This window comes from Arachis hypogaea, chromosome 10 (genome assembly GCF_003086295.3).
Source record: "Arachis hypogaea cultivar Tifrunner chromosome 10, arahy.Tifrunner.gnm2.J5K5, whole genome shotgun sequence".
In the NCBI taxonomy this organism is placed as follows: Eukaryota; Viridiplantae; Streptophyta; class Magnoliopsida; order Fabales; family Fabaceae; genus Arachis; species Arachis hypogaea.
The window spans coordinates 51,562,633-51,634,721 of NC_092045.1; the positions used below are offsets into that span (position 1 = coordinate 51,562,633).

At 40.0% G+C, this 72,089-nt stretch overlaps 3 non-coding genes across 3 annotated transcripts; 2 read left to right on the forward strand and 1 right to left on the reverse strand.

The window, feature by feature from the left end:
* Positions 1 to 20,737: 20,737 nt before the first annotated feature.
* On the reverse strand, positions 20,738 to 20,845 carry LOC112718858 (small nucleolar RNA R71). Its single transcript, XR_003161186.1, has one exon. It is a non-coding gene; the product is annotated as a small nucleolar RNA R71 (small nucleolar RNA).
* Positions 20,846 to 41,979: 21,134 nt separating this feature from the next.
* LOC112719249 (small nucleolar RNA R71) lies at positions 41,980 to 42,087 on the forward strand. The gene has a single exon (XR_003161558.1). It is a non-coding gene; the product is annotated as a small nucleolar RNA R71 (small nucleolar RNA).
* A 25,357-nt stretch (positions 42,088 to 67,444) lies between these two features.
* LOC112719495 (small nucleolar RNA R71) lies at positions 67,445 to 67,552 on the forward strand. The gene has a single exon (XR_003161795.1). It is a non-coding gene; the product is annotated as a small nucleolar RNA R71 (small nucleolar RNA).
* The last annotated feature ends 4,537 nt before the right edge of the window (positions 67,553 to 72,089 follow it).

Sequence of the window (72,089 nt, forward strand, 5' to 3'; positions counted from 1 at the left end):
TCCTCCCTCGAAAAAGCAGAAAACATCTGAGCCCTTTAACCTGGATGCCTCGAATTTTGATGCTATCGAGTTTGTTGACCAGCAAATTGCCCCTTATGGTGGGCCTTCGATGGATGATGTGTCCCTTCTTCAGCAGCTAGATTTAATTACCAAAAATAGTGTGAAGATGGCACATATGGGTGCGGCCATTTTCCGGACTGTTTAGTGTATCCCGATTCATGCTACTAAATTTTTCATGGAGGAGGCTAAATCGGAGTTTGATCGGATCAAGGGTCTGAAGGAGGAATTGGAGGTGAAGTTGGCGAAGGTAGAAAGGAACTGAAGGGTGAGAAGGCTAGCTCTATCGCCTTTGCAGCTTCTATGAAGTTGGCCGAGGACATGGCATTGAAGCACAAGGATAACTATGTCTCGACTTATAGGGAGTTGGTGCGTCTCTGAGATGACTTGGAAACTGCTCAGGTTGATTATGCCGAGCTTCAGGGTCATCTTGTGGGTAGCGTGACTACCGCCTATGAGAACCTGATAGAGCAGTTCCGGATTGTTGCCCCTAGTGCCGATTTGACTCTCGTTAGTCTTGATACGTAGTAAGGGAGGGCAAGATTGTCCCGGATGATCCCTGGTGGACGAAATTGTGATTCCTTTGTTATTGTATTTTGTAAAATTTATTGCTTTTTCAACTATGTGTGGACACAACTCCGTTCAACTTAACCAGCAAGTGTACTGGGTCATCCAAGTAATACCTTACGTGAGTAAGGGTCGATCCCATAGAGATTGTTGGTATGAAGCAAGCTATGGTCACCTTGTAAATCTCAGTTAAGTGGATTCATAGGGTCAAATGTAATTGGATTAGATAATTAAAAGATAAATAAAATAATAAAGGATAGAAATACTTATGTAGATCAATAGTGGGAATTTCAGATAGGCGTGTGGAGATGCTAGAATCCTCTCGAATCTCTACTTTCATATTGCTTTCATCCAATCCTTCTTACTCCTTTCCATGGCAAGTTGTATGTAGGGCATCACCATCATCAATCGCTACTTTTAATCCTCTCAGGAAAATGGTCCTATGCGCTGTCACTGCATGGCTAATCGTCTGGAGGCATCACCCTTGACAATGGCTACATCCCATCCTCTCAGGGAAAATGGTCCAAATGCTCTGTCACAGCACAGCTAATCATCTGTCGGTTCTCAATCAGGTTGGAGTAGAATCCATTGATTCTTTTGCGTTTGTCATCATGCCCAGCCTTCAGGAGTTTGAAGCTCGTCACAGTCATTCAATACCGGAATCCTACTCGGAATACCACAGACAAGGTTAGACTTTCCGGATTCCCGGGATCCTACTCGGAATACCACAGACAAGGTTAGACTTTCTGGATCCCCACGAATGCCGCCATCTATCTAGCTTATACCACGAAGATTCTGTTGGAGAATCTAAGAGATATGCGCCCGGCCTAGAGTAGAACGGAAGTGGTTGTTAATCACGCGCGTTCATAGGTGAGAATGATGATGAGTGTCACAGATCATCACATTCATGAAAGTGTTGTGCAACGTATATCTTGGAATAAGAATAAAAGAGAATTGAATAAAAAGTAATAGTAATTGTATTGAAACTTGAGGTACAGCAGAGCTCCACACCCTTAATCTATGGTGTGTAGAAACTCCACCGTTGAAAATACATAAGTGAAAGGTTCAGGCATGGCCGAATGGCCAGCCCCCTGAATGATCAAAAGACCGAATGATCAAAGACTAAAAATTCAAAAGATTAAACTGTCAAAAGATGTCTAATACAATAGTAACTTATCCTATTTATACTAGACAAGCTACTAGGGTTTACATGAGTAAGTAATTGATGCATAAATCTACTTCCGGGGCCCACTTGGTGTATGCTTGGGCTGAGCTTGATCTATCCACGAGCTGAGGCTTTTCTTGGAGTTGAACTCCAAGTTATAACGTGTTTTGGGCGTTCAACTCCGGATCATGACATGTTTCTGGCGTTTAACTCCAGACAGCAGCATGTACTTGGCGTTCAACGCCAATTTACGTCGTCAATTTCCGAATAAATATGGACTAACCGGAAAGTCTAACCTTGTCTGTGGTATTCCGAGTAGGATTCCAGGATTGAATGACTGTGACGAGCTTCAAACTCGTGATTACTGGGTGTGATGACAAACGCAAAAAAATCAAGGGATTCTATTCCAACATGATCAAGAACCGACAGATGATTAGCCGTGCTGTGACAGAGCATTTGGACCATTTTCACTAAGAGGATGGGATATAGCCATTGACAACGGTGATGCCCTACATACAGCTTGCCATAGAAAGGAGTGACAAAGATTGGATAAAAGCAGTAAGAAAGTAGATATTCAGAAGGAATACAGCACCTCTATACACTTATCTGAAATTCCCACAATTGAATTACATGAGTAACTCTATCCTATTTTATTCCTTCGCGTATACTATAATTTCTTAATACAGTTAAATCCACCTGACTGGGATTTACAAGATGACCATAGCTTGCTTCATACCAACAATCTCTGTGGGATCGACCCTTACTCACATAAGGTATTACTTGGACGACCCAGTACACTTGCTGGTTAGTTGTGGAGAGTTGTGAGAAAGTGTGATTTATGTTTGAGAGCACCAAGTCTTTGGAGCCATTTTTGATGATCACAATTTTGCCTACCAAGTTTTTGGCGCCGTTGTCGGGGATTGTTCTAGTATGGACAACTGACGGTTCATCTTGTTGCTCAGATTAGGTAATTTTCTTTTTATTTTTCTTTTCAAAAAGTTTTCAAAAATCTTTCAAAAATTTTTCTTTATTTTCGTTTTTCTAAAGAATATTTTTCGAAAAAATAATAAAAATATAAAAAAATTATAAAATCGTAAAAACCAAAAAAATTGTGTGTTTCTTGTTTGAGTCTTGAGTCAATTTTTAAGTTTGGTGTTAATTGCATGTTTTAAAAAAAATACATACATTTCTTGCACTTTTCGAAAATTCATGCATTCATGGTGTTCTTCATGATCTTCAAGTTGTTCTTGGTAAGTCTTCTTGTTTGATCTTGATGTTTTCTTGTTGTGTGTCTTTTATTGTTTTTCATGTGCATGTTTGCATTCATATTGTCCAAGCATTAAAGATTTCAAAGTTTGGTGTCTTGCATGTTTTCTTTGCATAAAAAATTTTTCAAAAGTATGTTCTTGGTGTTCATCTTGACATTCATAGTGTTCTTGCATACATCATGTGTTTTGATCCAAAATTTTTGTATTTTGGGTCATTTTCATGTTTTTCTCACTCATCATTAAAAATCAAAAAATATCTTTTCCTTAATTTTCTCATAATTTTCGAAAATTTGAGTTGACTTAGTCAAAAATTTTTAAAATTAGTTGTTTCTTAAAAGTCAAGTCAAAATTTCAATTTTAAAAATCCTATCTTTTCAAAATTTTTTCAAAAATAAAATCTTTTTCATTTTTATCTTATGATTTTCAAAAATTCAAAAATATTTTTCAAAAATATTTTTGAAAAATCTTTTTCTTAATTTTATCTTTATTTTCGAAAATTATGCTAACAATTAATGTGATTGATTCAAAAATTTGAAGTTTGTTACTTTCTTGTTAAGAAAGGTTCAATCTTTAAATTCTAGAATCATATCTTTTAGTTTCTTGTTAATCAAGTAATTAATTTTAATTTTAAAAATTAAATCTATCTTATCTTCTCTTTTATATCGTATCTTTTTCAAAATTTTATCTTTTTAAAAAATTTGATTTTAAAATATCTTTTCTAACTTCTTATCTTCTTATCTTTTCAAATTTGATTTTCAAATCTTTTTCAACCAACTAATTAACTTTTTGTTTATTTCTTATCTTTTTCAAAACCACCTAACAACTTTTCTCTCTCTAATTTTCGAAAATATCTCACCTCTTTTTTCAAAATTCTTTTTAATTAATTAACTAATTGTTTTAAATTTTTAATTTTAATTATATCTCATCTTTAATTTTCGAAAATCATTAACTCCTTTTCATAATTAATTTTCGAATTCTCTCTCTCATCTTCTTCTATTTATTTATTTATTTACTAACACTTCTCTTCACCTTTTCTCATCTCAAATCACTGCCCCTATCCTTACCCTTGTGTTTGGATTGTTCCTTCTTCTTAATCCTTATCCCCTTTCTTCTTCTACTAATAATAAGGATCCTCTTTACTGTGACATAGAGGATTCCTCTTCCTTTTTTTTTGCTTCTCTTTCATATAAGCAGGAACAAGGAAAAAGGCACTCTTGTTGAAGCTGATCCTGAACCTGAAAGGACTCTGAAGAGGAAACTAAGAGAAGCTAAATTACAATAATCCAGAGGCAACCTTTCTGAAATTTTCAAACAAGAGAAGGAGATGGCAGCCGAATCCAACAACAATAATGCAAGGAGGATGCATGGTGATTTTACTAAACCCACATCCAAGTTTGATGGAAGAAGCATCTCAATTCCTGCCATTAGAGCAAACAATTTTGAGCTGAAACCTCAATTAGTTGCTTTAATGCAACAGAACTGTAAGTTCCACGGACTTCCATCTGAAGATCCTTATCAGTTTTTAATTGAGTTCTTGCATATTTGTGAGACTGTTAAGACGAATGAAGTAGATCCTGAAGTCTACAGGCTCATGCTTTTCCCTTTTGCTATAAGAGACAGAGCTAGAACATGGTTGGACTCACAACCTAAAGATAGCTTGGACTCCTGGGATAAGCTGGTCACAGCCTTCTTGGATAAATTCTTTTCTCCTCAAAAGCTGAGCAAGCTTAGAGTAGATGTTCAGACCTTCAAACAAAAAGATGGTGAATTCCACTATGAAGCTTGGGAAAGATACAAGCAGATGACCAAAAAGTGTCCTTCTGACATGTTTTTAGAATGGAGCATATTAGATATATTCTATTATGGTCTATCTGAGTTTTCCAAGATGTCATTGGACCATTCTGCAGGTGGATCCATTCATCTAAAGAAAACGCCTGCAGAAGCTCAAGAACTTATTGACATGGTTGCAAATAACCAATTCATGTACACTTCTAAGAGGAGTTCCGTGAATAATGGGACGCCTCAGAGGAAGGGAGTTCTTGAAATTGATGCTCTAAATGCCATATAGGCTCAGAACAAAGTGTTGACCCAGCAAGTCAACATGATCTCTCAAAGTCTAAATGGATGGCAAAATGCATCTAACAGTACTAAAGAGACAGCTTCTGAAGAAGCTTATGATACTGAGAACTCTGCAATGGCAGAGGTTAATTACATGGGTGAACCTTATGGAAACACCTATAATTTATCATGGAGAAATCATCCAAATTTCTCATGGAAGGATTAACAAAAGCCTCAATAAGGCTTTAATAATGGTGGAAGAAACAGGCTCAACAATAACAAGCCTTTTCCATCATCTTCTCAGCAACAGACAGAGAATTCTGAGCAAAGCCCCTCTAATTTAGCAAACTTAGTTTCTGATCTGTCAAAGGCCACTTTAAGTTTCATGAGTGAGACAAGATCCTCCATTAGAAATTTGGAGGCACAAGTGGGCCAGCTGAGTAAGAAAGTAACTAAAACTCCTCCTAGTACTCTCCCAAGCAATACTGGAGAAAATCCAAAGAGAGAGTGCAAGGCCATTGATATAGTCAATATGGCCGAATGCAAGGAGGAGGAGGAGGATGCGAATCCAAATGAGGAAGATCTCATTGGACGTATCTCAAGCAGGAAGGAGTCCCCTATTAAGGACCTAAAGGAATCTGAGGCTCATATAGAGACCATAGAGATTCCATTAACTCTCCTTCTGCCATTCATGAGCTCTGAAGATTATTCGTCCTCTGAAGAGGATGAAGATGTAACTGGAGAGCAAGTTGCTCAATATCTAGGAGCCATCATGAAGCTGAATACCAAGTTATTTGGTAATAAGACTTGGGAAGGTGAACCTCCCTTGCTCATTAGTGAACTTGATACATGGGTTCAGCAAACTTTACCTCAAAAGAAACAAGATCCTGGAAAATTCTTAATACCGTGTACCATAGGCACCATGACCTTTGAGAAAGCTCTATGTGATCTAGGGTCAGGCATAAATCTTATGCCACTCTCTGTAATGGAGTAGCTGGGGATCATTGAGGTATAGCCTGCCATATTTTCATTACAATTGGCAGACAAGTCAGTAAGACAAGCTTATAGATTGGTAGAGGACGTGTTGGTAAAGGTTGAAGGCCTTTACATCCCTGCTGATTTCATAATCTTAGACACTAGAAAGGAGGAGAATGAATGCTTGGAAGAACTTTCCTAGCCACAGCAGAAGCTGTGATAGATGTTAACAGAGGAGAATTAGTCCTTCAATTGAATGGGGACTACCTTGTGTTTAAGGCACACGGCTATCCTTCTGTAACAAGGGAGAGTATGCATGCAGAGCTTCTCTCAGTACAGAGTCAAACAGAGCCCCCACAGTCAAACTCTAAGTTTGGTGTTGGAAGGCCACAACCAAACTCTAAGTTTGGTGTTGAATCCCCATAACCAAACTCTAAGTTTGGTGTTGGGACTATACAATGTTGACCTGATCACCTGTGAGTCTCCATGAGAGCCTACTGTCAAGCTATTGACATTAAAGAAGCGCTTATTGGGAGGCAACCCAATTTTTATTTATCTAATTTTATTTTTATTTTATTGTTCTTTAATGTTTTATTAGTTTCATGATCATGTGGAGTCACAAAATAAATACAAAAATTAAAAACAGAATCAAAAACAGCAGAAGAAAAATCACACCCTGGAGGAAGGACTTACTGGTGTTTAAACGCCAGCAAGGAGCATCTGGCTGGCGTTCAACACCAGAACAGAGCATGGATCTGGCTATGAACACCAGAAACAAGCAACATCCCAGCGTTCAAACGCTAGGAATACACCCTGAAGAGAGCTGGCACTGAACGCCAGAAACAAGCATGGACCTGGCGTTCAACGCCAGAAACATGCTGCACTGGGCGTTGAACGCCCAGAACATGCATCACTTCGGCGTTTAAACACCAGAATTGCATGGAAAGGCATTTTACATGCCTAATTAGTGCAGGGATGTAAATCCTTGACATCTCAGGATCTGTGGACCCCACAGGATCATCTCAGGATCTGTGGACCCCACAGGATCCCCACCTACCATATTCTCCCCTCTTCTCAATATTCATCCTCTCTTTCCAATAAACACTCTTCCCCAAAACCCTTCACCAATCACCTCAATCTCTCTTCCCAATCACCCCCTTCACCACTCGCATCCATCAACTCTTCCCCATTGGTGCACGAATTTGTAATCCGTACAACTAACCAGCAAGTGCACTGAGTCGTCCAAGTAATACCTTACGTGAGTAAGGGTCGATCCCACGGAGATTATTGGTTTGGAGCAATCTATGTTTATTTTATTATTCTTAGTCAGGATATTAATTAAAATTATCAGTTGGAATTATTAGATTGGAAAAATAAAAGAGAATAAAATCGTTACTTGTTGTGCAGTAATGGGAAATATGTTGGAGTTTTGGAGATGCTTTGTCCTCTGAATTTCTGCAATGTAATATTTAACTCAATTGTTTGTAAAGCACGTCTATGGCAAGCTGTATGTAGGGTGTCACCATTGTCAGTGGCTACTTCCCATCCTCTCAGTGAAAACGTTCCAGATGCTCTGTCACAGCACGGCTAATCAGCTGTCGGTTCTCGATCATGTTGGAATAGGATCCATTGATCCTTTTGCGTTTGTCATCACGCCCAGCAATCGCGAGTTTGAAGCGCGTCACAGCCATTCAATCCTTGAATCCTACTCGGAATACCACAGACAAGGTTTAGACCTTCCAGATCCTCAAGAGTGGCCGCCATCAATTCTAGCTTATACTGCGGAGATTCTGATTAAGAAATCTAAGAGAAGATCATTCAGTCTGATGTAGAACAGAGGTGTTTGTTAGGCACACGTTCATAGATTGAGGGAGGTGATGAGTGTCACGGATCATCACCTCTTTCACAATTAAGCGCGAATAAACATCTTAGATCGGACCATACACACGTTGAGTGAAATAGAAACAATTGCATTAATTCATCGAGACGCTGCAGAGCTCCTCACCCCCAACAATGGAGTTTAGAGACTCATGCCGTCAAAGTGTATAAAATTCAGATCTGAAAAATGTCATGAGTTGTTTAAATAGTAAACTAGTAACCTAGGTTTACAGAATATGAGTAAACTAAGATAATTGGTGCAGAAATCCACTTCTGGGGCCCACTTGGTGTGTGCTGGGGCTGAGACTAAAGCTATCCACGAGTTGAGGCCTTTCTTGGAGTTGAACTCCAAGTTATAACGTGTTTTGGGCGTTCAACTCCGGATCATGACGTGTTTCTGGCGTTTAACTCGAGACAGCAGCATGTACTTGGCGTTCAACGCCATGTTACGTCGTCTTTCTTCGCGCAATATATGGACTATTATATATTGCTGGAAAGCCCTGGATGTCTACTTTCCAACGCCATTGAGAGCGCGCCAATTGGACTCCTGTAGCTCTAGCAAATCCATTTCGAGTGCAGGGAGGTCAGGATCCAACAACATCAGCAGTCCTTTTTCAGCCTAACTCCGATTTTTGCTCAGCTCCCTCAATTTCAGCCAGAAAATACCTGAAATCACAGAAAAACACACAAACTCATAGTAAAGTCCAGAAATATATTTTTTGCCTAAAAACTAATATTATTCTACTAAAAACCAATTAAAACATGCTAAAATCTATATGAAATTACCCCCAAAAAGCGTATAAAATATCCGCTCATCACAACACCAAACGTAAACTGTTGCTTGTCCTCAAGCAACTAGATAAATAAAATAAGATGAAAAGAAATTAAGAAGCAATAATATCTCAGAGTTTTAAGTGAAGCTCAGATTCTTATTAGATGAGCGGGGCTTGTAGCTTTTTGCTTCTGAACAGTTTTGGCATCTCACTTTATCCTTTGAAATTCAGAATGGTTGGCATCCATAGGAACTCAGAATTCAAATAGTGTTATTGACTCTCCTAGTTTAGTATGTTGATTCTTGAACACAGCTACTTATTGAGTCTTGGCCGTGGCCCTAAGCATTTTGTTTTCCAGTATTACCACCGGATACATAAATGCCACAGATACATAACTGGGTGAACCTTTTCAGACTGTGACTCAGCTTTGCTAAAGTCCCCAATTAGAGGTGTCCAGAGTTCTTAAGCACACTCTTTTGGCTTTGGATCACGACTTTAACCACTCAGTCTCAAGCTTTTCATTTGGACCTGCATGCCACAAGCACATGGTTAGGGACAGCTTGATTTAGCCGCTTAGGCCTGGATTTATTTCCTTGGGCCCTCCTATCCATTGATGCTCAAAGCCTTGGATCCTTTTTACCCCTGCCTTTTGATTTTAAGGGCTATTGGCCTTTTCTGTTTGCTTTTTCTTTTTCTTTCTATTTTATTCCTTTTTTTTTCGCACAAGCTTTTGCTTTTTCACTGCTTTTTCTTGCTTCAAGAATCACTTTCATGATTTTTCAGATCATCAATAACATTTCTCTTATTCATCATTCTTTCAAGAGCCAACAATTTTAACATTCATAAAATTCAATATAAAAAATATGCACTGTTCAAGCATTCATTCAGAAGACAAAAAGTATTGCCAACACATATAATTAATTAGAATTTTTCTTATTAAGAACTCGAAAAAATATTGCCTCTTTATTCTAAAAATCTACTATTTTATTCATGTTTTATGATGATGAGAAAAATGAATTATAACTTAATTGGAATTAAAATCAAAGTAGAGATACTAATTACTACTACTAATATATAACTTCTAAGGTAAATTTCTAATAAGAACAGTTATCACAGAGTTAAGGCAAAGATTAGAACTCAACGACCTGTGTTTTTGGAAGTGGATGTTCCTCTAGTCTGTGGGGTGCCTTCAAGAATTAATTTCTGATGCTTCAGCTCCCTTAAGTTCACATCCTTGCTCTTCCTGTTCCCTTAGGTGCCATGATCTTAATGAGTTTTAGCTCAGTGATCATGGCAAATCACACCAAACTTAGAGGTTTGCTTGTCCTCAAGCAAAAGAAAGGAAAGGAGAGGAATAGAAGGAGAGGCTATTTCAAAATTCAAAAGATATGATGAGTTTGAAAAAGATTTGTGTTTATGGATTAAGATATATTTGATATTTTTGAAAAAGGGATTTTAGAAATTAGTGCTTTTAGAAATTAGGATTAAAATTTTTGGAATTGAAGAATGATATTTTAAAACATGTTTATGCAAGAAATTATGAATTGAAACATAAAATTAGAAAATTTGTAAAGAAAAACAAATTTTACCTCCTCCCCACCATTCTGGCATTAAACGCCCCACTGGTGCATGTTTTGGGCGTTTAACGCCCAATTGTTGCTTCTCCTGGGTGTTCAACGCCCAGCTGATGCTTCTTTCTGGCGTTGAACGCCAGGAAGTCCTTTATCACTGGGCGTTTTTCTGAACGCCTAAGACGCTGTCAATCTGGCGTTAAACGCCCAGAAGGTGCTTCTTTCTGGCGTTCAACGCCCAGAAGATGCTCCTTTCTGGCGTTTAACGCCCAGATGGCTACCCTTACTGGCGTTGAACGCCCAGTGGGTGCTTCTTTTGGGCATTCAACGCCAAAATGTTTCTTACTGGCTTTTTCACGCCAGTGAGCTTCCAAATTTCCCTGTAACTCTGTGAATTCAATCAATTGCTATTTTTACCCTTTGAAGATACTTGGACTCATACCTGTAAAAAAAAGGAAATTTATTTAATTAGTAAATAAACTTTGTAAATGGCTGGGTTGCCTCCCAGCAAGCGCTTCTTTATTGTCTTTAGCTGGACTACCACTGAGCTCTAATCAAGTCTCAGTTTTGAGCCTCAAAGTTACTTTCAAGATAATGTTTAATTCTCTGTCCATTAACAATGAACTTTTTGTTAGAGTCATTATCCTGAAGCTCTACGTATCCATATGGTGATACACTTGTAATTACATATGGACCTCTCCACCGGGATTTTAATTTCCCAGGGAATAATTTGAGCCTAGAATTAAATAGCAGAACTTTCTGCCCCGGCTCAAAGACTCTGGATGACAATTTCTTATCATGCCATCTTTTCGCTTTCTCTTTGTATATTTTTGCATTCTCGAAAGCATTGAGTCTAAATTCCTCTAGCTCATTTAACTGGAGTAATCGTTTTTCTCCAGCTAACTTGGCATCAAGGTTTAGGAATCTGGTTGCCCAGTAGGCCTTGTGTTCCAGTTCCACTGGCAAGTGACATGCCTTTCCATACACAAGCTGGTATGGAGAGGTCCCTATAGGGGTCTTGAATGCTGTTCTGTATGCCCACAGAGCATCATCCAAGCTTCTTGCCCAATCCCTTCTACGGTTAATTACAGTCCGTTCCAGGATTCTTTTAAGTTCTCTATTTGAGACTTCAGCTTGCCCATTAGTTTGTGGGTGATATGGAGTAGCTACCCTGTGGCTAACTCCATAACGTACCATAGCAGAGTAAAGCTGTTTATTGCAGAAATGAGTGCCCCCATCACTGATTAATACTCTAGGGATACCAAATCTGCTGAAGATATGTTTCTGGAGGAATTTTAATACTGTTTTAGTGTCATTAGTGGGTGTTGCAATAGCCTCCACCCATTTGGATACATAATCCACTGCCACCAGAATATAAGTGTTTGAGTATGATGGTGGGAAAAGTCCCATGAAATCAATACCCCATACATCAAACAACTCAATCTCCAAGATTCCTTGTTGAGGCATGGCATAACTGTGAGGCAGATTGCCAGATCTTTGGCAACTGTCACAATTAAGTACAAAAGCTCGGGAATCTTTATAGAGAGTAGGCCAGTAGAAGCCACATTGGAGGACTCTTGTGGCTGTTCGCTCACTCCCAAAATGTCCTCCATACTGTGATCCATGGCAATGCCATAGAATTTTCTGCACTTCTTCCTTAGGCACACATCTACGGATTACTCCGTCTGCACATCTCTTGAAGAGATATGGTTCATCCCAAAAATAGTACTTTGAATCTGTGATCAATTTCTTTGATTGCAGCCTACTGTACTCTTTGGGTATGAATCTTACTGCCTTGTAGTTTGCAATGTCTGCAAACCATGGCACTTCTTGGATGGCAAAGAGTTGCTCATCCGGAAAAGTTTCAGAGATCTCAGTGAGAGGGAGGGACGCCCCTTCTACTTGTTCTATTCGGGACAAGTGATCTGCTACTTGATTCTCTGTCCCTTTTCTGTCTCTTATTTCTATATCAAACTCTTGCAGAAGCAACACCCATCTGATGAGTCTGGGTTTTGAATCCTGCTTTGTGAGTAGATATTTAAGAGCATCATGATCAGTGTACACAATCACTTTTGATCCTACTAAATAGGATCTGAATTTGTCAATGGCGTAAACCACTGCAAGTAGCTCTTTTTCTATGGTTGTGTAATTCTTCTGTGCATCATTTAGAACACGGCTGGCATAGTAAATGACGTGCAGAAGCTTGTCATGCCTTTGTCCCAACACTGCACCAATGGCATGGTCACTGGCATCACACATCAATTCAAATGGTAATGTCCAGTTTGGTGCAGAGATGATTGGTGCTGTAACCAATTTAGCTTTCAGAGTCTCAAATGCCTGCAGACACTCTTTATCAAAGATAAATGGCGTGTCAATGGCTAGCAGGTTGCTCAGAGATTTGGCAATTTTTGAAAAATCCTTTATAAACCTCCTATAGAATCCTGCATGCCCCAGAAAGCTTCTGATTGCCTTAACATTGGCAGGTGGTGGTAATTTTTCAATTACTTCTACCTTAGCTTGATCCACCTCTATTCCCTTGTTCAAAATTTTGTGCCCAAGGACAATTCCTTCAGTCACCATAAAGTGACATTTTTCCCAGTTTAAAACCAGGTTAGTCTCTTGGCATCTTTTCAGAACAAGTGCTAAATGGTTAAGGCAGGAGCTGAATGAGTCTCCAAATACTGAAAAGTCATCCATGAAGACTTCCAGGAATTTTTCCACCATATCAGAGAAAATTGAGAGCATGCACCTCTGAAAGGTTGCAGGTGCATTGCACAGGCCAAATGGCATCCTTCTGTATGCAAATATTCCAGATGGACATGTGAATGCCGTTTTCTCTTGATCCTGGGGATCTACTGCAATTTGATTATAACCTGAATATCCATCCAGGAAGCAGTAGTATTCATGAACTGCTAGTCTTTCTAGCATTTGGTCTATGAATGGTAAAGGAAAATGATCCTTTCTGGTGGCTGTATTGAGCCTTCTATAATCAATACACATACGCCACCCTGTAACTGTTCTTGTAGGAACCAGTTCATTTTTTTCATTGTGAACCACTGTCATGCCTCCCTTTTTAGGGACGACTTGGACAGGGCTTACCCAGGGGCTGTCAGAAATAGGATAAATAATCCCAGCCTCTAGTAATTTAGTGACCTCCTTTTGCACCACTTCCTTCATGGCTGGGTTCAGCCGCCTTTGTGGTTGGACCACAGGCTTGGCGTCACCTTCCAATAGGATCTTGTGCATGCATCTGGCTGGACTAATGCCCTTAAGATCACTGATGGACCACCCAAGAGCTGTCTTGTGTGTCCTTAGCACTTGAATTAGTGCTTCCTCTTCCTGTGGCTCTAAGGTAGAGCTTATAATTACAGGAAAGGTATCACCTTCTCCTAGAAATGCATATTTCAGGGATGGTGGTAATGGTTTGAGCTCAAGTTTAGGAGGTTTCTCCTCTTCCTGAGGGATTTTCAGAGGTTCTACTATTCCCTCTGATTCCTCCAAGTCAGGCTGAACATCTTTAAATATGTCCTCTAGCTCTGATTCGAGATTCTCAGCCATATTGACCTCTCTTACCAGAGAGTCAATAATATCAACACTCATACAGTCATTTGGGGTGTCTGGATGTTGCATGGCTTTGACAACATTCAACTTGAACTCCTCCTCATTGACTCTCAAGGTTACTTCCCCTTTTTGGACATCAATGAGGGTTCGGCCAGTTGCTAGGAAAGGTCTTCCTAGAATGAGAGTTGCACTCTTGTGCTCCTCCATTTCCAGCACCACAAAGTCAGTGGGAAAGGCGAATGGCCCAACCTTGACAATCATGTCTTCAATCACTCCTGATGGGTATTTAATGGAGTCATCAGCAAGTTGAAGACATATCCTGGTTGGTTTGATTTCTTTAGTTAAACCAAGCTTTCTGATAGTAGATGCAGGTATTAGGTTGATACTTGCCCCAAGATCACATAAAGCTTGCTTGGCACAAGTACCCTCTAATGTGCATGGTATCATAAAGCTCCCAGGATCTTTAAGCTTCTCAGGTAAGCTTTTCAGAATGACTGCACTGCATTCTTCAGTGAGGTAAACTTTTTTAGTTTCCCTTCAATCCTTCTTATGACTTAAGATCTCTTTCATGAACATAGCATAAGAGGGTATTTGCTCAAGTGCTTCTGCAAACGGAATCTTTATTTCAAGAGTCCTGAGATAGTCTGCAAAGCGGGCAAATTGCTTATCCTGTTCCGCTTGGCGGAGTTTTTGAGGATAAGGCATTTTAGCTTTGTATTCTTCAACCTTAGTTGCTGCAGGTTTATTACCTACAGAAGTGGGTTGGGAAGCTTTTTTAGAAGGGTTGTCATCAGCACTTGTATGTGACTGATCCCCCACTGGCATTTGAATGCCAGGGGTGGAAGCTGGAGTGGTGTTAGACACCACCTCCTTGTTTGTTACTGGCGTTTGAACGCCAGAACCATGTTCCCTTTGGGCGTTCAACGCCGGATTCATGCTTGTTTCTGGCGTTGAACGCCAGAAATGAGCATGGTCTGGGCATTCAGCGCCAGCTTTATTCCTCTCTGGGCTCTGACTGTCCTCAGAGGGATTTTGAGTAACCATTTGTTCATTTCTTGGTTTCCTGCTGCTTTGAAGTGAGGTATTTAATGTTTTCCCACTTCTTAATTGAACTGCTTGACATTCTTCTGCTATTTGTTTTGACAGTTGCTTTTCTGTCTGCTTTAATTGCACTTCCATATTCCTGTTAGCCATTCTTGTTTCCTGTAATATTTCCTTGAATTCGGCTAGCTGCTGAGTTAGAAAGTCTAATTGCTGATTAAATTCATTAGCCTGATCCACCGGACTGAGTTCTGCAGTTACTGTTTTAGCTTCTTCTTTCATGGAAGATTCACTGCTTAGGTACAGATGCTGATTTCTGGCAACTGTATCAATAAGCTCTTGAGCTTCTTCAATTGTTTTTCTCATATGTATAGATCCACCAGCTGAGTGGTCTAGAGAAATCTGAGCTTTTTCTGTAAGCCCATAGTAGAAGATGTCCAATTGCACCCACTCTGAAAACATTTCAGAGGGGCATTTTCTTAGCATCTCTCTGTATCTCTCCCAGGCATCATAAAGGGATTCATTATCTCCTTGTTTGAAGCCTTGGATGCTTAGCCTTAGCTGTGTCATCCGTTTTGGAGGGAAATAGTGATTCAGGAATTTTTCTGACAGTTGTTTCCATGTTTTTATGCTGTTCTTAGGCTGGTTATTTAACCACCTCTTAGCTTGATCTTTTACAGCAAATGGAAACAGTAATAATCTGTAGACATCCTGATCTACGTCTTTATCATGTACTGTGTCAGCAATTTGCAAAAATTGTGCCAGAAACTCTGTAGGTTCTTCTTGTGGAAGACCAGAATACTGGCAGTTTTGCTGCACCATGATAATGAGCTGAGGATTCAGCTCAAAGCTACTAACTCCAATGGAGGGTATACAGATACTACTCCCATATGAAGCAGTAGTGGGGTTAGCATATGACCCCAGAGTCCTCTTGGACTGTTCATTCCTACTTGCTTCCATGATGGAATACAAGAGATAATTTATATGTTGATTTTTTTTATTTTATAGAAGTGGAATAAATAAAAACGGAATATATATAAAAAAAATTTTGAAAATATTTTATGAAAATTTTTTTTCAAAAAATTTTGAAATTGAAATCTGAATTTTATATTAAAAATTTCGAAAATGTAGTTTAAAATTGGTTAGAAAAGATATATATATTTTTTGAATTTTGAATTTTATGATGAAAGAGAAAAACACATAAAGGACACAAGACTTAAAATTTTTAGATCTAATGCTCCTTATTTTCGAAAATTTTGGAGGGAAAACACCAAGGAACACCAAACTTAAAAATTTTAAGATCAAGACACAAGAAAGATTCAAGAACACTTTGAAGATTCACAAGAACACCAAGAACAAAAGAAAGAACACCAAACTTAAAATTTTTTTTTAAAAAAGACAAGATAAATTTTCAAAAATTAAAGAGAAATTAACAAGAAAACACCAAACTTAGAGTTTGGCACAAGATTCAATCCAAGAAAAATTATTTTTGAAAAAGGTTCCAATGGGTATACCCAATTATCAAGAACAACTACTAAAGCTCCAGGCAATTGGGCAGCAACTTCAGTGTTGATTTTAAAGATGTATTATTTTTTTATGGATAAAATAAATTTTTGAAAACTAATGTTTTGAAAAAGCACAAGAAAAACAAGAAAAGACACAGAACAAGGAGAATTAAAGATCAAACAAGGAAAATAAATAAGAACAACTTGAAGATCAAGGAAGAACAAAGACACTAATGCGAAAATTTTAGAGAAAAATATAAAAGATGCAATTGACACCAAACTTAGAACAAGACACTAGACTTACGAAAAATTAACAAACAATAAAGAAAAATAATATTTTTAAAAAGAAATGTTTTTGAAAAGAAACTATCCTATCAGGATTTGACGACTCTATAACAGCAATAAATTATTCCTAATCTAAGAAATAAAATAAGCCTTCAATTGTTCAAACTCAACAATCCCCGGCAACGGCGCCAAAAACTTGGTGCACGAATTTGTAATCCATACAACTAACCAGCAAGTGCACTGGGTCGTCCAAGTAATACTGATGAGCGGATAATTTGAACGCTTTTTGGCATTGTTTTTAGTATGTTTTTAGTATGATCTAGTTAGTTTTTAGTATATTTTTATTAGTTTTTAGTTAAAATTCACTTTTCTGGACTTTACTATGATTTTGTGTGTTTTTCTGTGATTTCAGGTATTTTCTGGCTGAAATTGAGGGACCTGAGCAAAAATCTGATTCAGAGACTAAAAAGGACTGCAGATGCTGTTGGATTCTGACCTCCCTGCACTCGAAGTGGATTTTCTGGAGCTACAGAAGCCCAATTGGCGCGCTCTCAACGGCGTTGGAAAGTAGACATCCTGGGCTTTCCAGAAATATATGATAGTCCATACTTTGCCCAAGATTTGATGGCCCAAACCGGCGTTCAAGGTCACCCTCAGAATTCCCAGCGTTAAACGCCGGAACTGGCACAAGGATGGGAGTTAAACGCCCAAACTGGCACCAAAGCTGGCGTTTAACTCCAAGAAGAGTCTCTACACGAAAATGCTTCATTGCTCAGCCCAGGCACACACCAAGTGGGCCCGGAAGTGGATTTTTATGTCATTTACTCATCTCTGTACACCCTAGGCTACTAGTTCTCTATAAGTAGGACCTTTTACTATTGTATTTTCATCTTTGATCACTCTAGATCTCTAGATCATCTTTGGACACTTAGTTCTTAGATCATTGGGAGGCTGGCCTCACGGCCATGCCTAGACCCTGTACTTATGTATTTTCAACGGTGGAGTTTCTACACACCATAGATTAAGGTGTGGAGCTCTGCTGTACCTCGAGTGTTAATGCAATTACTATTGTTCTTCTATTCAATTCCGCTTGTTCTTGTTCTAAGATATCACTTGTTCTTCGACTTGATGAATGTGATGATCCGTGACACTCATCATCATTCTCACCTATGAACGTGTGACTGACAACCACCTCCGTTCTACCTTCGATTGGGTGAATATCTCTTGGATTCCTGATTGCACGATGCATGGTTGATCGCCTGACAACCGAGTGCTCGCCTGACAACCGAGCCAACCATTCCGTGAGATCAGAGTCTTCGTGGTATAGGCTAGAACTGATGGCGGCATTCAAGAGAATCTGGAAGGTCTAACCTTGTCTGTGGTATTCTGAGTAGGATTCAATGATTGAATGACTGTGACGTGCTTCAAACTCCTAGCAGGCGGGGCGTTAGTGACAGACGCAAAAGAATCGATGGATTCTATTCCGGTCTGACCGAGAACCGACAGATTATTACCCATGCTGTGACAGAGCATAGGCGACGTTTTCACTGAGAGGATGGGAGGTAGCCATTGACAACGGTGAAACCCTACATAAGCTTGCCATGAAAAGGAGTAAGAAGGATTGGATGAAGACAGTAGGAAAGCAGAGAGACGGAAGGGAAGGCATCTTCATGCGCTTATCTGAAGTTCCTACCAATGAATTACATAAGTACCTCTATCTTTATCTTATTGTTTATTTTCGTTCATCACCATATCCATTTGAGTTTGCCTGACTAAGATTTACAAGATGACCATAGCTTGCTTCATACTAACAATCTCCGTGGGATCGACCCTTACTCGCGTAAGGTTTATTACTTGGACGACCCAGTGCACTTGCTGGTTAGTTGTGCGAAGTTGTGTAATGCCATGGTACTGAGCTACCAAGTTTTTGGGGTTCATGACCGGGGATTATGAGAGTTGTGAAAAGTATTGTTCACAATTTCGCGCACCAAGTTTTTGGCGCCGTTGCCGGGGATTGTTCAGTTTGGACAACTGACGGTTCATCTTGTTGCTTAGATTAGGTATTTTTTTTCTTCAGAGTTCTTAAGAATGAATTCTAGTGTTTCAAGGTGATGCTCTTATCATCACCAAAGCTGATTGATCTTCATCAATTTAGCTCTTGAATGCAATGTTCTGCTGAAGCTTAGCTGACCATGTCTAATTCCTTTAGACTGAAGCTTTAGACTAACATTGCATGATTCCTGGAGTTCTCATTAAGAATTTTGATATCTTTTTCCATTTAATTTTCGAAAAACACAAAAAAATAAAAAAAAATCATAAAATCCAAAAATTTCTTGTTTGAGTCTAGTGTCTCATCTTAAGTTTGGTGTCAATTGCATGCATTCATTCATGTGTCTTAAGGATCTTCAAATAATTCTTGATGATTTCTTACTCCAATCTTTGAATTCTCTTGACTTGAGTGTTTATGTGTCTCATATGCATTATCATTAGTGTTAGTAGTATACAAACTGCTAAGTTTGGTGTCTTGCATGCATTGTTATTTGATTTTAGTTGCATTTTGATTATAAAAAAAATCCAAAAATATTTTTAATTTGTGTCTTCTCAAGTCAATGATACAGAGAATTGAAGATTCAGAACATACAGCAGAGGAATTATACAGAAAAAGCTGGGCGTTCAAAACGCCCAGTGAAGAAGGACAGACTGGCGTTTAAACGCCAACCAGGGTACCTGGTTGGGCGTTTAACGCCCAAAAAGGTATAGTTTTGGGCGTTAAACGCCAGAATGTGCACCATTCTGGGCATTTAATGCCAGGATGGCACAAGGGGGAAGATTCTGTTTTTCAAATGCAATTTTTTTCAGGTTTCAAAGTTTTTCAAAATCAAATCTTTTTCAAATCATATCTTTTCAATCAAATCTCTTTCAAATTCAATTTCTTTCTATTTTCAAAAATACTTACTATCAATTAATGATTTGATTCAACATTTCAAGTATGTTGCCTTTTCTGTTGAGAAAGGTTTAATGTTTGAATCATATCTTTTCTTGTTAGCCAAGTTTTTAATTTTTCAAAATCAAATCTTTTTAAAATATTTTTCAAATCATATCTTCTCAATCACATTTTTTTTAAACCAATCATATTTTCTTAACCACATCTTTTTCAAAATAATTTTCAAGCAAATCTCTTTGATTTCTAATTTCAAAATCTTTTTCAAAAATCACTTTATTTCTTTCCCACTTTCATTTTTCGAAAATTAAGTAATGTTTTTCAAAATGTTTTCAAAATTTTTACTTAATTTTCGAAAATCACTTCCCTTCTTCTCACATCCTTCTATTTATGGACTAACACTATTCCTTAATGCAAAATTCGAACTCCATCTTCTTTGATAAGTTCGAATTTTCTACTTCTGTCTTCTACTCTTCTTTTCCTCTGACACTTCAAGGAATCTCTATACTGTGACATAGAGGATTCCACATTTCTTGTTCTCTTCTCTCTCATATGAGCAGGAGCAAAGACAAAGGCATTCTTGTTGAGGTTGACCCTGAACCTGAAAGGACCTTGAAGAGAAAGCTAAGAGAAGCCAAAGCACAACTCTCTTTAGAGGCCCTGACCAAATTCTTCAAAGGAGAAGAACACATGGCAGCCGAAAACAACAATGCCAACATTGCAAGGAAGGTGCTGGGTGACTTTACTGCACCTACTCCCGATTTCTATGGGAGAAGCATCTCTATCCCTGCCATTGGAGCAAACAACTTTGAGCTTAAGCCTCAATTAGTTTCTCTAATGCAACAGAATTGCAAGTTCCATGGACTTCCACTGGAAGATCCTCATCAGTTTTTAGCTGAGTTCTTGCAAATCTGTGACACTGTCAAGACTAATGGGGTTGACCCTGAGGTCTACAGACTTATGCTATTCCCTTTTGCTGTAAGAGACAGAGCTAGAACATGGTTGGACTCACAACCTAAAGAAAGCCTGGACTCTTGGGAAAAGCTAGTCAATGCCTTCTTGGCAAAGTTCTTTCCACCTCAAAAATTGAGTAAGCTTAGAGTGGAAGTCCAAACCTTCAGACAGAAGGAAGGAGAATCCCTCTATGAAGCTTGGGAAAGATACAAACAATTAATCAGAAAATGTCCCTCTGACATGCTTTCTGAATGGAGCATCATAGGAATTTTCTATGATGGTCTTTCTGAACTGTCCAAGATGTCCTTGGATAGCTCTGCTGGAGGCTCTCTTCATCTAAAGAAGACGCCTACAGAAGCTCAAGAGCTAATTGAAATGGTTGCAAATAACCAATTCATGTACACTTCTGAAAGAAATCCTGTGAACAATGGGACTAGTCAGAAGAAAGGAGTTCTTGAGATTGACACTCTGAATGCCATATTGGCACAGAACAAAATATTGACCCAACAAGTCAATATGATTTCTCAAAGTCTGTTTGGAATGTAAAATGCACCAAGCAGTACTAAGGAGGCTTCATCTGAGGAAGAAGCCTATGATCCTGAGAACCCTTCAATGGAAGAGGTGAATTACATGGGAGAACCCTATGGAAACACCTATAATCTTTCATGGAGAAACCATCCAAATTTTTCATGGAAGGATCAACAGAGACCTCAACAAGGTTTCAACAACAATGGTGGAAGAAACAGGTTTAGCAATAGCAAGCCTTTTCCATCATCTTCTCGGCAACAGACAGAGAGTTCTAAGCAGAATACCTCTGACTTAGCAACCATGGTCTCTGATCTGATCAAAACCACTCAAAGTTTCATGACTGAAACAAGGTCCTCCATTAGAAATTTGGAAGGACAAGTGGGTCAGCTGAGCAAGAAAATTACTGAACTCCCTCCTAGTACTCTTCCAAGCAATACAGAAGAAAATCCAAAAGGAGAGTGCAAGGCCATCAACATGGCCGAATTTTGGGAGGAAGAAAAGGCAGTGAACGCCACTGAGGAAGGCCTCACTGGGCGTCCACTGGCCTCCAATGAGTTCCCTAATGAGGAACCATGGGAATCTGAGGCTCAAACTGAGACCATAGAGATTCCATTGGACTTACTTCTGCCATTCATGAGCTCTGATGAGTATTCTTCCTCTGAAGAGGATGAGTATGTCACTGAAGAGCAAGTTGCTAAATACCTTGGAGCAATCATGAAGCTAAATGACAAGTTAGTTGGAAATGAGACATGGGAGGATGAACCCCCTTTGCTCACCAAAGAACTGGATGACTTGTCTAAGCAGAAACTGCCTCAGAAGAGACAGGATCCTGGGAAGTTTTAAATACCTTGTACCATAGGCACCATGACCTTCAAGAAGGCCTTGTGTGACTTAGGGTCAAGTGTAAACCTCATGCCCCTCTCTGTAATGGAGAAGTTAGGGATCTCTGAGGTGCAAGCTGCAAAAATCTCACTAGAGATGGCAGACAATTCAAGAAAATAAGCCCATGGACTTGTAGAGGATGTTCTGGTTAAAGTTGAAGACCATTACATCCCTACTGATTTCATAGTCCTAGAGTCTGGGAAGTGCATGGATGAGTCCATCATCCTTGGCAGACCCTTCCTAGCCACTGCAAAGGCTGTGATTGATGTTGATAGAGGGGAGTTGATCATTCAAGTGAATGAAGAATCCTTGGTGTTTAAGGCTCAAGGATATCCCTCGATCACCATGGAGAGGAAGCATGAAGAGTTTCCCTCAAAACAAAGCCAAACAGAGCCCCCACAGTCAAACGCTAAGTTTGGTGTTGGGAGGCCACAACCAAACTCTAAGTTTGGTGTTGAACCCCCACATTCAAACTCTAAGTTTGGTGTTGGGAGGTTCCAACATAGCTATGAGCATTTCTGAGGCTCCATGAGAGTCCTCTGTCAAGCTAATGACATTAAAGAAGCACTTGTTGGGAGGCAACCCAATGTTATATTTTACATATTTTTCTTTTGTTATTTTATCTTTTTTGTAGGTTGATGATCATAAGAAGTCACAAAATCAATGAAAAAAGCAAAAACAGAATGAAAAACAGGAAGAAAAATAGCACACCCTGGAGGATGCACCCACTGGCGTTTAAACGCCAGTGAGGTTAGCTGTTGGGCGTTTAACGCCCAGTCTGGCACCATTCTGGGCGTTTAACGCCAGAAAGGGGCACCAGACTGGCGTTAAACGCCAGAAATGGGCAAGAAGCTGGCGTTAAACGCCAGAAATGGGCACCAGCCCGGCGTTTAACGCCAGAAATGGCTAAAAACGTGATTTTGTTTGCCATTTGGTGCAGGGATGACTTTTCCTTGACACCTCAGGATCTGTGGACCCCACAGGATCCCCACCTACCCTACCACTCTCTCTCTTCTTCACCCATTCACCAATCACCTCAACACCTCTTCCCCAAAAACCCTTCACCTATCAAATCCCATCTTTCTCTTCACCACTCACATCCATCCTTCATAAAACCCCACCTACCTCACCATTCAAATTCAAACCACTTTCCCACCCAAACCCACCCTCAAATGGCCGAACCCTACCCTCCCCCTTCTCCTATATAAACCCTCCTTCACCCCTTTATTTTCACACTTCCTAAACACCATTTCTCTCCCCTTTTGGCCGAACACAAAGCCATTCCCTTCTTCCTCTTTTCTTCTTCTTCTACTCTCTTCTTTCTTCTTTTGCTCGAGGACGAGCAAACCTTTTAAGTTTGGTGTGGTAAAAGCATTGCTTTTTATTTTTCCATAACCATTTATGGCATCCAAGGCCGGAGAAACCTCTAGAAAGAGGAAAGGGAAGGCAAAAGCTTCCACCTCCGAGTCATGGGAGATGGAAAGATTCATCTCAAGGGTGCATCAAGACCACTTCTATGAAGTTGTGGCCTTGAAGAAGGTGATCCCCGAGGTCCCTTTTTCACTCAAAAAGGGTGAATATCCGGAGATCCGACATGAGATCCGAAGAAGAGGTTGGGAAGTTCTTACCAACCCCATTCAACAAGTTGGAATCTTGATGGTTCAAGAGTTCTATGCCAATGCATGGATCACCAAGAACCATGACCAAAGTGTGAACCCGAATCCCAAGAATTATCTTACTATGGTTCGGGGGAAATACTTGGATTTTAGTCCGGAAAGTGTAAGGTTGGCATTCAATTTGCCCATGATGCAAGGAGATGAACATCCTTACACTAGAAGGGTCAACTTTGATCAAAGGTTGGACCAAGTCCTCACAGTCATATGTGAAGAGGGCGCCCAATGGAAGAGAGATTCAAGAGGGAAGCCGGTTCAATTAAGAAGGCATGACCTCAAGCCCGTGGCTAGAGGATGGTTGGAGTTCATCCAACGCTCAATCATTCCCACTAGCAACCGGTCCGAAGTTACCATAGACCGGGCTATCATGATCCATAGCATCATGATTGGAGAAGAAATAGAGGTCCATGAGGTTATAGCCCAAGAACTCTATAAGGTGGCGGATAAGTCCTCTACCTTGGCAAGGTTAGCCTTTCCTCATCTCATCTGTCACCTCTGTTATTCAGTTGGAGTTGACATAGAGGGAGACATCCCCATTGATGAGGACAAGCCCATCACTAAGAAGAGAATGGAGCACACAAGAGACCCCACTCATCATGAGATCCCTGAGATTCCTCAAGGGATGCACTTTTCTCCACAAAACTATTGGGAGCAACTGAACACCTCCCTAGGAGAATTGAGTTCCAACATGGGACAACTAAGGGTGGAGCATCAAGAACATTCCATCATCCTCCATGAAATTAGAGAAGATCAAAGAATCATGAGGGAGGAGCAACAAAGACAAGGAAGAGACATTGAGGAGCTCAGGCACTCCATAGGATCTTCAAGAGGAAGAAAGAGCCGCCATCACTAAGGTGGACCCGTTCCTTGATTTCCTTGTTCTTTATTCTTCTGTTTTTCGAATTCTAGTGCTTATGTTTATCTATGTTTGTGTCTTGTGATCATTAGTGTCTTAGTGTCTATGCCTTAAAGTTATGAATGTCCTATGAATCCATCACCTTTCTTGAATAAAAACGTGCTTAATTGAAAAGGAAAGAATTGCATGAATTTTGAATTTTACAACAGTTTAATTATTTTGATGTGGTGGCAATATTTTTGTTTTCTGAATGTATGCTTAAACAGTGCATATGTCTTTTGAATTTGTGGTTCATGAATGTTGGCTCTTGAAAGAATGATGAAAAAGGAGACATGTTACTGAGGATCTGAAAAATCATAAAAATGATTCTTGAAGCAAGAAAAAGCAATGAAAAAAAAATCGAAAAAAAAGAGAGAAAAAGAAAAGAAAACGAAAAAAAAGGAGAGAAAGAAATAAAGTTGTGATCCAAGACAATAAGAGTGTGCTTAAGAACCCTGGACACCTCTAGTTGGGGACTCTAGCAAAGCTGAGTCACAATCTGAAAAGGTTCACCCAATTATGTGTCTGTGGCATGTATGTATCCGGTGGTAATACTGGAAGACAGAGTGCTTTGGGCCACAGCCAAGACTCAATAAGTAGCTATGTTCAAGAATCATCATACTTTACTAGGAGAATCATTAACACTATCTGGATTCTAAGTTCCTAAAGAAGCCAATCATTCTGAATTTCAAAGGATAGAGTGAGATGCCAAAACTATTCAGAGGCAAAAAGCTAAAAGCCCCGCTCATCTAATTAATACTGATCTTCATAGATGTTTTTGGAATTCATTGCATATTCTCTTCTTTTTATCTTATTTGATTTTTAGTTGCTTGAGGACAAGCATCAATTTAAGTTTGGTGTTGTGATGAGCGGATAATTTGTACGCTTTTTGGCATTGTTTTTAGTATGTTTTAAGTATGATCTAGTTAGTTTTTAGTATATTTTTACTAGTTTTTAGTTAAAATTCACTTTTCTGGACTTTACTATGAGTTTTTGTGTTTTTCTATGATTTCAGGTATTTTCTGGCTGAAATTGAGGGACCTGAGCAAAAATCTGATTCAGAGACTAAAAAGGACTGCAGATGCTGTTGGATTCTGACCTCCCTGCACTCGAAGTGAATTTTCTGGAGCTACAGAAGCCCAATTGGCGCGCTCTCAACGGCGTTGGAAAGTAGACATCCTGGGCTTTCCAGCAATATATGATAGTCTATACTTTGTCCAAGATTTGATGGCCCAAACCCGCGTTCAAAGTCACCCTCAGAAATCCCAGCGTTAAACGCTGGAACTGGCACCAAAATGGGAGTTAAACGCCCAAACTGGCATAAAAGCTGGCATAAAAGTTAGACCCTGTACTTATGTATTTTCAACGGTGGAGTTTCTACACACCATAGATTAAGGTGTGGAGCTCTGCTGTACCTCGAGTGTTAATGCAATTACTATTGTTCTTCTATTCAATTCCGCTTTTTCTTTTTCTAAGATATCACTTGTTCTTCGACTTGATGAATGTGATGATCCGTGACACTCATCATCATTCTCACCTATGAACGTGTGACTGACAACCACCTCCGTTCTACCTTCGATTGGGTGAATATCTCTTGGATTCCTGATTGCACGATGCATGGTTGATCGCCTGACAACCGAGTGCTCGCCTGACAACCGAGCCAACCATTCCGTGAGATCAGAGTCTTCGTGGTATATGCTAGAACTGATGGCCGCATTCAAGAGAATCCGGAAGGTCTAACCTTGTCTGTGGTATTCTGAGTAGGATTCAATGATTGAATGACTGTGACGTGCTTCAAACTCCTAGCAGGCGGGGCGTTAGTGACAGACGCAAAAGAATCGATGGATTCTATTCCGGCCTGACCGAGAATCGACAGATGATTACCCATGCTGTGACAGAGCATAGGCGACGTTTTCACTAAGAGGATGGGAGGTAGCCATTGACAACGGTGAAACCCTACATAAGCTTGCCATGGAAAGGAGTAAGAAGGATTGGATGAAGACAGTAGGAAAGCAGAGAGACGGAAGGGAAGGCATCTTCATGCGCTTATCTGAAGTTCCTACCAATGAATTACATAAGTACCTCTATCTTTATCTTATTGTTTATTTTCGTTCATCACCATATCCATTTGAGTTTGCCTGACTAAGATTTACAAGATGACCATAGCTTGCTTCATACTAACAATCTCCGTGGGATCGACCCTTACTCGCGTAAGGTTTATTACTTGGACGACCCAGTGCACTTGCTGGTTAGTTGTGCGAAGTTGTGTAATGCCATGGTACTGAGCTACCAAGTTTTTGGGGTTCATGACCGGGGTTTATGAGAGTTGTGAAAAGTATTGTTCACAATTTCGCGCACCAAATACCTTACTTGAGTAAGGGTCGATCCCACGGAGATTATTGGTTTGAAGCAATCTATGTTTATTTTATTATTCTTAGTCAGGATATTAATTAAAATTATCAGTTGGAATTATTAGATTGGAAAAATAAAAGAGAATAAAATCGTTACTTGTTGTGCAGTAATGGGAAATATGTTGGAGTTTTGGAGATGCTTTGTCCTCTGAATTTCTGCAACGTAATATTTAACTCAATTGTTTGTAAAGCACGTCTACGGCAAGCTGTATGTAGGGTGTCACCATTGTCAGTGGCTACTTCCCATCCTCTCAGTGAAAACGTTCCAGATGCTCTGTCACAGCACGGCTAATCAGCTGTCGGTTCTCGATCATGTTGGAATAGGATCCATTGATCCTTTTGCGTTTGTCATCACGCCCAGCAATCGCGAGTTTGAAGCGTGTCACAGCCATTCAATCCTTGAATCCTACTCGGAATACCACAGACAAGGTTTAGACCTTCCAGATCCTCAGGAGTGGCCGCCATCAATTCTAGCTTATACCGCGGAGATTCTGATTAAGGAATCTAAGAGAAGTTCATTCAGTCTGATGTAGAACGGAGGTGTTTGTTAGGCACACGTTCATAGATTGAGGGAGGTGATGAGTGTCACGGATCATCACCTCTTTCACAATTAAGCGCGAATAAACATCTTAGATCGGACCATACACACATTGAGTGAAATAGAAACAATTGCATTAATTCATCGAGACGCTGCAGAGCTCCTCACCCCCAACAATGGAGTTTAGAGACTCATGCTGTCAAAGTGTATAAAATTCAGATCTGAAAAATGTCATGAGGTGCAAGATAAGTCTCTAAAAGTTGTTTAAATAGTAAACTAGTAACCTAGGTTTACAGAATATGAGTAAACTAAGATAATTGGTGCAGAAATCCACTTCTGGGGCCCACTTGGTGTGTGCTGGGGTTGAGACTAAAGCTATCCACGAGTTGAGACCTTTCTTGGAGTTGAACTCCAAGTTATAACGTGTTTTGGGCGTTCAACTCCGGATCATGACGTGTTTCTAGCGTTTAACTCCAGACAGCAGCATGTACTTGGCGTTCAACGCCAAGTTACGTCGTCTTTCTTCGCGCAAAATATGGACTATTATATATTGCTGGAAAGCCCTGGATGTCTACTTTCCAACGCCGTTGAGAGCGCGCCAATTGGACTCCTGTAGCTCTAGAAAATCCATTTCGAGTGCAGGGAGGTCAGGATCCAACAGCATCAGCAGTCCTTTTTCAGCCTAACTCCGATTTTTGCTCAGCTCCCTCAATTTCAGCCAGAAAATACCTGAAATCACAGAAAAACACACAAACTCATAGTAAAGTCCATAAATATGATTTTTGCCTAAAAACTAATATTATTCTACTAAAAACCAATTAAATCATGCTAAAATCTATATGAAATTACCCCCAAAAAGCATATAAAATATCCGCTCATCACCCATAAACCCCACCTACCTTCAAAATTCAAATTACTTTCCCACCCAAACCCACCCTAAATGGCCGAACCTACTCCCTCTCCCCTCACTATATAAACCCCTCTATTCTTCTTCATTTTCACACAACACAAACCTCTCTTTTCCTTCTTGGCCGAATACACCTCTCCCCCTCCCCTCCATATTTTCTTCTTCTTCTTCTTCTCTTCTTTCATCTCTTGCTCGAGGGCGAGTAATATTCTAAGTTTGGTGTGGTAAAAGCATAGCTTTTTGTTTTTCCATAACCATTGATGGCACCTAAGGCCGGAGAATCCTCTAGAAAAGGGAAAGGGAAGACAAAAGCTTCCACCTCCGAGTCATGGGAGATGGAAAGATTCATCTCCAAAGCCCATCAAGACCACTTCTATGATGTTGTGGCCAAGAAGAAGGTGATCCCCGAGATCCCTTTCAAGCTCAAGAAAAATGAGTATCTGGAGATCCGACATGAGATCCAAAGGAGAGGTTGGGAAGTTCGAACCAATCCCATCCAACAAGTCAGAATCTTAATGGTTCAAGAGTTCTATGTCAATGCATGGATCACTAGGAACCATGATCAAAGTAAAAACCCGAACCCAAAGAATTATCTTACAATGGTTCGGGGGAAATACTTAGATTTTAGTCTGGAAAATGTGAGGTTGGCATTCAACTTGCCCAAAATGCAAGGAGATGAACACCCCTACATTATAAGGGTCAACTTTGATCAAAGGTTGGACCAAGTCCTCATGGACATATGTGTGGAAGGAGCTCAATGGAAAAGAGACTCAAGAGGCAAGCCAGATCAACTGAGAAGACTGGACCTTAAGCCTGTGGCTAGAGGATGGTTGGAGTTCATCCAACGCTCCATCATCCCCACTAGCAACCGATCTGAAGTTACCGTGGATTGGGCCATCATGATTCATAGCATCATGAATGGAGAGGAAGTAGAAGTTCATGAAGTCATCCCCTTGAACTCTACAAAATAGCCGAAAAGCCCTCCACCATGGCAAGGCTAACTTTTCCTCATCTTATTTGTCATCTATGTTACTCAGCTGGAGTTATCATAGAAGGAGACATCCTCATTGACGAGGATAAGCCCATCACCAAAAAGAGGATGGAGCAAACAAGAGAGACCATCCACGGACCTCAAGAGATGCATGAGGAAGCTCATCATCAAGAAATCCCTGAGATGCCTCAATGGATGCACTTTCCTCCCAACAACTATTGGGAACAACTCAACACATCCCTAGAAGATTTGAGTTACAATGTGGATCAATTAAGGGTGGAACATCAAGAGCACTCCATCATTCTCCATGAAATTAGAGAAGATCAAAGAGCAATGAGGGAGGAGCAATAGAAGCAAGGAAGGGACATAGAAGAGCTTAAGGACATTATTGGTCCTTCAAGAAGAAGACGCCACTAAGATGGACTCATTCCTTGTTCTTATTTTCTGTTGTTCAATTTTTATGTTATATGTTCATCTATGTTTTGTGTCTCTACTTCATGATCATTAGTAGTTAGTAACTATGTCTTAAAGTTATGAATAATTCCATGAATCATTCACCTCTCTTAATTAAAAAAATGTTTTTAATTCAAAAGAACAAGAAGTACATGAATTTCGAATTTATCCTTGAATTTAGTTAAATTATATTGATGTGGTGACAATACTTTTTGTTTTCTGAATGAATGCTTGAACAGTGCATATTTTTGATCTTGTTGTTTATGAATGTTAAAATTATTGGCTCTTGAAAGAATGATGAATAAAGATAGATGCTATTGATAATCTGAAAAATCAAAAATTGATTCTTGAAGCAAGAAAAAGCAGTGAATAGCAAAAAAAAAAAGTGGCGAAAAAAAATAGAAAGAAAGAAAGGGTAGAAATAGAGCTTCTCTCAAAATTGATTCGTGGTTTGCAGACAGTGCAAACTATAAGACTCAAGGTTCTCCTTCTGTAACCATGGAGAGGAAGCATGAAGAGCTTCTCTCAAAACAGAGTCAAATAGAGCCCCCACAGTCAAACTCTAAGTTTGGTGTTGGGAGGCCACAACCAACTTCTAAGTTTGGTGTCGAACCCCCACATTCAAACTCTAAGTTTGGTGTTGGGAGGTTCCAACATTGCTCTGAGCATCTCTGAGGCTCCATGAGAGCCCTCTGTCAAGCTACTGACATTAAAGAAGCGCTTGTTGGGAGGCAACCCAATGTTATATTTTATCTATTTTTCTTTTGTTATTTTATGTTTTCTGTAGGTTGATGATCATGAGAAGTCACAAAATCAATTGAAAAAGCAAAAACAGAATGAAAAACAGAAAGAAAAATAGCACACCCTGGAGGAAGATCCTGCTGGCGTTTAAACACCAGTAAGGCTAGCAGATGGGCGTTTAACGCCCAGTCTGGCACCATTCTGGGCGTTTAACGCCAGAAAGGGGCACCAGACTGGCGTTAAACGCTAGTAAAGGGCAAGAACTTGGCGTTAAACGCCAGAAAGGGGCACCAGCCCGGCGTTTAACGCCAGAATTGGCACAAAGAGCAATTTTGCTCGCCACTTGGTGCAGGGATGACTTTTCCTTGACACCTCAAGATCTGTGGACCCCACAGGATCCCCACCTACCCCACCACTCTATCTCTTCTTTCTTCTTTTACTCGAGGACGAGCAAACCTTCTAAGTTTGGTGTGGTAAAAGTGTTGCTTTTTGTTTCTCCGTAATCATTTATGGCACCTAAGGCTGGAGAAACCTCTAGAAAGGGGAAAGGGAAGGTAAAAGCTTCCGCCTCTGAGCCATGGAAGATGGAGATATTCATCTCAAGGGATGCACTTTCCTCCACAAAACTATTGGGAGCAATTAAACACCTCCCTAGGAGAATTGAGTTCCAACATGGGACAACTAAGGGTGGAGCACCAAGAACATTCCATCCTCCTCCATGAAATTAGAGAAGATCAAAGAATCATGAGAGAGGAGCAACAAAGACAAGGAAGAGACATTGAGGAGCTCAAGCACTCCATAGGATCTTCAAGAGGAAGAACAAGCCGCCATCACTAAGGTGGACCCGTTCTTTAATTTCCTTGTTCTTTATTTTCTGTTTTTCGAAAATTATGCTTATGTTTGTCTATGTTTGTGTCTTGTGATCATTAGTATCTTAGTGTCTATGCCTTAAAGTTATGAATTTCCTATGAATCCATCACCTTTCTTGAATGAAAAATGTTCTTAATTGAAAAAGAGAAGAATTGCATGAATTTTGAATTTTATAACAGTTTAATTATTTTGATATGGTGGCAATGCTTTTGTTTTCTGAATGTATGCTTAAACAGTGCATATATCTTTTGAATTTGTGGTTCATGAATGTTGGCTCTTGAAAGAATGATGAAAAATGAGACATGTTACTGAGGATCTGAAAAATCATAAAAATGATTCTTGAAGCAAGAAAAAGCAGTGAATACAAAAAAAAATTCGAAAAAAAGGAAAGAAAAAGAAAGAGAAAAAGAAAGAAAAAGAAAGAAAAAGAAAGAAATAAAGTTGTGATCCAAGGCAAAAAGAGTGTGCTTAAGAACCCTGGACACCTCTAATTGGGGACTTTAGCAAAGCTGAGTCACAATCTGAAAGGGTTCACCAAATTTTGTGTCTGTGGCATGTATGTATCCGGTGGTAATACTGGAAGACAGAGTGCTTTGGGCCATGGCCAAGACTCAATAAGTAGCTGTGTTCAAGAATCATCATACTTAACTAGGAGAATCAATGGCACTATCTGGATTCTGAGTTCCTAAAGAAGGCAATCATTCTGAATTTCAAAGGATAGAGTGAGATGCCAAAACTGTTCAGAGACAAAAAGCTAAAAGCCCCGCTCATCTAATTAATACTGATCTTCATAGATGTTTTTGGAATTCATTGCATATTCTCTTCTTTTTATCTTATTTGATCTTCAGTTGCTTGAGGACAAGCAACAATTTAAGTTTGGTGTTGTGATGAGCGGATAATTTGTACGCTTTTTGGCATTGTTTTTAGTATGTTTTTAGTATGATCTAGTTAGTTTTTAGTATATTTTTATTAGTTTTTAGTTAAAATTCACTTTTCTAGACTTTACTATGAGTTTGTGTGTTTTTCTGTGATTTCAGGTATTTTCTGGCTGAAATTGAGGGTCCTGAGCAAAAATCTGATTCAGAGGCTGAAAAGGACTGCAGATGCTGTTGGATTCTGATCTCCTTGCACTCGAAGTGGATTTTCTAGAGCTACAGAAGCCCAATTAGCGCGCTCTCAACGGCGTTGGAAAGTAGACATCCTGGGCTTTCCAGAAATGTATAATAGTCCATACTTTTCCCGAGATTTGATGGCCCAAACCGGCGTGGCAAAACAGCCTCATAAATTCCAGCGTTTAACGCTGGAACTGGCATAAAACTTGGAGTTAAACGCCCAAACTGGCATAAAAGCTGGCGTTTAACTCCAGAAAAGGTCTCTACACGAAAATGCTTCATTGCTCAGCCCAAGCACACACCAAGTGGACCCAGAAGTGGATTTTTACGTCATTTACTCATTTCTGTATACCCTAGGTTACTAGTTTACTATTAATATGATCTTTTGACATTGTATCTGGACCTCATGACATTTTACACGTTTCTTTGTGTACCTTTTACAGTATGAGTCTCTAAACCCCATGGTTGGGGGTGAGGAGCTCTGCTGTGTCTTGATGGATTAATGCAATTACTACTGTTTTTCATTCAATCATGCTTGCTTCCATTCTAAGATATCACTTGTTCTTAACCCGGATGAATGTGATGATCCGTGACACTCATCATATTCTCAACTATGAACGCGTGCCTGACAACCACCTCCGTTCTATCTTAGATTGAGTAGATATCTCTTGGATTCTTTAATCGGAATCTTCGTGGTATAAGCTAGAACTGATGGCGGCATTCAAGAGAATCCGGAAGGTCTAAACCTTGTCTGTGGTATTCTGAGTAGGATTCAATGATTGAATGACTGTGACGAGCTTCAAACTCCTGAGGGCGGGGCATTAGTGACAGACGCAAAAGAATCACTGGATTCTATTCCGGCCTGATTGAGAACCGACAGATGGATAGCCATGCCGTGACAGGGTGCGTTGAACATTTCCACTGAGAGGATGGGAGGTAGCCACTGACAACGGTGAAACCCTTGCATACAGCTTGCCATGGAAGGAGCCTTGCGTGCTTGAAGAAGAAGACAGTAGGAAAGCAGAGATTCAGAAGATGGAGCATCTCCAAAACCTCAACCTATTCTCCATTACTGCAAAACAAGTACTTAATTCATGTTCTTTTGCTTTTTACAATCAATCCTGATAATTTCTGATATCCTGACTAAGATTTACAAGATAACCATAGCTTGCTTCAATCCGACAATCTCCGTGGGATCGACCCTTACTCACGTAAGGTATTACTTGGACGACCCAGTGCACTTGCTGGTTAGTTGTGCGGGATTGCAAAAGTGTGATTGCAATTTCGTGCACCAAGAATCAATAACACTATCCGAAATTCTAAGTTCCTAGAGAAGCCAATCATTCTAAACTTCAAAGGAAAAAGTGAGATGCCAAAACTGTTCAGAAGCAAAAAGCTATAAGTCCCGCTCGTCTAATTAGAATGAATATTCATTGATATTTTGGGATTTATAGTATATACTCTTCTTTTTATCCTAATTGATTTTCAGTTGCTTGGGGACAAGCAACAATTTAAGTTTGGTGTTGTGATTAGCGGATAATTTATACGCTTTTTGGCATTGTTTTTAGGTAGTTTTTAGTATGATCTAGTTACTTTTAGGGATGCTTTCATTAGTTTTTATGCTAAATTCACATTTCCGGACTTTACTATGAGTTTGTGTGTTTTTCTATGATTTCAGGTATTTTCTGGCTGAAATTGAGGGACCTGACCAAAACTCTGATAAGGAGGCTGACAAAGGACTGCTGATGCTGTTGGAATCTGACCTCCCTGCACTCGAAATGAATTTTTTGGAGCTACAGAACTTCAAATGGTGCGCTCTCAACGACGTTGGAAAGTAGACATCCAGAGATTTCCAGAACTGTATAATAGCTCATACTTTATTCGTGATTAGACGACGTAAACTTGCGCTCAACTCCAATTCCATGCTGTATTCTGGAGTCAAACGCCAGAAACACGTCACGAACCAGAGTTGAACGCCCAAAACATGTTACAACTTGGCATTCAACTCCAAGAGAAGCCTCAGCTCATGGATAGATCAAGCTCAGCCCAAGCACACACCAAGTGGGCCCCGGAAGTGGATTTATGCATCAATTAGTTACTTATGTAAACCCTAGTAGCTAGTCTAGCATAAATAGAACTTTTTACCTTTGTATTAGACATCTTGGATTGTATTATTCAGTCTTTTGACCACGTTTGGGGGCTGGCCATTCGGCCATGCCTGAACCTCTATCACTTATGTATTTTCAACGGTGGAGTTTCTACACACCATAGATTAAGGGTGTGGAGCTCTGCTGTACCTCAAGTTTCAATGCAATTACTACTATTTTCTATTCAATTCGACTTATTCTTATTCTAAGATATTCGTTGCACTTCAACATGATGAATGTGATGATCCGTGACACTCATCATCATTCTCACTTTTGAACGCGTGACTGACAACCACTTCCGTTCTATCTTAGACCGGGCGCATATCTCTTGGATTCCTTAATCTGAATCTTCGTGGTATAAGTTAGAATTGATGGCGGCATTCATGGGAATTCGGAAAGTCTAACCTTGTCTGTGGTATTCCGAGTAGGATTCCGGGATTGAATGACTGTGACGAGCTTCAAACTCGCGATTACTGGGCGTGATGACAAACACAAAAGAATCAAGGGATTCTATTCCAACATGATCGAGAACCGACAGATGATTAGCCGTGCTGTGACAAAGCATTTGGACCATTTTTACTGAGAGGATGGGATGTAGCCATTGACAACGGTGATGCCCTACATACAGCTTGCCATAGAAAGGAGTGACAAAGAATGAATAAAAGCAGTAGGAAAGCAGAGATTCAGAAGGAATATAACACCTCCAAACACTTATCTGAAATTCCCAACATTAAGTTACATGAGTAACTCTATCCTATTTTATTCCTTCGCGTATACTATAATTTCTTAATACAGTTAAATCCGCCTTACTGGGATTTACAAGATGACCATAGCTTGCTTCATACCAATAATCTCGGTGGGATCGACCCTTACTCACGTAAGGTATTACTTGGACGACCCAGTACACTTGCTGGTTAGTTGTGCGGAGTTGTGACAAAGTGTGATTTATGTTTGTGAGCACCAAGTCTTTGGAGCCATTGTTGAGGATCACAATTTCGCCTACCAGTAATCCACTATAACGAAAAAGCCAACTCCCAACTTCAAAGGGAGGAGCTCGACCTACTTTCGGAAATCTGAGAAAGAGCTCAGATTAAGGAAGAAGCGTTGAAACAACAGATGGCCTCTGGTGCGCGAAATTGTGAACAATACTTTTCACAACTCTCATAATCCCCGGTCATGAACCCCAAAAACTTGGTGTTCAATACCATGGCATTACACAACTTCGCACAACTAACCAGCAAGTGCACTGGGTCGTCCAAGTAATAAACCTTACGCGAGTAAGGGTCGATCCCACGGAGATTGTTAGTATGAAGCAAGCTATGGTCATCTTGTAAATCTTAGTCAGGCAAGCTTAAATGGATATGGTGATGAACGCATAAAAACACAAAGATAAAGATAGAGATACTTATGTAATTCATTGGTAGGAACTTCAGATAAGCGCATGAAGATGCCTTCCCTTCCGTCTCTCTGCTTTCCTACTGTCTTCATCCAATCCTTCTTACTCCTTTCCATGGCAAGCTTATGCAAGGGTTTCACCGTTGTCAGTGGCTACCTCCCATCCTCTCAGTGAAAATGTTCCTATGCTCTGTCATAGCATGGCTAATCATCTGTCGGTTCTTGGTCAGGCCAGAATAGAATCCAGCGATTCTTTTGCGTCTGTCACTAACGCCCCGCCTGCTAGGAGTTTGAAGCACGTCACAGTCATTCAATCATTGAATCCTACTCAGAATACCACAGACAAGGTTAGACCTTCTGGATTCTCTTGAATGCCGCCATCAGTTCTAGCCTATACCACGAAGACTCTGATCTCACGGAATGGTTGGCTCGGTTGTCAGGCGAGCACTCGGTTGTCAGGCGATCAACCATGCCGTGCAATCAGGAATCCAAGAGATATTCACCCAATCGAAGGTAGAACGGAGGTGGTTGTCAGTCACACGTTCATAGGTGAGAATGATGATGAGTGTCACGGATCATCACATTCATCAAGTTGAAGAACAAGTGATATCTTAGAACAAGAACAAGCGGAATTGAATGGAAGAACAATAGCAATTGCATTAATACTCGAGGTACAGCAGAGCTCCACACCTTAATCTATGGTGTGTAGAAACTCCACCGTTGAAAATACATAAGAACAAGGTCTAGGCATGGCCGTGAGGCCAGCCTCCCAGTGATCTAAGATAGCATAAAAATGAAGATAGCTACCAAAGTCTTCAAATACAATAGTAAAAGGTCCTACTTATAGAGAACTAGTAGCCTAAGGTTTACAGAAATGAGTAAATGACATAAAAATCCACTTCCGGGCCCACTTGGTGTGTGCTTGGGCTGAGAAATGAAGCATTTTCGTGTAGAGACTCTTCTTGGAGTTAAACGCCAGCTTTAGTGCCAGTTTGGGCGTTTAACTCCCATTTTGGTGCCAGTTCCGGCGTTTAACGCTGGAATTCCTGAAGGTGACTTTGAACGCCAGTTTGGGCCATCAAATCTTGGGCAAAGTATGGACTATCATATATTTCTGAAAAGCCCAGGATGTCTACTTTCCAACGCCGTTGAGAGCGCGCCAATTAGGCTTCTGCAGCTCCAGAAAATCCACTTCGAGTGTAGGAAGGTCAGAATCCAACAGCATCTGCAGTCCTTTTCAGTCTCTGAATCAGATTTTTGCTCAGGTCCCTCAATTTCAGCTAGAAAATACCTGAAATCATAGAAAAACACACAAACTCATAGTAAAGTCCAGAAAAGTTAATTTTAACTAAAAACTAATAAAAATATACTAAAAACTAACTAGATCATACTAAAAACATACTAAAAACAATGCCAAAAAGCGTACAAATTATCCGCTCATCACAACACCAAACTTAAATTGTTGCTTGTCCTCAAGCAACTGAAAATCAAATAATATAAAAAGAAGAGAATATGCAATGAATTCCAAAAACATCTATGAAGATCAGTATTAATTAGATGAGCGGGGCTTTTAGCTTTTTGCCTCTGAACAGTTTTGGCATCTCACTCTATCCTTTGAAATTCAGAATGGTTGGCTTCTTTAGGAACTCAGAATCCAGATAGTGTCATTGATTCTCCTAGTTAAGTATGATGATTCTTGAACAAAGCTACTTATTGAGTATTGGCTGTGGCCCAAAGCACTCTGTCTTCTAGTATTACCACCGGATACATACATGCCACAGACACATAATTGGGTGAACCTTTTCAGATTGTGACTCAGCTTTGCTAGAGTCCCCAATTAGAGGTGTCCAGGGTTCTTAAGCACACTCTTTTTGCCTTGGATCACAATTTTACTTCTTTTTCCCCCTTTTTTTTCGTTTTCTTTTTCTTTTTCTCTTTTTTTTCGAAAATTTTTTTTTTCACTGCTTTTTCTTGCTTCAAGAATCATTTCAATGATTTTTCAGATCCTCAGTAACATGTCTCCTTTTTCATCATTCTTTCAAGAGCCAACATTCATGAACCACAAATTCAAGATACATATGCACTGTTTAAGCATACATTCAGAAAACAAAAACATTGCCACCACATCAAAATAATTAAACTATTATAAAATTCAGAATTCATGCAATTCTTTCCTTTTCAATTAAGCACGTTTTTATTCAAGAAAGGTGATGGATTCATAGGACATTCATAACTTTAAGGCATAGACACTAAGACACTAATGATCACAAGATACAAACATAGATAAACATAAGCATAAAATTCGAAAAACAGAAGAATAAAGAACAAGGAAATCAAAGAACGGGTCCACCTTAGTGATGGTGGCTCTTTCTTCCTCTTGAAGATCCTATGGAGTGCTTGAGCTCCTCAATATCTCTTCCTTGTCTTTGTTGCTCCTCCCTCATGATTCTTTGATCTTCTCTAATTTCATGGAGGATGATGGAGTGTTCTTGGTGCTCCATCCTTAGTTGTCCCATGTTGGAACTTAATTCTCCTAGAGAGGTGTTTAGTTGCTCCCAATAGTTTTGTGGAGGGAAGTGCATCCCTTGAGGAATCTCAGGGATCTCATGATGAGTGGGGTCTCTTGTGTGCTCCATCCTCTTCTTAGTGATGGGCTTGTCCTCATCAATAGGGATGTCTCCCTCTATGTCAACTCCAACCGAATAACAGAGGTGACAAATGAGATGAGGAAAGGCTAACCTTGCCAAGGTAGAGGACTTGTCCGCCACCTTATAGAGTTCTTGGGCTATAACCTCATGAACTTCTATTTCTTCTCCAATCATGATGCTATGAATGATGATAGCCCGGTCTATGGTAACTTCGGACCGGTTGCTAGTGGGAATGATTGAGCGTTGGATAAACTCCAACCATCCTCTAGCCACGGGTTTGAGGTCATGCCTTCTCAATTGAACCGGCTTCCCTCTTGAATCTCTCTTCCATTGGGCGCCCTCTTCACATATGATTGTGAGGACTTGGTCCAACCTTTGATCAAAGTTGACCCTTCTAGTGTAAGGATGTTCATCTCCTTGCATCATAGGCAAGTTGAATGCCAACCTTACACTTTCCGGACTAAAATCCAAGTATTTCCCCCGAACCATAGTAAGATAATTCTTTGGATTCGGGTTCACACTTTGGTCATGGTTCTTGGTGATCCATGCATTGGCATAGAACTCTTGAACCATCAAGATTCCGACTTGTTGAATGGGGTTGGTAAGAACTTCCCAACCTCTTCTTCGGATCTCATGTCGGATCTCCGGATATTCACCCTTTTTGAGTGAAAAAGGGACCTCGGGGATCACCTTCTTCAAGGCCACAACTTCATAGAAGTGGTCTTGATGCACCCTTGAGATGAATCTCTCCATCTCCCATGACTTGGAGGTAGAAGCTTTTGGCTTCCCTTTCCTCTTTCTAGAGGTTTCTCCGGCCTTGGATGCCATAAATGGTTATGGAAAAACAAAAAGCAGTGCTTTTACCACACCAAACTTAAAATGTTTGCTCATCCTCGAGCAAAAGAAGAAAGAAGAGAGTAGAAGAAGAAGAAATGAGGAAGAAGGGAATGGCTTTGTGTTTGGCCAAAAGGGGGGAGAAGTGGTGTGTACGATGATTGGTGAATGGGTGAAGAAGAGAGAGAGAGTGGTAGGGTAGGTGGGGATCCTGTGGGGTCCACAGATCCTGAGGTGTCAAGGAAAAGTCATCCCTGCACCAAATGGCAAGCAAAAACACGTTTTTAGCCTTTTCTGGCGTTAAACACCGGGCTGGTGCCCATTTCTGGCGTTTAACGCCAGCGTCTTGCCCATTTCTGGCGTTTAACGCCAGTCTGGTGCCCCTTTCTGGCGTTAAACGCCCAGAATGGTGCCAGACTGGGCGTTAAACGCCCAACAGCTAACCTCACTGGCGTTTAAATGCCAGTAGGTGCGTCCTCCAGGGTGTGCTGTTTTTTCTTCCTGTTTTTCATTCTGTTTTTGCTTTTTTCATTGATTTTGTGACTTCTCATGATCATCAACCTACAAAAAAAAAATAAAATGACAAAGGAAAATAGTTAATTATAAAACATTGGGTTGCCTCCCAACAAGCGCTTCTTTAATGTCATTAGCTTGACAGAGGACTCTCATGGAGCCTCAGAAATGCTCAGAGCTATGTTGGAACCTCCCAACACCAAACTTAGAGTTTGAATGTGGGGGTTCAACACCAAACTTAGAAGTTGGTTGTGGCCTCCCAACACCAAACTTAGAGTTTGACTGTGGGGGCTCTGTTTTTGAGAGAAGCTCTTCATGCTTCCTCTCCATGATGACATAGGGATATCCTTGGGCCTTAAACACCAAGGATTCTTCATTCACTTGAATGATCAACTCTCCTCTATCAACATCAATCACAGCCTTTGCTGTGGCTAGGAAGGGTCTGCCAAGGATGATGGATTCATCCATGCACTTCCCAGTCTCTAGGACTATGAAATCAGTAGGGATGTAATGGTCTTCAACTTTAACCAGAACATCCTCTACAAGTCCATGGGCTTGTTTTCTTGAATTGTCTGCCATCTCTAGTGAGATTTTTGCAGCTTGCACCTCAAAGATCCCTAGCTTCTCCATTATAGAGAGAGGCATGAGGTTTACACTTGACCCTAAGTCACACAAGGCCTTCTTGAAGGTCATGGTGCCTATGGTACAAGGTATTGAAAACTTCCCAGGGTCCTGTCTCTTTTGAGGCAGTTTCTGCCTATACAAGTCATCCAGTTCTTTGGTGAGCAAAGGGGGTTCATCCTCCCAAGTCTCATTTCCAAATAACTTGTCATTTGGCTTCATGATTGCTCCAAGGTATTTAGCAACTTGCTCTTCAGTGACATACTCATCCTCTTCAGAGGAAGAATACTCATCAGAGCTCATGAATGGCAGAAGTAAGTCCAATGGAATCTCTATGGTCTCATTTTGAGCCTCAGATTCCCATGGTTCCTCATTGGGGAACTCATTGGAGGTCAGTGGACGCCCAGTGAGGCCTTCCTCAGTGGCGTTCACTGCTTCTCCCTCATCCCAAAATTTGGCCATGTTGATGGCCTTGCACTCTCCTTTTGGATTTTCTTCTGTATTGCTTGGGAGAGTACTATGAGGGAGTTCAGTAATTTTCTTGCTCAGCTGACCCACTTGTCCTTCCAAATTTTTAATGGAGGACCTTGTTTCAGTCATGAAACTTTGAGTGGTTTTGATTAGATTAGAGACCATGGTTGCTAAGTCAGAGTTATTCTGCTTAGAACTCTCTGTCTGTTGCTGAGAAGATGATGGAAAAGGCTTGCTATTGCTAAACCTGTTTCTTCCACCATTATTGTTATTGAAACCTTGTTGAGGTCTTTGTTGATCTTTCCATGAAAGATTTGGATGATTCCTCCATGAAGGATTATAGGTGTTTCCATAGGGTTCTCCCATGTAATTCACCTCTTCCATTGAAGGGTTCTCAGGATCATAAGCTTCTTCCTCAGATGAAGCTTCCTTAGTACTGCTTGGTGCATTTTGCATTCCAGACAGACTTAGAGAAATCATATTGAATTGTTGGGTCAATATTTTGTTCTAAGCCAATATGGCATTCAGAGTGTCAATCTCAAGAACTCCTTTCTTCTGACTAGTCCCATTGTTCACAGGATTTCTTTCAGAAGTGTACATGAATTGGTTATTTGCAACCATTTCAATTAGTTCTTGAGCTTCAGTAGGCGTCTTCTTCAAGTGAAGAGATCCTCCAGCAGAGCTATCCAAAGACATCTTGGATAATTCAGAGAGACCATCATAGAAAATACCTATGATGCTCCATTCAGAAAGCATATCAGAAGGACACTTTCTGATTAATTGTTTGTATCTTTCCCAAGCTTCATAGAGGGATTCTCCTTCCTTCTGTCTGAAGGTTTGGACTTCCACTCTAAGCTTACTCAATTTTTGAGGTGGAAAGAACTTTGCCAAGAAGGCATTGACTAGCTTTTCCCCCCAGGCTTTCTTTAGGTTGAGAGTCCAACCATGTTCTAGCTCTGTCTCTTACAGCAAAAGGGAATAGCATAAGTCTGTAGACCTCAGGGTCAACCCCACTAGTCTTGACATTGTCACAGATTTGCAAGAACTCAGCTAAGAACTGATGAGGATCTTCCAATGGAAGTCCATGAAACTTGCAATTCTGTTGCATTAGAGAAACTAATTGAGGCTTAAGCTCAAAGTTGTTTGCTCCAATGGCAGGGATAGAGATGCTTCTCCCATAGAAGTCGGGAGTAGGTGCAGTAAAGTCACCCAGCACCTTCCTTGCATTGTTGGCATTGTTGTTGTTTTCGGCTGCCATGAGTTCTTCTTCCTTGAAGAATTCGGTCAGGTCCTCTAAAGAGAGTTATGCTTTGGCTTCTCTTAGCTTTCTCTTCAAGGTCCTTTCAGGTTCAGGGTCAGCCTCAACAAGAATGCTTTTGTCTTTGCTCCTGCTCATAAGAAAGAGAAGAGAACAAGGAAATGTGGAATCCTGTATGTCACAGTATAGAGATTCCTTGAAGTGTCAGATGAAAAGAAAATTAGAAGACAGAAGTAGAAAATTCGAACCTATCAAAGAAGATGGAGTTCGAATTTTGCATTAAGGGATAGTGTTAGTCCATAAATAGAAGGATGTGAGAAGGAGGGAGTTGATTTTCGAAAATGAAGTAAAAAAAATTTTGAAAACATTTTTGAAAAACATTACTTAATTTTCGAAAATAAAAGTGGGAAAGAAGTGAAGTGATTTTTGAAAAGATTTTGAAATTAGAAATCAAAAAGATTTGATTGAAAACTATTTTGAAAAAGATGTGGTTAAGAAGATATGATTAGTTTTAAAAAGATGTGATTGAGAAGATATGATTTGAAAAACATTTTAAAAAGATTTGATTTTGAAAATTAAAAACTTGACTAACAAGAAAAGATATGATTCAAACATTAAACCTTTCTCAACAGAAAAGGCAACATACTTGAAATGTTGAATCAAATCATTAATTGGTAGCAAGTATCTTTGAAAAAGGAAAGAAATTGATTTTGAAAAAGATTTGATTGAAAAGATATGATTTGAAAAAGATTTGATTTTGAAAAACTTTGAAAACCTGAAAAAATTGCATTGAAAAACAGAATCTTCCCTCTTGTGCCATCCTGGCGTTAAACGCCCAGAATGGTGCACATTCTGGCGTTTAACGCCCAAAACTATACCCTTTTGGGCGTTAAACGCCCAACCAGGTACCCTGGCTGGCGTTTAAACGCCAGTCTGTCCTTCTTCAGTGGGCGTTTTGAACGCCCAGCTTTTTCTGTGCAATTCCTCTGTTGTATGTTCTTAATCTTCAATTCTCTGTATTATTGACTTGAGAAGACACAAATTAAAAAATATTTTTGGATTTTTAATAATAAGGAAAAATCAATATGCAACAAGAATCAAATAACAATGCATGCAAGACACCAAACTTAGCAGTTTGTATACTACTGACACTAACAAAATGAAAATGCATATGAGACACACAAAACACTCAAGTCAATTGAATTCAAAGATCAGAGCACGAAAATTATCAAGAATTACTTGAAAATCCTTAAGACACATGAATGAATGCATGCAATTGACACCAAACTTAAGATGAGACACTAGACTCAAGCAAGAAATTTTTGGATTTTATGATTTTTTTTTGATTTTTTTGTGTTTTTTCGAAAATTAAATGGAAAAAGATATCAAAATTCTTAATGAGAATTCCAGGAATCAGTGCAATGCTAGTCTAAGACTCCGGTCCAGGAATTAGACATGGCTTCACAGCCAGCCAAGCTTTCAAAGAAAGCTTCGGTCCAAAACACTAGACATGGCCAATGGCCAGCCAAGCCTTAGCAGATCACTGCTCCAAAAGCAAGATTGATGAAAATCAACAAGCTCTTGTGATGATAAGTTGAAACCTCGGTCCAATGAAATTAGACATGGCTTCACAGCCAGCCAGATTTCAACAAATCATCCTGAAACTCTAGAATTCATCCTCAAGAATTTCGAAAAAAAAAATACCTAATCTAAGCAACAAGATGAACCGTCAGTTGTCCAAACTGAACAATCCCCGGCAACGGCGCCAAAAACTTGGTGCGCGAAATTGTGAACAATACTTTTCACAACTCTCATAATCCCCGGTCATGAACCCCAAAAACTTGGTGTTCAATACCATGGCATTACACAACTTCGCACAACTAACCAGAAGTGCACTGGGTCGTCCAAGTAATAAACCTTACGCGAGTAAGGGTCGATCCCACGGAGATTGTTAGTATGAAGCAAGCTGTGGTCATCTTGTAAATCTTCGTCAGGCAAGCTCAAATGGATATGGTGATGAACGCATAAAAACATAAAGATAAAGATAGAGATACTTATGTAATTCATTGGTAGGAACTTTAGATAAGCGCATGAAGATGCCTTCCCTTCCGTCTCTCTGCTTTCCTACTGTCTTCATCCAATCCTTCTTACTCCTTTCCATGGCAAGCTTATGCAAGGGTTTCACCGTTCTCAGTGGCTACCTCCCATCCTCTCAGTGAAAATGTTCCTATGCTCTGTCACAGCATGGCTAATCATCTGTCGGTTCTCGGTCAGGCCGGAATAGAATCCAGCGATTCTTTTGCGTCTGTCACTAACGCCCCGCCTGCTAGGAGTTTGAAGCACGTCACAGTCATTCAATCATTGAATCCTACTCAGAATACCACAGACAAGGTTAGACCTTCCGGATTCTCTTGAATGCCGCCATCAGTTCTAGCCTATACCACGAAGACTCTGATCTCACGGAATGGTTGGCTCGGTTGTCAGGCGATCAACCATGCATCGTGCAATCAGGAATCCAAGAGATATTCACCCAATCGAAGGTAGAACGGAGGTGGTTGTCAGTCACACGTTCATAGGTGAGAATGATGATGAGTGTCACGGATCATCACATTCATCAAGTTGAAGAACAAGTGATATCTTAGAACAAGAACAAGCGGAATTGAATGGAAGAACAATAGCAATTGCATTAATACTCGAGGTACAGCAGAGCTCCACACCTTAATCTATGGTGTGTAGAAACTCCACCGTTGAAAATACATAAGAACAAGGTCTAGGGATGGCCATGAAGCCAGCCTCCCAGTGATCTAAGATAGCATAAAAATGAAGATAGCTACCAAAGTCTTCAAATACAATAGTAAAAGGTCCTACTTATAGAGAACTAGTAGCCTAAGGTTTACAGAAATGAGTAAATGACATAAAAATCCACTTCCGGGCCCACTTGGTGTGTGCTTGGGCTGAGCAATGAAGCATTTTCGTGTAGAGACTCTTCTTGGAGTTAAACGCCAGCTTTAGTGCCAGTTTGGGCGTTTAACTCCCATTTTGGTGCCAGTTCCGGCGTTTAACGCTGGAATTTCTGAGGGTGACTTTGAACGCCGGTTTGGGCCATCAAATCTTGAAAAAAGTATGGACTATCATATATTGCTGGAAAGCCCAGGATGTCTACTTTCCAACGCCATTGAGAGCGCGCCAATTGGGCTTCTGTAGCTCCAGAAAATCCACTTCGAGTGCAGGGAGGTCAGAATCCAACAGCATCTGCAGTCCTTTTCAGTCTCTGAATCAGATTTTTGCTCAGGTCCCTCAATTTCAGCCAGAAAATACCTGAAATCACAGAAAAACACACAAACTCATAGTAAAGTCCAGAAAAGTAAATTTTAACTAAAAACTAATAAAAATATACTAAAAACTAACTAGATCATACTAAAAACATACTAAAAACAATGGCAAAAAGCGTACAAATTATCCGCTCATCAGCCTCCAGATACAACAAAAAAGTAATACGGCGGGCCTTTGCTGAAGACGACCTCATCCTAATCCGAAACAACATCGGAACAACTCGACCGGGAGAAGGAAAGCTGGTGGCAAACTGGAAAGGACCCTACCGAGTCATAGAAGTGCTGGGAAAGGGCTACTACAGGCTTTCCGAACTCGACAGAGGAGAGCTTCCTAGGTCATGGCACGCTTGTAACCTAAGAAGGTACTATAGTTAGAAATGATAAAAGATCTCATCATGAGACACACTCTTTTTCCTGAAAGGGTTTTTTAATGAGGTACCATGCTGAGATCCAGAAATTATCCGACTCAAAAGCATAAAAAATTACTGTTTACATATTTTTCATTGTCTTTTAAATAAAATACATTAGACGATTCTACAAGTTTCCAAGATGCATTAATCTGAAACATTCATCATCCGATTACAGAGCAACAGATTGGCAGAAAGTGAAAAACAAATTCACTGCACAATCAAGATAAAGACCAACAGAGATGAAAACCAAATTCATCTGAAGGTCCAGTAAAACGAGGATTTAACCCACCTTCTACAAATCGGCAAAGATGAAAACAGCATAATGCAAGAAGTTATCGAAAGTGATCCGGAGAAAAGACCTGACGAGGTCCTAATGGATTGCTAAATAATAACTTAAAAGACTGGCCGACGCTAGGACGTCGGACCCAGTCAAACAAAGTTACAAGTAAACCTTGGAAAGAGGTCTGGCCAACCCTATAAAAGAGGATTACTTTAACTTAAAAGGGCCCGACACGATGAAGTCGGCCCAAAACATAAAGTTATAGATGTAATCCCTGAAAGAGACCTGCACAAGGTCCAAGAAAGAGGATTACAAAAATAACCTAGAAGGGCTCGACATGATGAAGTCAGCCCAAAACGTAAAGTTATAGAAGTAATCCCTGAAAGAGACCTGCACAAGGTCCAAGAAAGAGGATTACAAAAATAACTTAGAAGGGCCCGACATGAAGAAGTCGGCCCAAAACGTAAAGTTATAGAAGTAATCCCTGAAAGAGACATGCACAAGTTCCAAGAAAGAGGATTACAAAAATAACTTAAAAGGGCCCGACATGATAAAGTCGGCCCAAAACGTAAGGTTATAGAAGTAATCCCTGAAAGAGACCTGTACAAGGTCCAAGAAAGAGGATTACAAAAATAACTTAGAAAGGCCCGATATGATGAAGTCGGCCCAAAACATAAAGTTATAGAAGTAATCCCTAAAAGAGACCTGCACAAGGTCCAAGAAAGAGGATTACCAAAATAACTTAGAAAGACCCGACATGATGAAGTCGGCCCATATAAAAAACCAAGGCTATAAAAAAGTAATACCTGGCGGAAACCTCAAAAGAGGTCCAAACAAAATAGGATTGCTAGAAAAAGGCCCTTCATTGCCTCAAAGGAATCAAAGCTACAAATACAAAGCAATCCAAAGAAAGTCGAGCAGCAAGGCCAAAATCTAGAAAGGTGCCGAGTCGAGTACAAACAAACATAATATAAAATACAATATTATAACAAGCTTCAGAGGCCACCAGAATCAGCCCCAAAAACTTGAAAGCTACTTGTTGTTTTTCAAAATAAAAGGTGCTAAACAAGCAACCATTAGGAGCATCAACAGTCAGCAAGATATCAGTTACAAAACAAAGAGTTTTAAAAACCCACAAGTCGGGTTATCTACACGAAAAAAAATTCAACTAAAGATCCGAAGCCTTCTTGGCAGCACTGGCAGGTGGTGAAGGAGGACGAGTCTGAATGGGCACAGCATCCACAGTCCCATCATCCCGATTCAAAATTTGACAATCCGGATCAGACACAGAATGACCAACCTCAACTGAAAGGACTGTAGAAGTCGACACTTTGACAGCAAGCGCAGGGGGAGGTTCGACATCATAATCATCATCCGGGTCGTCAGGAACAATCTTACCATCCCTCACAACGTTGTCCAGACTAAAGAGAGATAGGTCGACCTCGGGAGCAGAACTCGAACATGTTCCTTCAGATTCTCATAAGCAGCATCCACACTACCGACAAGATGACTTTGGAGCTCGGAATAATTAGCTCGGGCAGACTCCAACTCCTCCCTCAGATGCATTACCTCCTGATAAGAGGTAACATAGCTGTCTTTATGCCTTAATGCAGTGTCCTCGGCCAACCTCACAGAAGCCGCCAAAGCAAGGGAGCTCACCTTCTCGTTCTTCAGCTCCTTCTCCAGCTTGGTCACTTTCACCTCAAGCTCCTTCTTCAAACCCTTCATCCAATCGAACTCCTGTTTTGCCTCTTCCATGAAGGCTTTAGTGGCATGGAGAGGAAGGTTTTGAGCAGTTCGGTACAGGGCAGCTCCCATATGTGCCATTTTAACTCTACTCCGAGTTATAAAATTCAAATGGCGAAGGAGTGATACATCATCCATAGGAAGGGCACCGTAGGGACCGATCTGCTGATCTACAAACTTGACCGCGTCAAAATTAGGGACATCAAGATTGAAAGGCTCAATAGTTTTTATATTTTTGTTAGGAGGAGCACCAGAAACGGCAATAGAGGCTTGGGGAGGATCAATTAAACGAACCCGGGGAGTCGGGATCTTCCTCGCCCCGGCTGAGCTCGGAACGGGCGGCTTTGACTGAGCCTGGGATGATCCCTCCCCGGCTGCCTTGGCCAAGATGTTTTGGGCTGCGGTAGCTTTCTTCGCCATTTTGAAGGCCTTCATAGATTCATTGTTCTTAATCATCTCTGCAAAAAAAAAAAAAAACACAACAGTAAGGAACCAAGTTATAAGTCGGAAAAGAGCTTGCAAATAATATAGGAGCAGACAAAGAGAGGAAAAACAATAAGCATAACTACCCAGCTCAGCTTGGAGGAGAGAGGGATTGGTTAAAAATCACTTCGTGTCGAGATGGGGAGGCTGACCCCAGTTTTCTTCCAGTACAGTCACAAAAGCTTGCTCAGCCTCATCCAACATCTCCCATGTGTATCTAGATACTCGCACATCCTTTTGCCATTCCAAGGGAAAGATGGGCTCGTTATTTTCACCCAGAAAAAAGGGCCGAGCTCCTTCAACAGCTCGGATCTTAAAAAAGTAATTTTTAACATCACGGAAAGATTCATCAAACATAGAAAATACCTTCTTCCCCTGGGAAGCTCGAAAAGAAACCCAAGCAGCCTTCTTCTTAACTACCCCATGATTCGTCAAAACAAAGAGGTAGAAAAAGAGAGATTGTGAAGCAGAAATACCGAATCCATGACACAACAATTAAAAAAATTTTATGAAACCCCAGGAATTAGGGTGAAGTTGGGAAGGAGCAACATTACATGACCTTAACAGGCTGATCTCAAAATCAGAGAAAGGAAGAGTAATACTCATTTGACTAAAAAACAAGTCGTAGGCATAGAAAAAAGGGCGCTCTCCGGCAATCCGAGTAGAGAAACAGACCCTCTCCTCATGACTCAGAGGTACAAGTTCATAGTTCTTTTCATCACCTCCACTACCACAGATCTTATGAAATTGCCTAAGTTGCTGACATAACTCAGAGTCAACCAAAGAAACACATAACAGAACCATAGAATCCACCAATCAGCCATGCCCTCAGGGACTTGGGAAGACGTCTCAACAATATTTTTGCGAGAAGACATGAGGCCAACTAATCCTACAACAGAAAAAAGAAGATCAGATTACTAAATAGCATCTCGGACGAAAGACAAAATAGCTCGGCCAACATAAATCAGCGTAGTATAAACAACAAAAGGAAACCCCGGGACCTACACCAAAATCCCAGGGGCATCCTTTGGAGGCAGGCACAGAACAAGGATTCAGGAAAACTGACAAGCTCATGTCTTGATAAACCCTAACAGAAAAATGATAAATCCTTCTTTATTTTGCACCTAAAGCGACACTCTGAGAAGAAGGCGACGAACCACAAAGTCATCAAAATAAAATTATCTCCCAGGCTCACCATCCCAGTTCGATTAACAAAGAAAGTCTAACAAGCAGTAAAAGGTATCAAAAGAAGAAATCATCGAAGATGCACCCCCTTTCTCATTTTCTCCAGAAAAATTCAATCCCCCCAAAAAGAAAAAAATCAACAAAGAAGAGCTATCGACAAAGCAAAAATCAAGGGGAGATCTTTTCAGAAGACAAATGCAGTTCACAAAACTCAGGCGTTAAACAGAAGCACCAGCAAAACATGCAGAGGCAAAAGGCTAGAAAAGATACATCACAGTAACGAACAAAACACAAAGACCACAACAAGATTCAAGCTTTCCAACATACATTCAGTCAAGAAAGTAAAGCTTTATCGAAAAAATGGCAATGAATAGTAAAAGAAGAACCAACCTGAACGAAGGAAGAAACTTCAAAGGAGATTGAAGATGGAACGACAGAATTGCCTTTTCAAAACACCCATAAATCGCCAAACGACGCCACAACTCAAAAAATGCAAATACAGGCGAAAACAGAAAGTGAGAGAGTAAAGGGGGAAGTTACGAAGTAAAACGGGGAAGAGAAACCATTTTTGTGTGTAAAGTTCAAAAAATAAAAGAGCCCAAAAGAAACGGAGCATTAAAAACCAATTAATAAGGGCATTAAACCCTCGCACATTCCCAAGAACAGAGCGCTAACACAAAAGCGCGCGCCTTTTTGAAGAAAACGTTCTACATTCAAGAAACAAAGGACTCTACCAAGAAAGAAGTTGACAAATGCTCGAGTTCGGCTTCACCCGAGAAGGATCAAAAGTCTTAAAACTAAAGACACAACCTCAAAAAAGGAAGACTGATCTCGAGCAGGGGCACTGTTCATACCCTGGGTCAAGTTGTCCGACCCGGGATGTTCTACAGACAAAGCAACCGACCTCTTCAGGTCAGGATGACCCGACCTCTTCTCAAAGAGCTCGGCCGAGTCACAGGAAAGCCCAGTAAAGTGCCCAAAATAGAGGAACACAACCCTAATCCAAAGGCAGCCCAAGCCTATAGAGATAAGGACGGCTCCCATAAATGATAAAGATAAGATAAGTGATAAACCACTATTTTATAGTTTACAATGTGTTTAATTGTTTGGTTTTATCATGATCATTACCCACTTATTCATATAATTAGCATGCATTTATATTTACTTCCTAAAATTATTACATGATTGAAAAACTTACTTCCTAGAGACATTTAATTAGATATTTTACTTCTTCTTTATTCCATTCGATGCCGTGATCTGTGTGTTAAGTGTTTCAGGCTTTATAGGCCATGAATGAGTGGGAGATTGGAAAGGAAGCTTGAAAAAATAGAAGAAATACAAGAAATTGAGGAGATGACCAGCGAGAGATAACACGGCCGCATAACTCACGCGATCGCGCGGAAGAGAGGAAATCGCAGCGACGCGGCAGCATGGCTCACGCGACCGCGTAGATTGGAAAAGTATAAGCAACGCGGAGGCATGGACAACGCCCCCGCATGGAAAAGCAAAACGCCAAATGACGAGTCCGCATGAATGACGCGGCCGCGTGACATGCGCGATTTGCAAAATTTCAGAAGTCGCTGGCAGAGTTTCTCGGCCGAATTTCAACCCAGTTTTCGGCCCGAAATTACAGATTAGAGCCAAGGAACATGCAGAAATGGGGAGAACATTCATTCCATAGAATTTTTTTAGTTTTAGATCTAGTTTTTACTCCTCTCTTAGGTTTTACACACTTGAGCATTCATAATTAGGAATTGGAAGATTTTGGCTTTAGCTTTTGAGAAGAGTTTACATACGGTACTAGTCATTATATTTTGTTATTTATTTTGTGCTTATTCTTCCATTTTCTTAATCCCCCTAGAGTTGACATTGGCTTATTTTTACAAGTTATTAATATAGATGATGAGCGGATATTTTATACGCTTTTTGGGGGTAATTTCATGTAGATTTTAGCATGTTTTAATTAGTTTTTAATAGAATTTTATTAGTTTTTAAGCAAAAATCATATTTCTGGATTTTACTATGAGCTTGTGTTTTTTTCTGTGATTTCAGGTATTTTGTGGCTGAAATTGAGGGAGCTGAGCAAAAATCTGATTTAGGCTGAAAAAGGACTGTTGATGCTGTTGGATTCTGACCTCCCTGCACTCGGAATGGATTTTTTGGAGCTAAAGAGGTTTAATCGATGCGCTCTAAATTGGGTTGGAAAGTAGACATCCAGGGCTTTCCAGAAATATATAATAGTCCATACTTTGCGGGAAGATAGATGACGTAAACTGGCGTTCAACGCCAGTTCGATGTTGCAGTCTGGCATTCAGCGCCAAAAACATGTTACAAGTTGGAGTTCAACGCCAGAAACAGGTTACAACCTGCCGTTCAACTCTAGAAACAGCCCAGGCACGTGAGAAGCTTAAGTCTCAGCCCCAGCACATACCAAGTGGGCCCTAGAAGTGGATTTCTACTCCAATTATCTTAGTTTACTCATTTTCTGTAAACCTAGGTTACTAGTTTAGTATTTAAACAACTTTTAGAGACTTATTTTGTATCTCATGACATTTTTAGATCTAAAAATTGTACCTTTTGGCAGCATGAGTCTCTAAACCCCATTGTTGGGGGTGAGGAGCTCTGCAACGTCTCGATGAATTAATGCAACTATTTCTGTTTTCCATTCAAGCATGCTTGTTCCTATCTAAGATGTTCATTCGTGCTTCACTATGAAGAAGGTGATGATCTGTGACACTCATCACCTTCCTCAATCCATGAACGTGTGCTTGACAACCACCTCCGTTCTAAACCTTGTCTGTGGTATTTCGAGTAGGATTCAAGGATTGAATGGCTGGGACGAGCTTCAAACTCGCGATTGTTGGGCGTAGTGACAGACGCAAAAGGATCAATGGATCTTATTCCGACATGATCGAGAACCAACAGATGATTAGCCGTGCTGTGACAGAGTATTTGGACCATTTTCACTGAGAGGATGGGATGTAGCCATTGACAATGGTGACGCCCTACATACAGCTTGCCATGGAAAGAACTTTGCACTTTTGAAAGTGAGGAAGCATTATGTTACACGAATTCAGAGGACAATGCATCTCCAAAACTCCAACATATTCTCCATTATTGAGTAACAATTACTTATTCCAAACACTTTCACTTTTTACAATTAAATCCAAATAACCTTATTGGCATCCTGACTAAGATTAATAAGATAACCATAGGTTGCTTCAAGCCAACAATCTCCGTGGAATTCGACTCCTACTCACATAAGGTATTACTTGGACAACTCAGTGCACTTGCTGGTTAGTTGTGCGGATTGCAAAAGTGTGATTGCAATTTCATGCACCAAGTTTTTGGTGCCGTTGCCGAGGATTGTTTGAGTTTGAACAACTAAAGGTTTATTTTGTTACTTAGATTAGGAATAGAGTATTGTTGCTATAGAGTCATTAAATTCAAGTCCTTTAATTTCCTTTAAAAAATTTTTAAAAAATATTATTTTTCTTTATCAATTTTTAATTTTTTTTCATGGGTTTAGTGTCTTGTTCTAAGTTTGGTGTCAATTGCATATTTTATATTTTCCTTTTAAATTTTTGAAGTTGTGTTCTTTGATCTTCAAGTTGTTCTTGTTTATTTTTCTTGTTTGATCATTAGTTTTTCTTGTTATGTGTCGTCTCTTGTTTTTCTTGTGCTTTTACAAAGCATTAGTCTTCAAAAAGGAATTTATTTTTAGTTAGTGAAAATACCTCTTCAAAACAAGTGTTACCTTTACTGCTCAATTGGCTAGAGCATTGGTCTATGTTCTTGGTAATTGGGTATCTTTTTTAAAATCTTTTTCAAAAATAATTTTTCTTGATTTAATCTTGCGCCAAACTTTAAGTTTGGTGCTGTCTTGTTAATCTTTCTATAATTTTCGAAAATTTATTTTGGTTTTCTAAAAATTTTAAGTTTGGTGTTCTTTCTTTTGTTCTTGTTGTTCTTGTGAATCTTCAAAGTGTTCTTGAGTCTTCTTTGTGTTTTGATCTTATAATTTTTAAGTTTGGTGTTCCTTGGTGTTTTCCCTCCAAAATTTTTGAAAACAAGGAGCATTAGATCTAAAAAATTTTAAGTCTTGTGTCTTTTGTGTTTTTTTCTCTTTCATCATAAAATTCAAAATTAAAAAAAAATATCTTTTCTAACTATTTTTAAGCCATATTTTTGAATTTTTCTATAAAAATTCAAATTTCAATTTCAAAATTTTTTCAAATCTTATCCTTTTAAGATTTTAAAAAAAAATTATATCTTTTTCAAAAATATCCTAACCACTTTCTCTCTCCTACTTTTTCGAAAATCTTCATAAAATATTTTTAAATTATTTTTTTATTTTTATTTTTATTTTTAGTTTTATTGTCGTCTTTATTTTATTTTATTATTTTGAAATTTCTTTTATATATAATAAAATAAATAAAATAAATTCACATCATCTCCCTTTCTCCATTATGAACTTAAGTGGAAATGAACAGTCCAAAAGGACTCTGGGGTCATATGGTAGCCCCACTACTGCTTCATATGGGAGTAGTATCTGTATACCCTCCATTGGAGTTAGTAGTTTTGAGTTGAACCCTCAGCTCATTATCATGGTGTAGCAAAGTTGCCAGTATTCTGGTCTTCCACAGGAAGAACCTACAAAGTTTCTGGCACAGATTTTACAAATTGCTGACACAATACATGATAACGAAGTAGATCAGGATGTATATAGATTGTTACTATTTTCATTTTCTGTAAAATACCAAGCTAAGAGGTGGTTAAATAACCAACCAAAAGGCAGCATAAAGACATAGAAACAGCTGTCAGAAAAATTCCTGAATCACTATTTCCCTCCAAAACAGATGACATAGCTAAGACTGAGCATCCAAGGCTTTAAACAATGAGATAATGAACCCCTTTATGATGCATGGGAGAGATACAGAGAGATGCTAAGAAAATGCCCCTCTGAAATGTTTTCAGAGTGGGTGCAGTTAGACATCTTCTACTATGGGCTTACAGAAAAAGCTCAGATTTCTCTAGACCACTCAGCTGGCGGATCTATACATATGAGAAAGACAATAGAAGAAGCTCAAGAGCTTATTGATACAGTTGCCAGAAATCAGCATCTGTACTTAAACAGTGAACCTTCCATCAACGAAGAGGCTAAAAACAATAACTGCTAAACTCAGTCTTGTGGAACAAGTTACTGAATTCAATCAGCAACTGGATTTTCTAACAAAACAGCTAGCCGAATTCAAGGAGATACTACAAGAAACAAGAATGGCTAATATGAATATGGAAGTACAGTTGAAGCAAACAGAACAACAATTATCAAAACAAATAACAAAAGAATGCCAAGCAGTTCAATTAAGAAGTGGGAAAACATTAAATACCTCACTTCAAGATAGCAAGAAGCCAAGAAATGAGCAAACTAACCAAAATCCCTCTTAGGATAGTGGTGCGCGAAATTCTGAACAATACTTTTCACAACTCTCATAATCCCCGGTCATGAACCCCAAAAACTTGGTGTTCAATACCATTGCATTACACAACTTCGCACAACTAACCAGCAAGTGCACTGGGTCGTCCAAGTAATAAACCTTACGCGAGTAAGGGTCGATCCCACGGAGATTGTTAGTATGAAGCAAGCTATGGTCATCTTGTAAATCTTAGTCAGGCAAACACAAATGGATATGGTGATGAACGAAAATAAACACAAAGATAAAGATAGAGGTACTTATGTAATTCATTGGTAGGAACTTCAGATAAGCGCATGAAGATGCCTTCCTTTCCGTCTCTCTGCTTTCCTACTGTCTTCATCCAATCCTTCTTATTCCTTTCCATGGCAAGCTTGTGTAGGGTTTCACCGTTGTCAATGGCTACCTCCCATCCTCTCAGTGAAAACGATTGCATATGCTCTGTCACAGCACGCGGAATTCAGCTGTCGGTTCTCGGTCAGGCCGGAATAGAATCCATCGATTCTTTTGCGTCTGTCACTAACGCCCCGCCTGCTAGGAGTTTGAAGCACGTCACAGTCATTCAATCATTGAATCCTACTAAGAATACCACAGACAAGGTTAGACCTTCCGGATTCTCTTGAATGCCGCCATCAGTTCTCGCCTATACCACGAAGATTCCGGTTAAAGAATCCAAGAGATAAACACTAGAGCCTTGGTTGCTTGTAGAACAGAAGTGGTTGTCAGTCACTTTGTTCATAAGTGAGAATGATGATGAGTGTCACGGATCATCACATTCATCAAGTTGAAGAACAAGTGATATCTTAGAACAAGAACAAGCGGAATTGAATGGAAGAACAATAGTAATTGCATTAATACTCGAGGTACAGCAGAGCTCCACACCTTAATCTATGGTGTGTAGAAGCTCCACCGTTGAAAATACATAAGAACAAAAGTGATCATTGGTTTCGGCCCCAGAGAGGGAACCAGAAGAACCAAGATCTGATCTAAGAACTAGATGTCCAAAGATGAAAATACAATAGTAAAAGGTCCTACTTATAGAAAACTAGTAGCCTAAGGTTTACAGAGATGAGTAAATGACATAAAAATCCACTTTCGGGCCCACTTGGTGTGTGCTTGGGCTGAGCATTGATGCATTTTCGTGTAGAGACTCTCCTTGGAGTTAAACGCCAGCTTTTATGCCAGTTTGGGCGTTTAACTCCCATTTTGGTGCCAGTTCCGGCGTTTAACGCTGGAATTCATGAGGGTGACGTTGAACGCCGGTTTGGGCCATCAAATCTTGGGCAAAGTATGGACTATCATATATTGCTGGAAAGCCTAGGATGTCTACTTTCCAACGCCGTTGAGAGTGCGCCAATTGGGCTTCTGTAGCTCCAGAAAATCCACTTCGAGTGCAGGGAGGTCAGAATCCAACAGCATCTGCAGTCCTTTTTAGTCTCTGAATCAGATTTTTGCTCAGGTCCCTCAATTTCAGCCAGAAAATACCTGAAATCACAGAAAAACACACAAACTCATAGTAAAGTGCAGAAAAGTGAATTTTAACTAAAAACTAATAAAAATATACTAAAAACTAACTATATCATATCAAAAACATACTAAAAACAATGAAGGGGGTTCATCCTCCCAAGTCTCATTTCCAAATAACTTGTCATTTAGCTTCATGATTGCTCCAAGGTATTTAGCAACTTGCTCTTCAGTGACATACTCATCCTCTTCAGAGGAAGAATACTCATCAGAGCTCATGAAAGGCAGAAGTAAGTCCAATGGAATCTCTATGGTCTCATTTTGAGCCTCAGATTCCCATGGTTCCTCATTAGGGAACTCATTGGAGGTCAGTGAGCGCCCAGTGAGGTCTTCCTCAGTGGCGTTCACTGCCTCTTCTTCCTCTCCATATTCGGCCATGTTGATGGCCTTGCACTCTCCTTTTGGATTTTCTTCTGTATTGCTTCGGAGAGTACTAGGAGGGAGTTCAGTAATTTTCTTACTCAGCTGACTGGTGCACGAAATTGCAATCACACTTTTGCAACTCCGCACAACTAACCAGCAAGTGCACTGGGTCGTCCAAGTAATACCTTGCGTGAGCAAGGGTCGATCCCACGGAGATTGTCGGCTTGAAGCAAGCTATGGTTATCTTGTAAATCTTAGTCAGGATATCAGGAATTATCAGGATTGATTGTGAAAAGCAAAAGAACATGAAATAGTTACTTGTTTTGCAGTAATGGAGAATAGGTTGAGGTTTGGAGATGCTCCATCTTCTGAATCTCTGCTTTCCTACTGTCTTCTTCTTCAAACACGCAAGTCTCCTTCCATGGCAAGCTGTATGTAGGGTTTCACCGTTGTCAATGGCTACCTCCCATCCTCTCAGTGAAAGCGATTGCATATGCTCTGTCACAGCATAGCGGAATTCATCTGTCGGTTCTCAATCAGGCCGGAATAGAATCCAATGATTCTTTTGCGTCTGTCACTAACGCCCCGCCTTCAGGAGATTGAAGCACGTCACAGTCATTCAATCATTGAATCCTACTCAGAATACCACAGACAAGGTTTAGACCTTCCGGATTCTCTTGAATGCCGCCATCAGTCTAGCTTATACCACGAAGATTCCGATTAAAGAATCCAAGAGATAACTACTTAATCTAAGGTAGAACGGAGGTGGTTGTCAGTCACATGTTCATGGTTGAGAATGATGATGATTGTCACGGATCATCACATTCATCCGGATTAAGAACAAGTATTATCTTGGAATGGAAGCAAGCATGATTGAATGAGAAACAGTAGTAATTGCATTAATCCATCAAGACACAGCAGAGCTCCTCACCCCCAACCATGGGGTTTAGAGACTCATGCTGTGGAAGTACAAAGAAAACGTGTAAAATGTCATAAGGTCATCAAAAAAGGTCCTGATACAATGTCAAAAGATCCTATAAATAGTAAACTAGTAGCCTAAGGTGTACAGAAATGAGTAAATGACGTAAAAATCCACTTCTGGGTCCACTTGGTGTGTGCTTGGGCTGAGCAATGAAGAAATTTCGTGTAGAGACCTTTTCTGGAGTTAAACGCCAGCTTTCATGCCAGTTTGGGCGTTTAACTCCAATTTTCATGCCAGTTCCGGCGTTTAACGCTGGAATTTCTGAGGGTGACTTTGAGCGCCGGGTTGGGCCATCAAATCTTGGGCAAAGTATGGACTATCATATATTGCTGGAAAGCCCGGGATGTCTACCTTCCAATGCCGTTAAGAGCGCGCCAATTGGGCTTCTGTAGCTCCAGAAAATCCACTTCGAGTGCAGGGAGGTCAGAATCCAACAGCATCTGCAGTCCTTTTTGGTCTCGGAATCAGATTTTTGCTCAGGACCCTCAATTTCAGCCAGAAAATACCTGAAATCACAGAAAAACACACAAACTCATAGTAAAGTCCAGAAAAGTGAATTTTAGCTAAAAACTAATAAAAATATACTAAAATCTAACTAAATCATACTAAAAACATACTAAAAACAATGCCAAAAAGCATACAAATTATCCGCTCATCACAACACCAAACTTAAATTGTTGCTTGTCCCCAAGCAACTGAAAATCAAAATAGGATAAAAAGAAGAGAATATACTATAGACTCCAAAATATCAAGGAAACATAGCTCCAATTAGATGAGCGGGACTAGTAGCTTTTTGCCTCCGAACAGTTTTGGCATCTCACTCTATCCCTTGAAGTTCAGAATGATTGGCATCTATAAGAACTCAGAACTCAGATAGTGTTATTGATTCTCTTAGTTAAGCATAATGATTCTTGAACATAGCTAGTGTATGAGTCTTGGCTGTGGCCCAAAGCACTCTGTCTTCCAGTATTACCACCGGATACATTCATGCCACAGACACATAATTGGGTGAACCTTTTCAGATTGTGACTCAGCTTTGCTAAAGTCCCCAATTAGAGGTGTCCAGGGTTCTTAAGCACACTCTTGTTGCCTTGGATCACAACTCTTTATTCTTTTATTTTTCTTTTTCTTTTCTTTTTCTTTTTTTTTTCGAAAATTTTTTTGTTTTTTTTTTCACTGCTTTTTCTTGCTTCAAGAATCAATCTAATGATTTTTAGATCCTCAATAACAGTTCTCTTTCTCCTCATTCTTTCAAGAGCCAACAATTTTTAACATTCTCAAAAACAACAAATTCAAGAGACATATGCACTGTTCAAGCATTCATTCAGAAAGCAAAAAGTATTGTCACCACATCAAGCTAATTCAACTTGTTTCAATGATAAATTTTGAAATCCTGTACTTCTTGTTCTTTTGTGATTAAAGCATTTTTCATTTAAGAGAGGTGATGGATTCATAAGACATTCATAGCTTTAAGGCATAGACACTAAGATACTAATGATCATGTAATAAGACACAAACATAGATAAACATAAGCATAAAAATTCGAAAAATAGAAAATAAATAACAAGGAGATTAAAGAACGGGTCCACCTTAGTGATGGCGGCTTGTTCTTCCTCTTGAAGATCTTATAGAGTGCTTGAGCTCCTCAATGTCTCTTCCTTGCCTTTGTTGCTCCTCTCTATTGATTCTATGATCTTCTTTAATTTCATGGAGGAGGATGGAATGTTCTTGGTGCTCCATCCTTAGTTGTCCCATGTTGGAACTCAATTCTCCTAGGGAGGTGTTGATTTGCTCTCAATAGTTTTGTGGAGAAAAGTGCATCCCTTGAGATGAATCTCTCAATCTCCTAGGGATTTCTCCGGCCTTAGGTGCCATAAATGATTATGGAGAAACAAAAAGCAACGCTTTTACCACACCAAACTTAGAAGGTTTGCTCATCCTCGGGCAAAAGAAGAAAGAAGAGAGAGAGTGGTGGGGTAGATGGGGATCCTGTGGGGTCCACAGATCCTGAGGTGTCAAGGAAAAGTCATCCCTGCACCAAGTGGCAAGCAAAAACATGTTTTTAGCCATTTCTGGCGTTAAACGCCGGGCTGGTGCCCATTTCTGGCGTTTAACGCCAGCTTCTTGCCCTTCTCTGGCGTTTAACGCCAGTCTGGTGCCCCTTTCTGGCGTTAAACGCCCAGAATGGTGCCAGACTGGGCGTTAAACGCCCATCTGCTAGCCTTACTGGCGTTTAAACGCCAGCAAGTTCTCCTCCAGGGTGTGCTGTTTTTCTTTCTATTTTTCTTTCTGTTTTTTGCTTTTTCAATTGATTTTGTGACTTCTCATGATCATCAACCTATAGAAAACATAAAATAACAAAGGAAATTAGATAAAATATAACATTGGGTTGCCTCCCAACAAGCGCTTCTTTAATGTCAGTAGCTTGACAGTGGGCCCTCATGGAGCCTCACGGAGGCTCAAAGCCATGTTGGAACCTCCCAACACCAAACTTAGAGTTTGAATGTGGGGGTTCAACACCAAACTTAGAAGTTGGTGGTGGCCTCCCAACACCAAACTTAGAGTTTGACTGTGGGGGCTCTGTTTGACTCTGCTTTGAGAGAAGCTCTTCATGCTTCCTCTGCATGGTTACAGAAGGAGACCCTTGAGTCTTATAGTTTGCACTGTCTGCAAGCCACGGAACTTCCTGAATAGCAAACAACTGCTCATCCGGAAAGGTCTCAGAGATCTCAGTAGAAGGGAGGGACGCCCCAGCTACTGGTTCTATTCGGGACAGATGATCAGCTACTTGGTTCTCTGTCCCTTTTCTGTCTCTTATTTCTATATCAAACTCTTGCAGAAGCAACACCCATCTTATGAGCCTGGGTTTTGAATCCTGCTTTGTGAGTAGATATTTAAGAGCAGTATGGTCAGTGTACACAATCACTTTTGATCCTACTAAATAAGATCTGAACTTGTCAATGGCATAAACCACTGCAAGTAACTCCTTTTCTGTGGTTGTGTAGTTCTTCTGTGCATCATTTAAGATACGGCTGCCATAATATATGACATGCAGAAGCTTACCATGCCTTTGTCCCAATACTGCACCAATGGCATGGTCACTGGCATCACACATTAGTTCAAATGGTAATGTCCAGTCTGGTGCAGAGATGATTGGTGCTGTGACCAGCTTAGCTTTCAAAGTCTCAAATGCCTGCAGACACTCATTATCAAAAATAAATGGAGTGTCAGCAGCTAGCAGATTACTCAGAGGTTTGGCAATTTTTGAAAAATCCCTTATAAACCTTCTGTAGAATCCTGCATGCCCCAGAAAGCTTCTGACTGCCTTAACATTGGCAGGTGGTGGTAATTTTTCAATTACCTCTACCTTTGCCTTATCCACCTCTATTCCCTTGTTTGAAATTTTATGCCCAAGGACAATCCCTTCAGTCACCATAAAGTGACATTTTTCCCAGTTTAAAACTAGGTTGGTCTCTTGGCATCTTTTCAGAACAAGTGCTAGATGGTTAAGGCAGGAACTGAATGAGTCTCCAAATACTGAAAAGTCATCCATAAAGACTTCCAGAAATTTCTCTACCATATCTGTGAAGATAGAGAGCATGCACCTCTGAAAGGTTGCAGGTGCATTGCACAGACCAAAAGGCATCCTTCTGTAGGCAAATACTCCAGAAGGACATGTAAATGCTGTTTTCTCTTGGTCCTGAGGATCTACTGCAATTTGGTTGTAACCTGAGTAGCCGTCCAAAAAGCAGTAGTATTCATGACCTGCTAGTCTCTCTAGCATCTGGTCTATGAATGGTAAAGGAAAATGATCCTTTCTGGTGACTGTATTGAGCCTTCTGTAGTCAATACACATGCGCCACCCTGTAACTGTTCTTGTAGGAACCAGTTCATTCTTTTCATTATGAACCACTGTTATGCCCCCCTTCTTGGGGACAACATGGACAGGGCTCACCCAGGGGCTGTCAGAAATAGGATAAATAATCCCAGCCTCTAGTAGCTTAGTGACCTCTTTCTGCACCACCTCCCTCATGGCTGGATTTAGCCGCCTTTGTGGTTGAACCACTGGCTTAGCATCATCCTCCAATAGGATCTTGTGCATGCATCTTGCTGGGCTAATGCCCTTAAGATCACTTATGGACCACCCAAGAGCTGTCTTGTGTGTCCTTAGCACTTGAATTAGTGCTTCCTCTTCCTGTGGATTTAAAGCAGAGCTTATGATCACTGGAAAAGTGTCACCTTCTCCCAGAAATGCATATTTCAGGGAGGGTGGTAGTGGCTTGAGCTCTGGTTTAGGAGGTTTATCTCCTTCTTGAGGAATTTTCAAAATTTCTTTTATTTCCTTTAGTTCCTCCAGACCAGGCTGAACATCTTCAAAGATGTCATCTAGCTCTGATTCAAGACTTTCAGTCATATTGACCTCCTCCACCAAAGAGTCAATAATATCAGTGCTCATGCAGTCATTTGATGTGTCTGGATGCTGCATAGCTTTGACAACATTCAACTTGAACTCATCCTCATTGACTCTCAGGGTTAATTCCCCTTTTTGTACATCAATGAGAGTTCGTCCAGTTGCTAGGAAAGGTCTTCCTAGAATGAGAGTTGCACTCTTGTGCTCCTCCATTTCCAGCACCACAAAGTCAGTTGGAAAGGCAAATGGCCCAACCTTGACAATCATGTCCTCAATTATGCCTGATGGGTGTTTAATGGAGCCATCAGCAAGTTGGGGGCATATCCGGGTTGGTTTGACTTCTCCAGTCAACCCAAGCTTTCTGATAGTGGATGCAGGTATTAGATTGATGCTTGCTCCAAGATCACATAGAGCTATCTTGGTGCAAGCACCTTCTAATGTGCATGGTATCATAAAGCTTCCTGGATCTTGAAGCTTTTCTGGTAAGCTTTTTAATATGACTGCACTGCATTCTTCAGTGAGAAACACTTTTTCAGTTTCTCTCCAATCCTTCTTATGACTTAAGATTTCTTTCATGAACTTAGCATAAGAAGGTATTTGCTCAAGTGCCTCTGCAAACGGAATCTTTATTTCAAGAGTCCTTAGATAGTCTGCAAAGCGGGCAAATTGCTTATCCTGCTCCGCTTGGCGGAGTTTTTGAGGATAAGGCATCTTGGCTTTATATTCTTCAACCTTAGTTGCTGCAGGCTTATTCCTTACAGAAGTGGTTGAAGAAGCCTTTCTAGAGGGATTACTATCAGCACTCTCAGGTGTCTGATTCCTCATTAAAGTTTGAACGCCAGGATTGGGTGGAAAATGGGCGTTCAACGCCAACTTTTCCCCCTTTTCTGGCGTTTGAAAGTCAGAACTGGGCAGGGAATGGGCGTTTAACGCCAGCTTTCCTCCCCTTTCTGGCGTTTGAACGCCAACAGTACTCCTCTCTGGGCTCTTACTGTCCTCAGAGGGATTTTGGACAGTGGTTTGGTTGTCCTTAGTCAATTGTTCCTTGTTTGGCTTTTTGCTCTTTTGAGCAATGTTATTCAGTGTCTTCCCACTCCTCAGTTGAACTGCTTGACACTCTTCTGTTATCTGTTTAGATATCTGCTGTTTTGCTTGATTCAACTGCAGTTCTATGCTCTTGTTAGCAACTTTAGTTTCATGGAGCATCTCTTTAAGGTCTGCTAACTATTCTGTCATCAGGAGCAATTGTTGATTAAGCTCATTTATCTGTTCTTGAGGACTAGGGTCATTGACTACTGCCATGACTTCCTCTTTTGGAGAGAACTCATTGCTAGAATACAAATATTGGTTTCTAGCAACAATGTCTATAAGCTCTTGAGCTTCTTCCATTGTCTTCCTCATGTGTATAGATCCACCAGCTGAGTGGTCTAAAGACATCTGAGCTTTTTCTGTAAGCCCATAATAGAAAATGTCTAACTGCACCCACTCTGAAAACATTTCAGAGGGACATTTTCTTAGCATACCTCTATACCTCTCCCAGGCATTATAAAGGGATTCATTATCCTCTTGTTTAAAGCCTTGGATGTCCAGCCTTAGCTGTGTCATCCTTTTAGGAGGGTAAAAATGATTCAGGAATTTGTCTGACAACTGTTTCCATGTCTTTATGCTTGCTGTAGGTTGGTTATTCAACCACCTTTTAGCTTGATCTTTTACAGCAAATGGAAACAGTAATAGTCTGTAGACATCCTGATCTACCTCTTTATCATGTACTGTGTCAGCTTTTTTGTAAAAACTGTGCCAGAAACTCAGTAGGCTCTTCCTGTGGAAGACCGGAATACTGGCAATTTTGCTGCACTATGATAATGAGTTGAGGATTTAGCTCAAAGCTGCTTGCTTTGATGGGAGGTGTACAGATGCTACTCCCATATGCAGCTGTAATGGGGTTAGCATATGACCCCAGAGTCCTTTTGGACTGATTAATCCCACTTAAGTCCATAATGGACAAGAGGGAAATGATAATGATTGCAAAGAGATAAATTTTGTTTTTTTTTTTTTTGAATTAACGAAAAAAAATGAAATAAAACAAAAGAAAATTAAAATAAAAATTCGAAAATCTAAAATAAAATAAGATCAAAGCAAATTGAAAACTGAATCAATTAGTTAATTAAAAAGATTTTTAAAACAGCAATTAAAAAGATATGATTGAAAAATTTTTATGAAAAAGATTTGATTTTTTAAAAAGAGGAAAGAGAAAAACAACAAAAAGACACCAAACTTAAAATTTTAGAAAATCAAACACAAAATTTTCGAAAATTTTTAAGGGAAAAATAAAAAGAGGACACCAAACTTAGAATTTTTATGACTCAAAAAGGGACTAAGAACATGCAAAATCGAAAATTAAAAGAAAAACAAAAGCATGCAATTGACACCAAACTTAGAATATGAAACTAGACTCAACTAAAAGACTCTAAACCAACAAAAATAAAACATTCCTAATCTAAGCAACAAGATAAGCCGTCAGTTGTCCAAACTCAACAATCCCCGGCAACGGCGCCAAAAACTTGGTGCACGAAATTGCAATCACACTTTTGCAACTCCGCACAACTAACCAGCAAGTGCACTGGGTCGTCCAAGTAATACCTTGCGTGAGCAAGGGTCGATCCCACGGAGATTGTCGGCTTGAAGCAAGCTATGGTTATCTTGTAAATCTTAGTCAGGATATCAGGAATTATCAGGATTGATTGTGAAAAGCAAAAGAACATGAAATAGTTACTTGTTTTGCAGTAATGGAGAATAGGTTGAGGTTTGGAGATGCTCCATCTTCTGAATCTCTGCTTTCCTACTGTCTTCTTCTTCAAACACGCAAGTCTCCTTCCATGGCAAGCTGTATGTAGGGTTTCACCGTTGTCAATGGCTACCTCCCATCCTCTCAGTGAAAGCGATTGCATATGCTCTGTCACAGCATAGCGGAATTCATCTGTCGGTTCTCAATCAGGCCGGAATAGAATCCAATGATTCTTTTGCGTCTGTCACTAACGCCCCGCCTTCAGGAGATTGAAGCACGTCACAGTCATTCAATCATTGAATCCTACTCAGAATACCACAGACAAGGTTTAGACCTTCCGGATTCTCTTGAATGCCGCCATCAGTCTAGCTTATACCACGAAGATTCCGATTAAAGAATCCAAGAGATAACTACTTAATCTAAGGTAGAACGGAGGTGGTTGTCAGTCACATGTTCATGGTTGAGAATGATGATGATTGTCACGGATCATCACATTCATCCGGATTAAGAACAAGTATTATCTTGGAATGGAAGCAAGCATGATTGAATGAGAAACAGTAGTAATTGCATTAATCCATCAAGACACAGCAGAGCTCCTCACCCCCAACCATGGGGTTTAGAGACTCATGCTGTGGAAGTACAAAGAAAACGTGTAAAATGTCATAAGGTCATCAAAAAAGGTCCTGATACAATGTCAAAAGATCCTATAAATAGTAAACTAGTAGCCTAAGGTGTACAGAAATGAGTAAATGACGTAAAAATCCACTTCTGGGTCCACTTGGTGTGTGCTTGGGCTGAGCAATGAAGAAATTTCGTGTAGAGACCTTTTCTGGAGTTAAACGCCAGCTTTCATGCCAGTTTGGGCGTTTAACTCCAATTTTCATGCCAGTTCCGGCGTTTAACGCTGGAATTTCTGAGGGTGACTTTGAGCGCCGGGTTGGGCCATCAAATCTTGGGCAAAGTATGGACTATCATATATTGCTGGAAAGCCCAGGATGTCTACTTTCCAATGCCGTTGAGAGCGCGCCAATTGGGCTTCTGTAGCTCCAGAAAATCCACTTCGAGTGCAGGGAGGTCAGAATCCAACAGCATCTGCAGTCCTTTTTGGTCTCGGAATCAGATTTTTGCTCAGGACCCTCAATTTCAGCCAGAAAATACCTGAAATCACAGAAAAACACACAAACTCATAGTAAAGTCCAGAAAAGTGAATTTTAGCTAAAAACTAATAAAAATATACTAAAATCTAACTAAATCATACTAAAAACATACTAAAAACAATGCCAAAAAGCATACAAATTATCCGCTCATCACTGACCCACTTGTCCCTCCAAATTCCTAATGGAGGACCTTGTTTCAGTCATGAAACTTTGAGTGGTTTTGATTAGATCAGAGACCATGGTTGCTTAGTCAGAGGTATTCCGCTTAGAACTCTCTGTCTGTTGCTGAGAAGATGATGGAAAAGGCTTGCTATTGCTAAACCTGTTTCTTCCACCATTATTGTTATTGAAACCTTGTTGAGGTCTTTGTTGATCTTTCCATGAAAGATTTGGATGATTCCTCCATGAAGGATTATAGGTGTTTCCATAGGGTTCTCCCATGTAATTCACCTCTTCCATTGAAGGGTTCTCAGGATCATAAGCTTCTTCCTCAGATGAAGCTTCCTTAGTACTGCTTGGTGCATTTTGCATTCCAGACAGACTTAGAGAAATCATATTGACTTGTTGGGTCAATATTTTGTTCTGAGCCAATATGGCATTCAGAGTGTCAATCTCAAGAACTCCTTTCTTCTGACTAGTCCCATTGTTCACAGGATTTCTTTCAGAAGTGTACATGAATTGGTTATTTGCAACCATTTCAACTAGTTCTTGAGCTTCAGTAGGCGTCTTCTTCAAGTGAAGAGATCCTCCAGCAGAGCTATCCAAAGACATCTTGGATAGTTCAGAGAGACCATCATAGAAAATACCTATGATGCTCCATTCAGAAAGCATATCAGAAGGACACTTTCTGATTAATTGTTTGTATCTTTCCCAAGCTTCATAGAGGCATTCTCCTTCCTTCTGTCTGAAGGTTTGGACTTCCACGCTAAGCTTACTCAATTTTTGAGGTGGAAAGAACTTTGCCAAGAAGGCATTGACTAGCTTTTCCCAAGAGTCCAGGCTTTCTTTAGGTTCTGAGTCCAACCATGTTCTTGCTCTGTCTTTTACAGCAAAAGGGAAGAGCATAAGTCTGTAGACCTCAGGGTCAACCCCATTAGTCTTGACAGTGTCATAGATTTGCAAGAATTCAGCTAAAAACTGATGAGGATCTTCCAATGGAAGTCCATGGAACTTGCAATTCTGTTGCATTAGAGAAACTAATTGAGGCTTAAGCTCAAAGTTGTTTGCTCCAATGGCAGGGATAGAGATGCTTCTCCCATAGAAGTCGGGAGTAGGTGCAGTAAAGTCACCCAGCACCTTCCTTGCATTGTTGGCATTGTTGTTGTTTTCGGCTGCCATGTGTTCTTCTTCTTTGAAGAATTCGGTCAAGTCCTCTAAAGAGAGTTGTGCTTTGGCTTCTCTTAGCTTTCTCTTCAAGGTCCTTTCAGGTTCAGGATCAGGCTTAACAAGAATGCTTTTGTCTTTGCTCTTGCTCATAAGAAAGAGAGGAGAACAAGAAAATGTGGAATCCTCTATGTCACAGTATAGAGATTCCTTGAAGTGTCAGATGAAAAGAAGAGTAGAAGACAGAAGTAGAAAATTCGAACTTGTTAAAGGAGATGGAGTTCGAATTTTGCATTAAGGGATAGTGTTAGTCCATAAATAGAAGGATGTGAGAAGAAGGGAAGTGATTTTCGAAAATTAAGTAAAAATTTTGAAAACATTTTTGAAAAACATTACTTAATTTTCGAAAATGAAGAGTGGGAAAGAAATAAAGTGATTTTTGAAAAAGATTTTGAAATTAGAAATCAAAGAGATTTGTTTGAAAACTATTTTGAAAAAAAAATGTGATTAAAAAGATTTGATTGAAAAATTATGGTTTTAAAAAGATATGATTGAAAAGATATGATTTGAAAACAATTTTAAAAAAAAGATTTGATTTTAAAAAATTAATGACTTGCCTAACAAGAAAAGATATGATTCAAACATTAAACCTTTCTCAACAGAAAAGGCAACATACTTAAAATGTTCAATCAAATCATTAATTGTTAGTAAGTATCTTTGAAAAAGGAAAGAAATTGATTTTGAAAACATTTGATTGAAAAGATTTGATTTGAAAAAGATTTGATTTTGAAAAACTTTGAAAACTTGAAAAAAAATTGATTTGAAAACAAAATCCTCCCTCTTGTGCCATCCTGGCGTTAAACGCCCAGAATGGTGCACATTCTGGCGTTTAACGCCCAATGCACTACCTTTTTGGGCATTAAACGCCCAACCAGGTACCCTGGCTGGCGTTTAAACGCCAGTCTGCCTTCCTCACTGGGCGTTTTGAACGCCCAGCTTTTTCTGTATAATTCCTCTGCTGTATGTTCTGAATCTTCAATTCTCTGTATTATTGACTTGAAAAGACACAAATTAAAAATATTTTTGGATTTTTAATAATAAGGAATAATCAAAATGCACTTAAAATCAAATAACAATGCATGCAAGACACCAAACTTTGCAGTTTGTATACTACTGACACTAACAAAATGAGAATGCATATGAAAAATAACAAAACACTCAAGTCAAGAGAATTTAAAGATCAGAGTAAGGAAATCATCAAGAACAACTTGAAGATTAATGAAGACACATGCATGAATTCGAAAAATGCAAGAAGAACAGAAACATGCAATTGACACCAAACTTAAAATGAGACACTAGACTCAAACAAGAAACATAAAATATTTTTGGTTTTTATGATTTTGTAAATATTTTTTTTTTGATTTTTCGAAAATTAAGTGAAAAAGAAAATAAAGGTATCAAAATTCTTAATGAGAATTCCAGGAATCATGCAATGTTAGTCTAAAGCTTTAGTCTAAAGGAATTAGACATGGCTAGCCAAGCTTCAGCAGGACATTGCATTCAAGAGCTAAATTGATGAAGATCAATCAGCTTTGGTGATGGTAAGAACATCACCTTGAAACACTAGAATTCATTCTTAAGAACTCTGAAAAATACCTAATCTAAGCAACAAGATGAACTGTCAGTTGTCCATACACAAAACAATCCCTGGCAATAACGCCAAAAACTTGGTGTTGTTGCCGGATCTTGGCACTGATGTTACCAAAAGCTTGCTCAAAACTAGAACAATCCCCGGCAACGGCGCCAAAAACTTGGTGCGCGAAATTGTGAACAATACTTTTCACAACTCTCATAATCCCCGGTCATGAACCCCAAAAACTTGGTGTTCAATATCATGGCATTACACAACTTCGCACAACTAACCAGCAAGTACACTGGGTCGTCCAAGTAATAAACCTTACGCGAGTAAGGGTCGATCCCACGGAGATTGTTAGTATGAAGCAAGCTATGGTCATCTTGTAAATCTTAGTCAGGCAAACTCAAATGGATATGGTGATGAACGAAAATAAACACAAAGATAAAGATAGAGGTACTTATGTAATTCATTGGTAGGAACTTCAGATAAGCGCATGAAGATGCCTTCCTTTCCGTCTCTCTGCTTTCCTACTGTCTTCATCCAATCCTTCTTATTCCTTTCCATGGCAAGCTTGTGTAGGGTTTCACCGTTGTCAATGGCTACCTCCCATCCTCTCAGTGAAAACGATTGCATATGCTCTGTCACAGCACGCGGAATTCAGCTGTCGGTTCTCGGTCAGGCCGGAATAGAATCCATCGATTCTTTTGCGTCTGTCACTAACGCCCCGCCTGCTAGGAGTTTGAAGCACGTCACAGTCATTCAATCATTGAATCCTACTAAGAATACCACAGACAAGGTTAGACCTTCCGGATTCTCTTGAATGCCGCCATCAGTTCTCGCCTATACCACGAAGATTCCGGTTAAAGAATCCAAGAGATAAACACTAGAGCCTTGGTTGCTTGTAGAACAGAAGTGGTTGTCAGTCACTTTGTTCATAAGTGAGAATGATGATGAGTGTCACGGATCATCACATTCATCAAGTTGAAGAACAAGTGATATCTTAGAACAAGAACAAGCGGAATTGAATGGAAGAACAATAGTAATTGCATTAATACTCGAGGTACAGCAGAGCTCCACACCTTAATCTATGGTGTGTAGAAGCTCCACCGTTGAAAATACATAAGAACAAAAGTGATCATTGGTTTCGGCCCCAGAGAGGGAACCAGAAGAACCAAGATCTGATCTAAGAACTAGATGTCCAAAGATGAAAATACAATAGTAAAAGGTCCTACTTATAGAAAACTAGTAGCCTAAGGTTTACAGAGATGAGTAAATGACATAAAAATCCACTTCCGGGCCCACTTGGTGTGTGCTTGGGCTGAGAATTGATGCATTTTCGTGTAGAGACTCTCCTTGGAGTTAAACGCCAGCTTTTATGCCAGTTTGGGCGTTTAACTCCCATTTTGGTGCCAGTTCCGGCGTTTAACGCTGGAATTCATGAGGGTGACTTTGAACGCCAGTTTGGGCCATCAAATCTTGGGCAAAGTATGGACTATCATATATTACTGGAAAGCCCAGGATGTCTACTTTCCAACGCCATTGAGAGCGCGCCAATTGGGCTTCTGTAACTCCAGAAAATCCACTTCGAGTGCAGGGAGGTCAGAATCCAACAGCATCTGCAGTCCTTTTTAGTCTCTGAATCAGATTTTTGCTCAGGTCCCTCAATTTCAGCCAGAAAATACCTGAAATCACAGAAAAACACACAAACTCATAGTAAAGTCCAGAAAAGTGAATTTTAACTAAAAACTAATAAAAATATACTAAAAACTAACTATATCATATCAAAAACATACTAAAAACAATGCCAAAAAGCATACAAATTATCCGCTCATCAGATAGTAAGAGCCCATAGAGGAATAATCCTGGCACTCAAATGCCAGAGAATGGGTGGAAAGCTAGCGTTGAACGCCCAAACCATGCTCAGTCCTGGCGTTCAACGCTTGAAACAAGCAAGGAATTAGCGTTGAACGCCCAAAGGGAGCACAGTTCTGGCGTTCAGACGCCAGAAGCAGGTAAGGAGCTGGCGTCTATCACCAATCCAGCTTCCACCCCTGGCATTCAAATGCCAGTGGGGGATCAGACACATACTAGTACTGAAAATAACCCTTCTAAAAAGGCTTCTCAACCCACATCTGTAGGCAATAAACCTGCAGCAACTAAGGTTGAGGAATACAAAGCCAAAATGCCTTATCCTCAGAAACTCCGCCAAGCGGAACAGGATAAGCAATTTGCTCGCTTTGCAGACTATCTCAGGACTCTTGAAATAAAGATTTCATTTGCAGAGGGACTTGAGCAAATACCCTCTTATGATAAGTTCATGAAAGAGATCTTAAGTCATAAGAAGGATTGGAGGGAAACTGAAAGAGTTTGCCTCACTGAAGAATGCAGTGCAGTCATTCTGAAAAGCTTTCCTGAGAAGCTTAAAGATCCGAGAAGCTTTATGATACCATGCACATTAGAAGGTACTTGTACCAAGCAAGCTCTATGTGATCTTGGGGCAAGTATTAACCT